This window comes from Camellia sinensis, chromosome 11, assembly GCF_055761805.1.
Source record: "Camellia sinensis isolate YWXY chromosome 11, ASM5576180v1, whole genome shotgun sequence".
In the NCBI taxonomy this organism is placed as follows: domain Eukaryota; kingdom Viridiplantae; phylum Streptophyta; class Magnoliopsida; order Ericales; family Theaceae; genus Camellia; species Camellia sinensis.
This window is the reverse complement of record NC_138971.1, coordinates 63154031-63226119: the sequence shown is the minus strand read 5'-3', so window position 1 is coordinate 63226119 and position 72089 is coordinate 63154031. Positions and strand designations below refer to the sequence as shown.

At 40.6% G+C, this 72089-nt stretch overlaps 1 long non-coding RNA gene across 1 annotated transcript; it reads right to left on the bottom strand.

The window, feature by feature from the left end:
- Positions 1 to 20285: 20285 nt before the first annotated feature.
- Positions 20286 to 44745, bottom strand: LOC114271405 (uncharacterized). Its single transcript, XR_003632326.2, has 3 exons — positions 44452 to 44745; positions 21962 to 22121; positions 20286 to 20747 (listed from the first exon to the last, which is right to left on the bottom strand). It is a non-coding gene; the product is annotated as an uncharacterized LOC114271405 (long non-coding RNA).
- Between the last annotated feature and the right edge of the window lie 27344 nt (positions 44746 to 72089).

The following is a 72089-nucleotide window of genomic DNA, read 5'->3' as shown; positions in this document are numbered from 1 at the left end:
ATTAACTTTTTCTTGAATGGAATTTCGGAGTCCTCCTTCAAATTTTCTTGCTTTCTTATAATCTGTATCAACTATATAAGGTGCAAATCTTGCTAGTTCAGTAAATTGAGATTCATATTTAGCCACTGTTCGGTTGCCTTACTTTAGTCCTTGAAATTCAAAAACTTTTTGATCTCGGACACATTACGAAAAGTACTTTTCATAGAATATCTCTAAAAATCAAGCCCAATTAATGTTTTTGTTTTCATCTCGGATCAACATCCACCATCATCTAGCATCATCTTCTGAGGTAAATGCAGCTAGCAGAACTTTTTGTGCTTCAGTGCACAGTAAGGCTTCAAGTAGTTTTTCAATTTTGAGAACCTATGCCTCGGCTTTCAAAGGGTTAACTCCTCCATGGAATAGTGGGGGTTCCATTTTTTTGAACTCTTTTGTCAACACTATTGTTTGATCATCCACTTGATGTTCTTACATAGGCAGTGGTCGACGATCTTGTCATAGTGGTTGCTATTGTTGCTGTCTTAAGGCCTTTGCCATTTCTTGTACCATTCTTTCCAATCTATCAAGTCTAGCTATGGAAGATTCTTCCAACTCATTTTCCCTTGTTCTCATCATGTTCTATATAAACTCATATTATGATGAGTACAAAAATATACATAGATACACATAGGCATATTTGCACATAGGTACATATTCTCATATCATATTTTCACATATTCAAGTGTCTTACATCTTTAAGTGCACAAGAAATCAGATACTTAACAGATGATTGCATACTGAATACTTATCAAATAAATGCACATGAATGCAATTCTCAATCCCGTTTTACAAACTCTTATTGCTCATATCGACATGTGTGTGAGATATAACACGAGCTTTGATACCACTCTATCACGACCTGAACCTGTCTCTATAGGTTTAGGTCATGATCTGCCAGTAATCATAGATTACCTATAGCCTCAAAGACAAAATTTCAAAATATTTAAATACGCGCGGCCTAAAGAGGAAGCATAAATACAAAATTTGTCCATTGAGCTATGCTTACATGGCATTAACAGAAACAAATAAAACATATCTCACTTCATATCATAATATTTACAAACATTCATTTGATATACAAAACCCAAGATCAAAACTATAACAAAGGAGCTATACAAAACCAAAGCTTTATGAGCTTAGCCAAAATAGAAACTAAGGGCTCAACGCGGAGGCTTATCTTGAGTGACTTTACAAAAAAGGTTGACTCCAAAGCAACTTCTAATGCTGAACTTCTGGAAGCTCACCTGCATATATATACATAAACGGAGTGAGCTGGAAGCCCATTGAGTAATATCAATGTAAAGGGGTTAAATAAATGAGTTCCATAACTTATCAAAACAATGTACAATTCTTGACATCTTTAAAGCGTGTTTCAGAAACATATGCTATCAAATACAATTCATCAAACCTTTCAAAGTTTAACACATTGCGTAGTACCTAAAAGTCTTATGTCCTTGCCAAAATACCATATGGAACATTCATGTAGAATGACTTCATTCGAAACACCCATATTGGTTACTTATACGGAATATCACACTTGATGACTTATGCGCAACATCACATCTGATGACTTATATAGAACATCGCATCCGATGACTTATATATTTGATGAGCTCATTCAGAACGTCTATCACATGTAGATACCATACATAACCATTATTATCGAAGTCATATGGAATGCCCGCTTGGACGACTCATACAAAATGTCAATTATGTGTAGACACTATACAGAATGATTGTTATCAAAACCGTGTGGAACGATTGTTAAAGATCGACATCATACGAAACATTTACAATGAGTCAATAGCTTATGCAAAATCAGAGGCAGAACTAAAGTTATCGGAGTTCAAAATACATTTTCCCAATTGACACAATGATCATTCAAAAGGAAACGCATTCATTCTTAACAAAATCTCATTTTTGGTAAGCTTATCATATCGTATGCAATTCGAAGTTTCAAAGAAGAACTTATCTTTTCAAAAGTCCTTATTCAAAAACTTATCATATCGAACATTTCATAACAAAACATAGGTTTCACAACCTATCGGATAAAATAGTAATTTTCAAAATCATATGTATATTTATGAACATATCTTTACAAAGACATTACTCACCTTAACTTAGTTCGATGTTCTTCCTCAACGTTCGAACCTACACATTACACATAAGCATACACATTGTATTACATATTCAAATTGAATAACTCTTTCTTATCTTTTCTAATTTAATTCCTCGCGTTAGTTTCTTACTTATTAACTCTCAATGAATCATAATTCATGCCTAAGAATGCTCAGAAAGACATGAGGATAAAGATACGAACACAAAACATCTTTTCAAAACATACTAAAATAGGGTCTTTGCTCGAGCCAACTATTGGTCACTCGATTGGTTAGAAAGGTCTTCGAAACTTCTGGATGGTTTTGATCAGTGCTCGAGCCAACACTTGATCGCTCGAGCTATCCAACAACATACATGGAGTGTTTGCTCGAGCCACCATTTGGTTGTTCGAATGGTCTGCAAAGACTACAAAGATGCTAGAAGCTCGCAAAGTTCACTCGAGCCCCACTTGGTCGCTCGAGCGGTCTGTCAAAATTATGGGTTTCAAAACTGAAAGTTTGAGCTTCCAAACATAATTCAAAGCCTTGGGTCATGCATGGCTTGTTCAAAATCACAAAATTGCTTTAGAAAACATGTATAGATGGCCCCTTAAAACTATTTGCTCCAAGCCTCTTTGTTTCAATCAAAATTTAACTCAAAAGTTCATGCATGCAAGATTTTCCAAACACTTCTATCAAAACTCATGACTTTAACAAAAATGAGCTCAAAAGCTACATATGCATGTACAAAATTATTTTCCAAAACATGAAATTAAAGGTCAAAACATGATGAATCAAAGATGCATGTACAAATTAACTCTCAAACTCATCAAAGATTATCAAAACCAAACTCAAAATGGTAAAACTTCACATATTCATGCATGCATGTAAAGCTACATCATCTTCTTAACAATCTTAAACAAAATACATGCAAATGATCGTATCTACTCCATGAACTCAACTCTAAAATGAATTATCTTCAAGAATTGAGGGTTAAATTCTCATCTACAGACTTCAAATGTACTAATTCTTGCACAATCTTGGTTCCTCTAGCAAAGGTCAACAAGTTCTCCTTCAATCTTTCACTTTCTCTCTCTAGATGAGAGCTCACTCTCTCTCTCTAAAATATAATCTTACATTTGTGCACCCAAAAATGATTAAAGAATGGGCCTAAAGCTCTCAATAGCACACACACACATATGTATATATATATATATATTGTTAGGATTAGCTTAATACATTAATTAGAACATTGGGCTAATTAAACACAACTTAATTAATCAAATTGAATCAATTTTTAATCAAACTTTTCAAATGATTCTAAAAATTCCAATTATTCTATTCATGTAACCAATTTTGATTTTTGAAATCATTTAAGTCATCAATTTTGAATTTTATACAAAAATCATAATAGATAGTTTTCAAATCAAAAAGATATACACAAATTAATCACATGGCACATATCACAATTAAACATTAACGCATAATTAAATTAATGTAATTATGATATGCAGGTTGGGGTTGTCACACATCTATTTCTAAACAACTTTGACCCATAACTCCATATACCAAAATGTAGAGCTCGACGAGGGCTTCAATTTTATCTAAGTGGATCGTTGTTTCATCGCCGATGATTTTTGGGTTGTCTTCTCTTCACTTCAAGATGTAGGGATTCTTTTGCTCCTCTTCAATACCTCTTTATGGATAGACATGTGGTAGTTTTTATTGCATTCAAAAATATGTTTGTTAAGGGTTTAAGTTTTCGGAGTTGGAATTGTGTAATTGTTGGTTGATTTGATATGTTGGGAGGTTGTTAATCATGTCTATGTTGATTGTGGAACAAAGCCATAATTCGTTATTAAGGGTTCAATATTATAAAAATGGGTAGAGTTGGATAATAGGTGAGTTATGCGTTATGTTAATGTTCCTTGGTTGCTAAAGACGGATTAATTGTGTTTGTTTGGTTATTGTTGCATTGTGCTAGTAAGTTGTTGTGTAGAAAATTTTTGAAATTGTTAAACGAAAAGGGAAGTTGGTTAAGGATTGGAAGTGTTGAGGATTTGGAACAACAGGTCTAGTTTTGGAAACAAAATGAGATGTGTTTCACTTTTGTGAAATGAAAGAGGAAAATGGTTGTTTGTGAAATGATTTCATTGAAAATATTAATGTCTTGGAATTGTGGAACTTGTTGTGGAATTTAGTTCATAAGAGTATTGTATCTAACTGTTAGAGATTTTGTCATTGGTCATCAGTGGAGGATGACATTATTGTTGTTGAATAGATTATGTGTATGTTTACACTAGCGTAACATTTATGTGTCTAGCTTGTTGTGATATTGTTTTGAGATCCATTTATCTCCGGTTAAACCAGTAAAGTGTGGCACCTTGACAGAGGTTCCTCTCTCTTCCGATTTGTGCCCGGTAAAGTGTGAAATTGAGGTTTGTTTCTCTCCGGGAGGCCAGTAAAGCATGGTACCTTGAGATAGGTTCCTCTCCCTTCAGGTTTGTGCCCAATGAAGTGTGACCTTGGGGTCGTTTCCCCTCGAGTGAGGCTGATAACACGTTATGTGTTATGTGGGTTGTATCATTTACCATTCATACTATAGGCCAGTGGAAATGTAAGTATGCATTACGTTATGTTATTTATATTTGGAACTATATGTTTCTCGATATTCTTTTATGGGTTTTCCTTGCCCTTGAGCTTATGGCCAAGGAAGACAATAGATATGTTGTTGCATAAGTGTGTGTAGTGGGTGGAGTTATGGGATTGGGTTATGACTCGTATATGTGAATGTGCTTTCAAAACAAATGTGGAGACGAAATTTTTTATATTAGTGTGGAGGTTTAAATAACTAAGGTTGTCTTGTGAAGGAATGCTCTTGAAACTAAAGTGGATAATTGAAAAAGAAAATAAATGGTTTTACACATTGTAGTGTTCAAGTGGATGTTTTTCGAGAAAATGTACTTATATAAGTATATTTTAAATATTAAACTGTAGCATTATTTATATTGTACGTCATGGTGCATTCACGATCATAGATATCTGTATGTTGTTATTCTTGGGGATCATGTTGGGATCTCTATTGGACTTTATGTTCATCCCACATTGCTAATTATTTTTCAGGTGCAAGTTGAGAAGTGGTTCAAGATCAGCAATCTTCTTTAACTATTGGCAATGGGGCCTTATATTGTTGATGGAACATCACTGTTGTAAAAATGGTTAAACCCTTAATTTTTATATAAAGATGTAAGTCTATGACCATTTTCTTTAAATGGAATTCATGTCGCGTTCAATATATGTACAATGAAAGGACTTTCTTTTATTTATGGATGTAATGTATGTATAGTTCTGCATGTTCTTAATGGAAACAGATTTATATTAATGGATATGGTAATGTTTTCGGGTAATAAAAAGTGAGCCGTGACATTATGAGTGTAGTGAGTTGGAATACATGACGAGTTTATTTGTTTAGTTAATTTATGAGACTTTGGTAAAGTAACAAATGGGTGAGGTCCATAACCGGAGTAGTTGGTATGCACAAGAGAATGATTTAAACGTGTAGACTAGTTTTGAAAGTAAACATTATTTCAAAGCTCTTTGAATTAGAGTTGGAAGATTTGAAAGATAAGAGATGGTTTGTTCCTTGTTTTGCTAAAGAGGATCTTTTAAAAAATGTACCTATGTAAGTGTATTTGGGATATGAAATGTCACATTATTTATATATTTACTACGTGGAACATTCATGATCTTATATATCTATAGGTTTGTGATTGTTTAGAATCATTGGTCTCTCTACTGGACATTCGTATTCATCGCATATTGTTAATCATTTTTCAAATACAAAGTTGAAGAGTTCAAAATCAAAGGATCTCCTTTTATTGTTGGCCTAGGGGCCTAATTCTTGTAGGCGGAATGCCATGTTGTGTAAAGAGGGTTAACCTGTTCCAATTCATATGTTTTGTTTCCAATGTAAACATGAGGGTACTGTTGTAATTTAATTGTATTGAACTTGTCATCATTGTATTTTCTAGAAAGAATGGTAATGTTTATTCATTTATTTTCAACTTCTGCATTTATATGATTATTGAAATAGACTTTAGTTGTTAACTGGGTTATAAAATACGAGGCGTTTCATTCTTGCCACCTATCCATGAAGTTCTGTGCCATATCCAGGAAGGCTGTAAATTCTTGCATGATGATCTAGACCAAGCGTAAACATTCCTGGACAATGATCTAGGCTGAATGTCATATAGTTTTTGCACTATGTGCCAAGCCGAATGATAGATAGTTTGTGCACTATGTTTCAGGCCAACTATCAATTCCTGTAACTTGCAATGTAACGCCCCAACTTCTGGGCGGCCGTTAATAAATTATATAAACCTCAAATTTTTACAATTCCAAATAACTAATAATCTTAAATATACAACTCGTCTACAAAATATAATTTATAAAATTATCTCCAAAAATAATATATAGTGGTGGGCCCCAAAATTTCTAACTCAATAATTTTTTAAATGCTTCAACTCCAATCACCACTAAATTGCTCCACACCTGAAAAATAAATTAATTCGAGAAGTGTATAATATGACAGCAATAACAAAGTTTGTATAGAGAATAAATCAACAGGAATCTAGCAATTATGACATTGTACAGACATTTTGATTCGATAATTAACTAATTTACCAAATTGCACAAACAAATCAACTAAACATATGATAAGTTGTCTAGGACCAAATACCCAGTCCTACTCAATACATGACCAGTGATCTGTCTCACTTACCTCACTCAATCCCAACTGCTTATCTAGACATATTGGTGCAAGCTTTTGAGAGGGTCCACTCGATCTATGTCTAGAGCATTTTCACGTCATTTAGTCACCAAAATCAAGACAGTGAATATACAATAACTTCAGGAAATTTCATCAAACAACCAAAGTAATCAAATGTATCATCATAGAATGATTTCACAAAATTAATCAAATGATCACAATAATCAAGAGGATTACAAATTGGATGTGATTAAAATGGAACTCTTTGTAAATAGACTTAAAGGGAGTATATCGTATACCACCCGAATTAGCTCAAAACAATTCCTCCATCACCAACACTTTAATCCTCTAATATTTCTCCATAGATCTCCACAGGTAGCTAATCAAAATTTTAAGGCATAAGGTATGTAAAGTTTGACAAAACTATAACTCTCCTTTTGTAAAATTGTTAACTGTCATTTTAAACACTCCCAAACTAAACTCATAGTTTGTAGCAAATAAGTTGGACAAGAGAGAGGGCCAAAAGCTCAAGCAGAGATGAATGAAAAGGATTGGAAAATGAAGAACTCTTGGTAGCTTGAAATTCAGAAGATCGAATCCACCGAAATCCATCTAGAACATACACATCACGCACCTCGCTCCATCTCATCAAGACCAATTAACTTTTACATATTACAAATCAACCCCAGTAGACGTCCCCGAACGTCCTGGGAGGAAATCCCGTTTTGTTCATTTGGGGCTCACTACAGTTCGGAGCCAATGTCACGGTTCTTAATCTGATCTCGCCAAGTGTAATGCAAGATTCATAAATCACCAAAGAGTCCAAGTTCGGCAAATCATTTTGAAAGACTAATTTTTAGAAAGAAGTGCCAAACATGGACTGCTTTGCCAGATACAGAGACGCCACCTAAATATTTTATTATGGGGAAATTTAGGAAACCCTGACTCGTGCCTAAGGCCACGTGTCCGTCATCACCAAAGTTGCCTCAGCTCGAGAACTTGGGTACGATTGGGGAAGGTTATCTATGAGCACCCCCGCTCGCCCGATCTGAAGATCGGCCTGTACTAAGCATGATATCAAGTTTTGAAAACATATGTGTTCTTATTCCGGTTAATTACCTAGAATTTACTATGTGATGCACACAAAACACAAGTATAGACTAGATCGCCTAATTTGGAACAAAGCATCGCATATCCGTTTGTTTGGAAATGGTTTGAGGTTTGCTACTCTCGAGTAGGCTAAAACACGGATTTCAATGAATTGATCCAATTCAATAATCCGACCTTCACCCACAGGCATTCAGGCAGTTATATCATGTAAGCAAATGGCCTCATGGTAAGCATACTGTCATGTTAACACTTACACACATACAAGATGCTAAAGCATAAATACTCACAGTGTACTTCGAGCCAAAACAAGGAACATGTTAGTAATCAAATGTATGATCCAAGTCCATGTTAAGATGGCTAATGCATCGCATAAAAAATGCAACTAGAATAGGCTCGGCTAATCTAAGGATGGCATGTGAAATGCAATAACTCGATGCACGTATTCAACTTGGAATTTGAAATACTATGTAGTTAATATGATGCGCTGAGCTCGGTGCATGTAATACAGATGAATGATGCAACATGCATAGCATAAGGATGCTAATTGAAACATGCCCTAGAACTAACCATCATAAGCGATTAAGTAAAAAGGAGAAAGGAATGGTGGTTGGAAGACATGCATCACACTCACACACGTTTATTACACAATTGCGCCCTTTCGAGGGACCGAAAGAATAGTACAAACCGAAAAAATAATTAAATACTCTAGCTAATTAATTAATACAGACCACTTAACTAGTTAAGCAAATTAACTAAGCTAATAAAGTGGTAAAGCAGCCTTGGGAAGAGGGATAAATGCACACATGCTCGGCTCCGCCCGGAAACCCATCGCCATACTCGTGCTGCCTCTATTTGCATTGTTTTCCTCTTCTGAAGACTGCACAAGTTTCCAAATTGCTTCTGAAATACTCCCTGAGAGTTGTGGGAGGCCACCGACCAAGAGGGAGAACCACCGGCCATGGAATTATGGTCATCGACCAAAAATTAGATCACTGACTGGGTATGGATAGTCGGCCGGCACTGAAAGTTGTCGACCGGCCATTTCTTCCTGCAGAACACTGGTTTGCTACAACAGAGGACATACAAGACATGGCAATGCATTTCAAAGCAATGTTTGCACCACCACCCTCCTCAGCATGTTTGAGACTTAGAGAAGCATGGTTCTCGACCCTCGGGCCACCAATCACGTATTTCAATGCATAATGGCCAAAGGCGCCAAGTGTGCAATTTGATATCAAATGAAATGCACAAAAACACATAAGGGCCCCAACCTCTATCATGATTGATTCAAGAGGCAAGGGATGCGCACGCAATGCTATGCAACCTAAGCATGCAAGCAAACTAATGTAACATGAGCATGCAAGCAACAATGCTATACAAGGCAACTAGCATATAACAATATGCAAAGACAAGCATACAAACAAGCATATAACTTAACAAGTATGCAAGATGGATGAACATGCAACAACATGTCAATAGGATAACACTCAATAACATGCAAAGGCAAGTATACTTAGACCAATGTAATACATGCGTGATGAACTTAACAAAGCAACACAAGCATGCAATAGGCAATAGGCAATAGGCATACAACCCAAACATGTGAACATGTATACCATGCAATAGCATGCAAAATGAAACAAGCATGCAATAACATGGTGAGATGGACTTACACAAACATGGGTAGCTCTCAAGCATGCCAAAATTAGTGGCCCAATGGACTAAAATGATGGCTTGACATGCACTAAAATGAAGCTCATGCAATGGCTCACAAATGTGGTATAAAAGCACAACTCTCAAACATGTTGAAGGCATGATAAACATGAGAATATGGCACACCTATAAACTCTGAAATATCATATTCAATGATGCCAAAACACTAAAATGCCTCAAGCAACACATGCAAGGGACCCCAAAACTCAAAGTTAAGCAAGGCTATTACACTACAACCATGCATGGCAAGCACCAATCGACCAAGAGGCCTAAAAACGGAGCTAAGGCAGCCCAAAATATGAACAAAACATGTTTGGAGTGTGGCCAAAAGGTGCTAGAATAGGGGGCGAAAACAACATGCAATGTGAGCTAGTATGCATGATTTACACTACAAGCCTATGAAGCATGTAAGGGGACACCAAACCAGCCAAAAAAAGAATCATGGCATGCAAAAATATGAACAAAAACCCACTTAAACATGGTCGATACATGCAAGAATGATGTGCTACTTTGATAAGCTATGAAAGGGATTACTCTACACATGCCAGAGGAAAACAAAAAGGGACCAAACCAGCCATGGACAGAGGCTAGGTAGGTCCCAAAAGTCACCAAAAAGTGCCTGAAATAGGCCTCCAAATGACATAAACATATGCTCCTGTGATAGGCCAAATATGCTAGTAAACAAGACAACAAAGGAGAGGGGATGGTCCTCTCCTTCTTAAGACCTCAAAACACCATCCCCACCACTGAAATCCATCTAGATTTCAGTGGTGAGAAGGCCAATGCAAGGTGGTCCCGAAGCTCACAAAAAAGGCACAAAAATGAGGCCAAACAAGGCCAAAGAAGGGGTAAACAAACCCAAATAGAAAAGTGGTTTTAAACAAAGATTAAAAGCATAAAAAATAGAACTTTTATCAGTTATACACTAAGCTCAAAACAGCATGCAAGATAGGCTAAAATCTTGTGCAAAAATGGGGAATAAAGAGGGAAAAGGAGTTACCATTGTCAGCAAAACCAGCAGGTTCTTGGACCAAAAACCAGCTCTTTAACCTCAGAAAATACCCTCCAAGAACCTTAGATGAACGGTGGAGGTGTGTGGTTGTGAGATGGTGTACAAAGGGGCCAAGAATCTCACTCTTTTGAACCCAAAATATAAAGATATAGAGAGATATATCTCTTATGCCTTAGACAATTTTTTCAACCTCTCTAAAGGCGAGGGAGGGCCTCTCTTATAGAGAAAGAAGAGGGTTCAAGCTTCTTGGAGAAGCTAGAGCAAAAGGGTCAAGCTTCTTGGAGAAGCTAGAGCAAAGGTTCAAGCTTCTTGGAGAAGCTAGAGTAAAAGGTTCAAGCTTCTTGGAGAAGCTAGAGCAAAGGTTCAAAAGGTTCAAGCTTCCTCAAGAAGCTAAAACAAAGGTTCAAAAGGTTCAAGCTTCCTCAAAAAACTAAAATAAAGGTTTAAAAGGTTCAAGCTTTCTCAAGAAGCTAAAATAAGGGTTCAAAAGGTTCAAGCTTCTTCAAGAAGCTTAAAACAAGGGTGCAAATCCTCTATATACGTGTATAGAGGGCAGGGTCTGTGCTTACCAGCTGGCACAGCTGGTATGCATAATGCCTGAAAAAGGCAAAGATAAGGTCTTGGCCATAAAAAGTGGCTGATTGACCAAAACAATGGTTGGCCGACGAAAAACAATGCCGACCGGCCAATACCTTTGGCCGATAGCAAGAAAATAGGGCCGGTGGCCTCAAGCCGTGGCTGGTGAGGTGTGGGGATGGCCAACAAGCTATTCCCTGCCCTTAGAAGCAAAAACACAAGTGTTTTGGTCCATAACCAAGCAGAAAACAGATAAGTTGAGAGATCTTGAGGTGAGGCGCGTAGTCGAGACCTCCGAGAACTCAAAACAAACACGATCATTGATGATTATCGAGTGTTCAAACGATGACGTCCAAGTCTTGAGAACGGTCAAAAATGAGGTGTCTATAGTTGCCCCTCTTTGGCAGAACTCGAAAGTCATAAAAATGATAGGAGTGAATGTCAAAGACCATAGACAACCCATTTTTGACAAGGCCGAAGACTTAGACAAAGCATATAAGCTACAAATAAGGATATGCGCCCGAAGGCAAGGGCAAGATGCAAGACAATGCACAAAGCCAAGCATAACTTATGATAACGCAAGGAAAGCTGTAACGAAACATAACATGCAACAGTTTTAAGCAAGCATACACACATCTAACTACATTACATGCAGAAAGGGTGTAAGGGCATTACTGCAATTCTCACTACGAATACAGTGTGCATGTGTGATAGATACACAAAGCGAACGTGTGATAGATACACAAAGTGAGCATGTGTGGTAGACACACAAAGCGGACATAGTGTGATGGATACACAAAAAGGTGAACACAAAGTGTGATAGATGCACTAAGTGAACAAGGTATGATAGATACACAAGGTGAGTGTAGTGTGATAGATACACAAGGCGTGAACAGAGAGTGTGATAGATGCACTAAGTGAACAAAGTATGATAAATACACTAAAGGTGAACACAACGTGTGACAGATGCACTAAGTAAATAGGTGTGATGGATACACAAAAGGTGAGCACAAAGTGTGATAGATGCACTAAGTGAACAGGTGTGATGGATACACAAAAGGTGAACACAAAGTGTGAAAGATGCACTAAGTGAACAGAGTATGATAGATACACTAAAGGTGAACACAAAGTGTGATAGATGCACTGAGTGAACAAGTGTGATGGATACACTAAAGGTGAACACAAAGTGTGATAGATGCACTAAGTGAACAGGTACGATGGATACACCAAAAGGTGAACACAAAGTGTGATAGATGCACTAAGTGAATAGGTATGATGGATACACAAAAGGTGAACACAAAGTGTGATAGATGCATTAAGTGAACAGGTGTGATGGATACACAAAAGGTGAACACAAAGTGTGATAGATGCACTAAGTGAATAGAGTATGATAGATACACTAAAGGTGAACACAAAATGTGATAGATGCACTGAGTGAACAAGTGTGATGGATACACTAAAGGTGAACACAAAGTGGGATAGATGCACTAAGTGAACAAGTATGATAGATACACTAAAAATGAACACAAGGTGTGATAGATGCACTATGTGAACAGCGTATGATAGATACACTGAAAATGAACAAAAAGTGTGATAGATGCACTATGTGAACAGGTGTGATGGATACACAAAAGGTGAACACAAAGTGTGATAGATGCACTAAGTGAACAAGTGTGATGGATACACAAAAGATAATGAAGTGAATATGTGCATGATAGATACACAAAATAAGGATGTGTGTAATAGATACAGAAAATGAGAATATGTGTGATAGATACAGAAAATGAGAATGTGTGTGATAGATACACAAAATGAAAGAAGTGTGATTGACACACTAAGTGAAGAGAGTGTGATTGATACACTAAATAAATGAAGTGTGATTGATACACTAAGCGAATAAAGAAAGTGAAGTGTGATTGATACACTAAATGAATGAAGTGAGTGAAGTGTGATTGATACACTAAAGCAAATGAAGAGAGTGAAGTGTGATTGATACACTAAATGAATAAAGTGAGTGATGTGTGATTGATACACTAAGTGAATAAAGTGTGATTGATGAAGTGAGAGAAGTGTGATTGATACACTAAATAAATGAAGTGTGAATGATACACTAACTAAATGAAGTGTGATTGATACACTAAATAAATGATCTCAAACGGAACTTCTTTGAATGAATCGTACATACAATATCATGCATGAATGAGAAAGAAACTTGATGGGTACAATGCAATACAATGCATGATGTTTAAGGAATGCAATAAACAAACCTAGCGGCGCTTTAGAAAGCACCTCACGGGGTGAGTGGCGATGAACCGCTCTACTATGACGGGGATCTCCCCTCGTGCTCCTCAAACACTTACCTTCAACTGACAGTACAAAGGCTCTGATATGCTGAGAAGGGTTCTTCACGTAGAACACTTTGGATGCTGCCTTTTTTCCTGATCATATTCACAACTTTCCCTAGGAACTCATTGCGAACACAGTCATGATGCCTCTGGCAGGGAATGATACTCAGGGAGAGCATTTCTGATTGCCATTCTGGCTTGAAACAGACTTGATCTTGAACTTGAGGTAGAGGCACACTCATACTTCGGAGCATTGGCAAGACCTGAAGAGGTACACACGGAATGCAATCTCGGAACTTACTGGAGTTGAAGCAAACTCAGATACCCAACAATTTCCCTCTTTTCTTTTGCTTTGCAGTCTGGAACCTAAACAGCTTCAGATAGGTCCTGGTTTTACTGTTCTGACATGACTTGGGTTGAACCCTGCGATTTTACGAAAGAACGAATCTTGTTTTGCACAGATGTGGAGAACGGCACGGCACTCAGAGCACAAAATGATTTTATTTTGAAGTTAAGAGATGAGTTGTTGACCGGAGTATTGAGCCTACGACTGAACACAGCGCACTACGACTCAATCAACAGAAAACAAAAGGTGAACAACCTAAACACATCGAGTAACACTCGAAACGACTCAAAACAAGAATTGAGATAAAACAAAAAGACACGACACTCTGACGTGCATAGGGAGCCTGTTTCTCTGGGTATTGTTTCCCATCTTTTCTCATTTGCGATTCTCACATCACTCGGCCCTCAAGCTCTATTTTTTTTTTTTTTTTTTTTTTTTTTTTTTTTTTTTTTTTTTTTCTGAAAAAGCCCTTTTCCTCACTTTTTCTCTCAGCGCACATCTCTCTATTCTTTAATCTCTCATTTTTTTCTCCCTCCCCTGGGTGGTTAATGGATAAACAAAAGGTTGTGGGTTCATGCCCAACACTATTAGCTCGCGGCTATTTCCTCCGGTGACGTCTAGTCGATGCCCCGGATGCGGGAGTGGAGTATTTTGATCCATTCTGGTTCATGCTTCATACTTGGCTTGATACCTCGTTGCTCGGAGGATAAGATAGCTTTTGGCATTTTGCTATTTGCTTCAGTTGTGCCTTTTTCTAGCAGGTAGAGTGCCCTTTCTAGCAAATGCATTGACAACAGGGGAAAGACAGGATGCCTGACTTAACTGTGCCCCTAGTTCATCATTTTGACCATTTTTGTTTTCGTTTTCTACTAAAAAATTTTTGACCAAAATGAGAATTAGATTAACATGCTTATTCAGTTTTCTGATTTAAAATCATGCAAGTCAGGCTATGAGCACTGAAAATTTTCGTTTTCTGGGTCCAAAAAATGGTCCTGTTTAGAAGAATGGAATAATTTTCGAGAGAATTAGTCAACCTCAGTAAAAATTCTCAGAAACTATTTTTGCAAACGGCCATTGCTCGATGAGCACGGAACCTACTCTTGAGGTACATAACCTTAGATCCAAAACAATGGAAAACTGCCCCTTTGTCTGAAGGATACCGCATGGCAACGGAAAGTTGGCCCTTGTTTGAATAGCACCACGGCACACTGTATGGCGACGGAAAGTTGCCCCTTGTTTGGATAGAACTGCAGTGCATTGTAATCAGTCCTCAGAGTGACGATCACAACCGAACTCTCGGATACAGAGAAGGCAAAGATGATTAAAACCAACACATGGACACAATCGAATTTGAAGTGTTTTACGGATGGACTTCAAAATGAAGTTGCCTACGTATCCCAAAGATGGGAATCAAGCCTTACGTAGTTCGGGGTTAAGGTACACTCGGGTATTAACCTCTCCTTTTGCGCTCTAACGTTTGCCAAGGTCGTGCTTCTAGGTTTTCAACCTTGCGAGCTATGTTTTTCTTTTCTTTTCAATTCTTTTCATTTCTTTCTTCTTTTCTCTTTTTCATCTTTTCCTTTCATTTTCTTCATTTTTATTTTTCTTTTTTTTTTTTATTTTTTACAATTTTTTTTTCTAGTCTTTTTCTTCTTTTCTTGCTCTAGCTTTTGCCTGGGTCGCCCTTCCTGGTTTTTGGCCCAGCGAGCCTCTTAAGGGTAAAAGTGTAGCTTTGTTCATGTCAAATGGTTTTGAGATCCTGAAGTCATCTGAATCCAGGAGAATGGCTGCTTTTCGCTGACGATGCAGGAGTCCATCCAATGGGGGGGGCTAAATTTGCTCCTAGTGTTGTGGATAGGAACTCAGTTATCCTTCAACAATACTTTCTTCTTTCCTCTCTTCTGGGATTTGGCATTCATGCCGATCTTCGTCTTTGACTCTTCGAGCACATCTAATATTTTTGCCCCTAGTTCGAGGGGTGCTCCTGATCTAGCTTTACAAGCTTCTTGATCTGACTTTTCTTGCCCCTAGTTCGCGGGCTGCTTCAAATCTGGCCACACAGGCCTCACATCATGATTGGCCTTGGAATATTCTAAATCCAAGTTCAAGGTTTGAAATCAATAGGGGTCGAGTCTCGAGGCTGAGAGCGATCCTAAGCTGCACAATCTCAAGAGCGATTCCACACAGGTCTTCGCAAGACGGCGCAAAACATTTTTTGAAATTTTTTAAGAAAGCGACTAGTCGCTCGCGATGAAGACAATGCGAAACCAATCTGTATCAAGCCAGGATCCTTCTCAGTACTGACGTTAACAAGCATGATTTCATTCATTAAGGGCTTAGCATGCCTTTCTTTCTCTCAATTAATCAATTTTTTTGCAAATCCCCTGGAATTCCTTCCTCTTTGTTTTCATCACAACGTTCAAAAAGTTTTGAAAAAAAACTCAGGTCAATGCAATGACTTCATAGCACAGAAAAGACACAGTTCTAGTCAAATACTGCCATCTTATTCAGAACTTCTGGCACAACTGGTACAAGGCAGAAGCAAACACAAGAGTGTGAAAATCACTGTTGTTTCATTCAAAATCTGTTGGCACAACTGGCTCCAAGGCAGAAACAAACTCAAAAGAAAACGAAAAGACAAACACAAAACAAGCAAGTGATGTCCGAAGTAACATCCCAGAAATCACCCGACTCTAACAAAACAGGACTGACTCAATACAACAAGACAGACCCAACTGACTCATTATGAAAAGATTGACTCTATACAACGGGACAGACTCTAAACGACATAACAAAACTGACTCAATACCCGAGTCAGAAAGTACAAAAACCAGCATTCACAAATGCTCAAAACAGTGCATGCCATACGCCACATCTGGAGTAAACTGAGTGCCGCCCGCAGGTGGTTCATCCCCTGATCACATATTCGCACTATCCCCCAAGTTCACTGATCCAGTGGCGATAGACTTTGCTGAGTTGGTGCAGTGATGACCTTGTTGTCAAACAGATCTTGTACATCATTGCGAAGACGAAAGCAACTGTCAGTGTCATGACTGGTTTGTTGATAGTAGGCACAGTATTTAGTTTGGTCATGCTTTGGAGGGATAGGATCGGGTAGAGGCTGTTGTTCCAACGGTTTCAGATATCCTTTCCGGAGTAAGACCTCTAGAGCTTTTGACAAAGGCATATAAAGTGGGGTAAAAACCCTCTTAACTCGAGGTGGATATTTGTTTTTTTGTGAGCTACTTCCGGACGCACCGGTGAATGGGGTAGCTATTCTTGATGCGACAGTGGTGACCTTACCTACTTCAGAAGATCTTGCAGCTGCATCGCCACTGGTGGTTACATTCAAACTGCGAGAAAATGCCCTCCGGGACTACTCCTTCTCCTGGTCAATGAGGCCCTGCTTCATAGCGTCCTCAATCTGTACCCTCATCTCATGCAAATCTAAAAAGGTGGGGAAGGGGAGAACGATGATCTTTTGCATGATTTTGGGCTAGAGATTGCGCACAATCATCTGAATCTGATCTTTGTCAGTGGGACTAGTGGTCATCATTGAGGCCATGGCCCACCATCGGGTTATGAGCTTAGAAAAGCTCTCCTTAGGCTCCTGCCTAGCCGTCTCAATATCACAGGTTGTAATCTCGATTTGTGTATTATAGGAGTACTGAGCGACAAAAACCTCGGCCATCTCATCCCAATTCCTCTTAACATTGTCTTCCAATTTTGCATACCAGATGGCCGCTATACCCAACAGGGTCCGGCCAAATAAAGAAAGCTTCTGCACTCTGGTGAGACCCATTGGCCTTAGTATGTCTAAAAACAACCGTAGATGCACCATGGGATCCCCAGATCCGTCAAAGTGGTCGATATGTGGCATCTTAAATTGGTCTGGCAGCGTCACGGCTGCATCGGTGTACCCATCTTCGATATTTGGGATGGACTTGACGCCCTGAGATTTCTTGAACAACTTTTCAAGCTTGCTCACTTTTAATGCCGTAGGGTCCACCTCAAACTCGAAGGGAGAATCCGGTAGGTTGGTAGGTGTTTTGGATAGCTGGGGTAAGATTGGGGACGGAGCCGGCCCCGTTGGAATGTCCGTACCTTCCTGGACATTTGGTGTTTCTCTGGGTACAGAACCCTTGGTGGGGAAGGGGCTTGATGCGAAGCAGAGGCTCCATTTTGCTGTTACAGCTTGGTGATTAGCTCTGCCTGCTGGGCCATGATCGCAGCCTGTTGTTTGGCAAATTTCGCTTGGCAGACAGCGTCCTGTTGCATGATTTTCATACTTTCTTGGAGTTGACGCATCATTTCCTCCATTCCTACCATAGAGTGCTGGTTTATCTTGATAACCGGTATATCTATCCCAACAGTAGAAACTGAGACCTCAGCCTGACTGTTCACTGGTGCGGCGGATAAGGGCCACTGATCTGGTAACTACTGAACTGGTAATCTGGGCCTGACTAGCCCTTTTACCCTGCCTCTGGCAAAGGAACACTGACTACCCTTGAACTGAATCTCTGACCTGACAAAGTCTATCAGCACAAGTCTAATGTACTGGGGGATATTGGAGCCTTCTAAAGCTATAGTTCCACGACTACCTTGCAAAAGAGAAAACAGACAACATCTCAGCCCAATTTCACTGGAATAGATGTGAGCATAGCTGAATGACTGCACTCTCTACTAAATTTTGCCCAAAAATTCTGCCTGTAGACTAATACCCTCAGGTAAAACTGATTCTCCCAAAATACTGATGCCCTTAGGCCTGATTCCCAGACTTGCAAACTGATACATGCATTCTTGTAGAGACGCACTCTAAAAGCACATAGCAAGTAATTGAGAGCCAAAACACCCTTATGGTGGGGTAGGGTTTCCTGCCCTATTTTGTCAGGAGCTTGGGTTTCACTACGCACGCAGCGGTTTCAAACAACCTATAATCGGGTAAGCAACCTGTCCTAATTTGGAATGGTCACTATGGATTCCGATATGCACTAGGTCGAATGGTCGAAAAGGGTGCCCCAGTAAAAACTGAGGTTTGTGTTCCCATCGTGGAAGAGCCCGTAACCGGTCAGCCTTATGGCACACTTCTCAAAGTGAGCCTCCGACAACTATTCAGGAATAGCAGATGGAAAACATGGTGTCCTAGGCACACCAATGCAAATGCAATGCAAAGAAACACATAAGTGTAGTCAAAACATGGTATCATGAGTTCAAGTCAAGTTCTCTAAATCACCAGCGGAGTTGCCAGAAATTGTAGATGTCCCCGAACGTCCCGGGAGGGAATCCCGTTTTGTTTATTTGGGGCTCACTATAGTTCGGACCCAATGTCACGGTTCTTAATCTGATCTCGCAAAGTGCAATGCAAGATTGATAAATCACCAAAGAGCCCAAGTCCGGCAAATCATTTTGAACAACTGATTTTTAGAAAGAAGTGCCAAACATGGTCTGCTTTGCCAAATACAGAGTCGCCACCTAAATATTTTATTTTGAGGGAATTTAGGAAACCTTGACTTGTGCCTAAGGCCATGTGTCCATCATCACCAAAGTTGCCTCGGCTCGGGAACTTAGGTACGATTGGAGAAGGTCATCTATGAGCACCCCCGCACACCCGATCCGAAGATTGGCCTGTACTAAGCATGATATCGAGTTTTGAAAACATATGTGTTCTTATTCTGGTTAATTAGCTAGAATTTACTATGTGATGCGCACAACACACAAGTATAGACTAGATCGCCTAATTTGGAACAAAATATCGCAATCCGTTTGTTTGGAAATGGTTTGAGGTTTGCTACTCTCGAGTTGGCTAGAATATGGATTTCAATGAATTGATCCAATTCAAGTAATCCAACATTCACCCACAGGCATTCAGACAGTTATATCACGTAAGCAAATGGTCTCATGGTAAGCAGACTGTCATGCCAACACATACACACATACAAGATGCTAAAGCATAAATACTCACAGTGTACTCCGAGCCAAAACAAGGAACATGTTAGTAATCAAATGTATGATCCAAGTCCATGTTAAGATGGCGAATGCATCGCATACAAAATGCAACTAGAATAGGCTCGGCTATTCTAAGGATGGCATGTGAAATGCAACAACTCGATACACGTATTCAACTTGGAATTTGAAATACTATGTAGTTAGTATGATGTGCCGAGCTCGGTGCATGCAATACAAATGAATGATGCAAACATGTATAGCATAAGGATGCTAATTGAAGCGTGCCCTAGAACTAACCATCATAAGCGGTTAAGTAAAAGGGAGAAAGAAATGGTGGTTGGAAGGCATGCATCACACTCACGCACGTTTATTACACAATTGCGCCCTTTCGAGGGATTGAAAGAATAGTACAAACCGAATAAATAATTAACTACTCTAGCTAATTAATTAATACAGACCACTTAACTAGTTAAGCAAATTAACTAAGCTAATAAAGCGGTAAAACAGCCTTGGGAAGAGGGATAAATGCACACATGCTTGGCTCCGCCCGGAAATCCATCGCCATGCTCGTGCTGCCTCTGTTTGCACTGTTTTCCTCTTCTAAAGACTGTACAAGTTTCCAAATTGCTTCTGAAATACTCCCTGAGAGTTGTGGGAGGCCACCGACCAAGAGGGAGAACCACCGGCCATGGAATTATGGTCATCAACCAAAAATTAGATCACCGACTAGGTATTGATAGTCGGCCGGCACTGAAAGTTGCCGACCGGCCATTTCTTCCTGCAGAATACTGGTTTGCTGCAACAGAGGACATACAAGACGTGTCAATGCATTTCAAAGCAATGTTTGCACCCCCACCCTCCCAACCTTACACCCGTTTTTGCCAAATTATTTTAGATCCATTCTTCATTTTCTTTTACTTTTTTTATTATGTATTATATATACATATATATTATGTTATATTATTATATATAATTTTTTAGTAAATTTATTCGGTGTCGTGGTTTCACCCACGTACCATACTTTCGTATGTGTATATATATATATATATATATATATATATTAAATATTAAATATTTTATGTATTATTATCTTATATAAAGTTATTATTCCTCCGTTGAAAATCAACCCAGCCTTCCCACCATTAGTTGTTTTGTTTCTTTAGTTTTAGACCCGCTTTGATCAAATTATGTTACATATTTGGCCTCCTAAAATATATTTTACTAGTCCATGTATTTTGATATTTAATAATTTTACATATTTGTGTGTGTTTTTTGAGTATTTGTACATATATTTATGTTAATAATATCTTTTATATATTATTATATTGTAAAGTGCAAAGTAATTTTACTGTGCAGTGCACAGTAAAATCACTGCATACCTTTTGAAATCAGTTCCTTTCACCGTTTGTTATTTTGTCATTTTCGTGATTTTATTTTCTATAAAATGGGGTGCGAGAGAGATTGAAAGGAAAAAGGATCAAAAAGAAAAGAAAAGAAGAAAAATTAGTTTTTGAGAGAGGGAGAAAATAAAATATTTCTTAGATATTTTATTTTTCTAAACCAAACTTTTATTTCCATTTCATCAATACACCATTCAAAAACCAACCACTAAAGCTGTCATTCCGAATTTTTTACTGATAATGGATAACACATTCCATAACCTGAAGGGTAATCAAAAGAAAGTTTGCGAATCAGAAAATACATCATTTCCCCGAAAGGTGGATTTTCGCAAACTTTCATTTAATTTAAAATGTGATATAACTTGTTTAAATACTTCATTTACTTCTTTTCATAACTATTTTTATCGCTTTAACGAAAAGGCTACACCATCCACATATCTATTGTAATTTACTATCTTTTTATATAACTATTTTATTGCTTTAATAGGAAGGCTTCACCACCCACATATCTGCTGTAATTAACTGTTGTATCTAAACTGTTGTAATTTATTTATTGCTTTAAATAAAATGTTGTAATTTACTACTTATATATAAATTGTTGTAATTTTACCGCTTTAAATGGTCGGTCGAATCACCTAATTTGTGAAAGATGTGACCCCACCGGATGAATAGTGATCAACGGTGAATAGTAATTGCCGGTGGTGAATAGTAACCTCCAAAGGTGAATAGTAGCCCCGACAATGAATAGTACATTCGACAATAAATAGTAACTGCAAACGAAAAATGTCCGGTAAGATGAATAATGACCAAGAATGGTGAATAGTAATTGTCGTGGTAAATGGTACTAGCAGCGGTAAATAGTGCCCTGGGATGAATAGTGCTCTTGCAAAATAAGTTTCCCTAGATAGAACAGAGCAGTCTTCCTACGTCGAGCAGAATAGTTTTCGGTGGTCTTCGAAGCATATGAAGCTTTTGTTTTCTTTTTTTAGTATGAGGGAGTTGTGAGATTTTTATTTTATTGTAATATTCCCTCCTCTCTCTCATTTGATTTGTAATAATTTATTCAAAGTGTTGTAGTAATTTCCCGCCCCACTTCTTTCTATCTCGTTCTTTTACTTGCTTTCCTTATTTGTGGATATGCATCATGTTTTGTTTTTTTATTAATTTTTAGTATAGCCTTGCTGTGCATCTATATTTCATGCATCTTGATTCGGCTAATTTTGCATTTGTGAATTTAATCAATTCCTATGTGATTATGTGCACTACCTCATGTTCTTGCGATGATTCACATGTCATGTCTTAGAAACCGAATCTTTAGTTGCATCTCATATGCGAATTGCATTAGGATTTTGTATATAAGATCATGCATTTTTTCTAACTTTCTTTTGTAGTTGTTTGCGGGACGTCAGTAAATATGTAAATTTTTATGCTTTAGCATTTCGCTTGTGTGTGTCTTTCTTACTATGTTTAGCATCCTACCATGAGGCTATTTGCTTATTTGATATAACTGTATGAATGCCCGTGGATAGTGGTTGTGCCGCTTAATTTGGAATAATATTGATTTTCATTTTCATTGAGTTGTACATCTTCAAAACTCTTTCAAAACATATGAAATCGAATTGTTCTAAAATGAATGACATAGTCTATACTTGTATACTTTACATAATAGATTTTAGGATTTATTAAATAATCAGAATATGAATATATAAAGGAAATAAAACTCATAGCATTGTTTACTAGAGGCCGATCTTTTGTTCAGGTGAGCGAGAGTGCTCAATTAATGACCTTTCCCTCTTATAAGGTTTTGAGCCAAGCATCCTTGGTTACGATGAACAGTGGCCTTGGCACGAGTCACGGGTTTCCTAATTTTTCCAAAACATTAGGTAGCAACTCTAAGATCTGGTGATGTAGTCTATTTGTGGCAATAATTTTGTAATAAGACGGATTTTCTATAAATTTGCCAAATTTGGACTCTTATCTATGTTTTACATTGCACTCGTGGGACTAGATCAAAGAAATCGACGGTCCGAACTATTCAACGCATGCAGGTACCTCCCAAGCATGTTACAATAATATGTAAAATATTTTATGTCTATAGATTAGGTTGAAGTCCAGACTTTGAAGTCCACAAGGTGCCTATATAAAGGCCTTGAGAAAGAGCGAAAGGGGAGACAAATTACTTAGAGTATACATGAAACTAAGAAAAAAGTCTAGTTCCCAGGCCTTCTTAGAGCAAATAATACTCTAGCAATCTAACAGTCTACAGACACCCCTTCCTTGTAAATTTTTGTTCATTAAATAAAAGTTATTCATTTCTAGAAAAGAGTGTTACTATTGTATGTAAAGTTGTTGATGAGTCTAAAATCAAAACATCTTAATATTATAAATAAGTTTTTCTTTTTTATGATCTGTTACTAGATTGTAATGAAGTAATAATACTAATTGCAAACTGTCACCAAGGTCGTAATTTGTTACAAAATCTACTAAATACTGGTGTTGTTAAGGATATAGAATTTTCCAGAAAAAAAGTTGATAAGATATCTCAAGAAATCGTGTATTGTCAACAACAACTAGAGTTAGTGTCATAAAAAATAAATGAATAAAATTAATATTAATATTAAATTCCATGTCACTGCCACATCATCAAGGCTCACCATCAAGCCACATCATTTGAGCCATGTTGAGCCACTAAAAATTGGGACTACCTAGCATCACTTGAAAATGAGCACACTTTACTCAATTTATAGTAAAAGAAACTTGGGAAAAGAAAACAAATAAAAAAGGAATAAAATAAAATAAAACAAATAAAAAAAGAATAAAATAAAATAAAAGAAAGGCCATGGCATAGCCTATGTTTTCCATGAATCAAAGATCAAGAAGTATGGCAAAAGAATAGCGGTGACCGGGGGCCTTTTCTTTTTTTTTTTTTTTTTTTTTTTTTTTTTTTTGCTTAGTAAAGAAGAAAGATGATAAATGGGATAGAAAAATCTATTTTAAAAAAGAGATGAACCAAATATTAATAATAATGAGATGAAGATAAAAAAGATAAAATAAATATAAAGAAATAAGTTAGGTTCTGTTGAGATATGCTTCTCATATCAGATATATATCACAGATATACATCCATGATTCCATCCTTATCATTATTTGTATCTATCCTTATCTCATACCATGTATAAATAGAATAGAATAGTCATGGAATCAATGTAATACAAAAACTATTTTCATTTGAACTCAATCAAAATATTTACAGCAGGTGGTTCAAGGTAGTATCAGAGCCAATGGCCTCTGAAATTTCATCCTCCAGTATTGCCACCCCCTTAGCCAAAGCCCCTTCGCCCATCTCCCTTCCTCATGCTCATCACTTTATCTCTCTTAAACTCACATCCAAAAAATTTCTCTATTGGAAAATTCAACTTCTTCCTTACCTTCATGGCCAACAACTCTACTCATATATTGACGGTTCCTCCTCTTGTCCACCATCAACCGTTGTCATGGATGGTGTCTCCACTCCCAATCTCGCACATGCGACTTGGCAGTGTCAAGATCAACTCATCATGAGCCTTCTCATTGCCTCTCTCTCGGATGAAATATTCCATCTTGCCATCGGATGCTACTCTTCTCGTGATCTTTGGCTCACGCTTGAGCAATTCCTCGCCTCGCCTTCTCATACTCGACTTCTCCAACTCCGTTTAAGTCTTCAACAATTGAAACAGAATGATCGTCCAGCCACAACTTTTCTCCATGACGCCAAAACTATTGTCGATGAACTTGCTGATGCCGGCACTCCTATTTCGCCTTCCGAGTTCAACCTGTATGTCTATCAAGGCCTTCATCCTGATTTCAAGGATCTTGTCACAACCCTCATGCCTTGCCCAGACCCTATTTCATTCTTGGAACTCCACAGTCTCCTTTTAAGTCATGAGTTCCTTCGTCGCAACACGACTACCCCCGCTTCGACACTTGTTCCACAAGCCCACTTTGCTCAACCCATATCTCGTGGTTGTTCGCATGGTGGTTTTTCACGTGGCCGTCGTTGTGGTCATGGGTGCGATGGGCAAGAGCAAACTGCTCCCCACTTTGGCTCCTCTTCAGGTTCTAATGCGTTCTCTGCTGGTTTGGGCCTCCTCTCTACTCCATCTGCTGATCAACGTCTTCGCTGTCAAATTTGTAATTGGCCTAATCACATTGCTCCTCAATGCTGTCACTAGTTTGATCGCATGGTTGCTCTAAGTGCTCATTTCACCAGTTACGATTTTGGACCCATTTCCAGTACATATGGCGGCTTGAGTTCTCCTCCTTCCTCCCACCTTGATTGGTTTTCGGACACCAGTGCCACACACCATGTCACTCCTGATCTCGCTTCTCTATCTCACGTTGATGGCTACCATGGTACCTCTTATCTTCACGTTGGCAATGGTATGGACATTCCAATCTCCCATATTGGTTCCTCCACTCTTCATTCCCCTTCTCATTCATTTCGTCTTAATTCTATTCTTCATGTTCCTACTTTTTAAAAATCTTTACTTTATGTCCATCAATTTACTAAAGATAATAATGTGTTTTTTGAATTTTATACCACTTTTTTTTTTTTATTAAGGACCAACTCACCAAGAAAACTCTTCTTCACGGCAAGAATGAAGGTGGTCTCTATCGGCTTTCTCCAAACTCTACTACACCTACCGCAATTCTCTCCTCTAAAGTTGTGTCTTCTCTCTGTTGGCACCGTCACCTTGGTCATCTGCATGAGCGTGTTCTTCACTCCATCCATCGGCCAAAATATGAGGCCATCAGCCAAGGTAAACTGGTCATCGACCAAAAATAGGGCTCTCGGCCAAATGTTAGTTGCCGATCGGCACTGAACATGGTCGATCGACCATCTCTTCCTGTGAAAAGCTCCTGTTGCTGCAGCAGAGGACAAACAGAGCATGACAATACATTTACAAGATAATGTCTACACAAATACACCCCTTATCTTGTTTAATACTCAAAGGTGTGTAGTTCTTGACCCTCAGACCACCAATCATGCATTCCAATGCATGATGGCCAAAGGAGCCAAGTGTACAATTCAATATCAAATGAAATGCACAAAACACATAAGGAGCCCCAACCTCTATCATGCTTGATCAAGAGGCAAGGGATGCACACATAATGCAATGCAAACATGTACGCATGATGCAAACAACTCAAGCATGCAACAAGTATGCAACGAGATCATACAATTTATCTAATACACAATAGGCATACAACCTAAACATGTAAACATGCATAACATGCAACAACATGCAAAGTGAAGCAAGCATGCAACAACATCCAAGACAAGCATGCAACAACATGCAAAGATGGACTTAAACTAAAGTGGACAACTCTTAAACATGCCCAAATCAGTGGCCAAAGTGCAAAGAAATGATAGACAAAAGCACATGCAAACACGCACATGTAATGGCCTATCACCTAGGCATAAAAGGGAAACTTTCAACAGCACTTAAAAGGAGACAAATATGGGCATGTGACAAACATGGTAAGCTCTGAAATTATGTTAGGAAAGGTGTCAAACCAATCAATCAAAGCAAGCAAGTCATGCAAAAAGGCTTAAAGCTTGAAACTAGCCAAGGGACTCAAACCAAGGCTATGCAAAATCTGAAGCAAATGACAAGTATAATCCAAAACAGTCCTAGATCATGCCAAAATGAGCCTAAAACATGCAACGACCAAAGCCAAAATAAGCTAGAACAAAGGGCCAAAAGCATGAGGCATGCAAGGCCACAAAAGAGGTGTTACACTACACCTATCAAAACCAAACATGGCATGACTTAAGCAATGAAAAACAGAGTTATGGCATGGTAAAACAAGACCGAAAACCCACTTAGATGGCATCCTAAAGGCCTAAACATGATGGCACACACAATGACCCATTCATGAGGCATAAAACATCAACTCTTTAAAGCATTAAAGGAGGGATATGTGCAAGTGTGTAAGCATGAAACATGGACTGAAATAACATAACAAATGATGCCAAATCATTAAAATGAGCCAAGTAAAGCATGCTAGTGACTTGGACACTTAAGGCTAACAAGCTAGAATGCCTTATGGCTATACAAAGCATGGCATATATGGTCAAAACAACTCAAATCAGCACTTAAGCATGTTACAACAAGGCTAAAAGCTTCATGGAGTCGAGCCAAAATCATGCTAGAAACATGGCTTAAAGCATGATGCATGTTAAGGCAAATGAAAGGATTGCAAGGAAAGTACATAAAGCATACATGATATGTCCAAACCAAGTCAAAACAGTGTTATATCATGGCAAAACAAAGCCTAATACATACTGAAATGAAGCTAAAACAAGCCAAGCAAACATGCTACCAATATAAGCCATTTATACTGACATACAAGACAACAAGGAGAGGGGATGACCCTCTCCTATTTAAGACCTCAAACCCACCTTTCCACCACTGAAAATCCTTTGGATTTCAGTGGTAGAAAGGTCATGCAAAGCTAAGAACAAGGGTCAAAAGGGATGGCCTAAAACAAGCCCTAACAAGGCCTTGGAGGGGGTAAACAACCCCAAACCAAAAACAGACCTTAACCAAAGATTTAAAGCATCAAAAAATAGAACTTTTATCAGTTAAGAGATAAGCTTAAAACAATAAGCAAGAAGGGCTAAAAGCTTAAGCAAGAATGGGGTATTAAAAGCAAGAATGTTCACCCTTGTAGAACTTCTTCAAGAACAAAGCTCCAGCAGGTTTTTCGAGTTCAAACCAACCCAAGAACTCTGAAATCAACCTCAAGGGACCTCAGCTCCAAGAGGATGGTGTTCTAGTGTGTGTTTGTGTACAATAGTAAGACAATACTGCACTTTTGAGTACAAAACAAGGCTAAACAAAGAGAAATAAATACAAAAGTATATCTACCCCTCAAGACTCAATTTTTTGAACCCCTGAGGAGGGAGGAGATGGTTCTCTCTTATAGAGAACCAAAAGCAAAGCTTCTTGAGGATGCTAAGCAAAGGGGCAAATCCCTCTATACACGTGTATGAAGGGGGTGAATTGTGCATGCCAGCTGTGACAGCTGGCATAAAATATCTACATAAAGCAGATGAACAGGGTTCGGCCAGAAAACATGGCCGATCAACCAACATAAGTGCCGGCCGACCAAATAATGTGTCGATCGGCCAACACTTTTGGCCGATGGCAAGAAAATAAGGCCGATGGCTTCAAGCCTTGGCCGATAGGTTGAGGGGATGGCAAACAAGCCACCCTCTTCCCTCAAAAGCAAAAACACAAGTGTTTGACCCACAACCAAGCACAAGACAGACAAGCTGAGAGATCTTGAGGCAAGGTGCGCGACCGAGGCCTCCGGGAACTCAAAACGAACACAGGCATGGATGATCATCGAGTGTTCAAACGATGACGTCCAAGTCTTGAGGACGGTCAAAAATTGGGGTGTCTACAGTTGCCCTTCTTTGACAGAACTTGAAAGTTATAAAGATGATGGCAGTGAATGTCAAAGCCTAAAGACGACCCATTTTTGACGAGGTCGAAGACTTAGACACGCATACAAGATAACAAAGATATGTGCCCGAAGGTAGGGGCAAGATGCAGGGAACATGCACGATGCCGAACATAACTTATGATCATGCAAAGGGAGCTGTAACGAAGCATAACATGCAGCGGTTTTAAGCAAGCAAATAAAAACCAAACTACATCACATGCAAAAAGGATGTAAGAGAATTATACAATTCTCGGTACGTCTCACGCGGAGAATATACAATACCGTCTGGTTCGTTTGGTTGAGCCAGTTTCAAATGAACCATACATACAATATCGTGCCTGCAAAAGAAAGAAACTTAACAGGTACAATATCGTTAGAAACATGCGTAGCAATGCAAGTGAGAAGTGCGTGACAATGCAAGTGAAGTGGTCCATGACAATGCAACCTAAGCATGCGAGACAACATAGGTGAGGTGGTGCAAGACAATGCAACCTAACGGTGACGCATAACAATGCGGAATGGATGCAAGACAATGCAACCTAAGTGTGACGCATAACAATGCGGAAGGAATGCAAGACAATGCAACCTAAGTGTGACGCATAACAATGCGGTATGGATGGAAGACAATGCAGCCTAAGTGTGACGCATACCAATGCGGTGAAAACAAGCATAACAATGCAAGTGGAGTGTACACAACAATGTAATGCACTAACAATTACAGGTAAGGTGCGCAAAACAGCGCGAGCAATGCACTAACAGGTGCAGGTGAGGTGCGCAAAATAGCGCGAATGCAATGAAATGCACTAACAAGTGCAAATGATGTGCGCAAAATAGTGCGATGTGCAAAATAGCACGAATGAAATGCAAAATGCAATGCACTAACAGGTGCATATGATGTGCGCAAAATAGCGCGATGCACAAAATAACGTGAATGAAATGCAATGCACTAACAGGTGCATATGAAGTGCGCAAAATAGCACGATGCAATGCAATACATTAACAGGTGCATATGATGTGCACAAAATAGCGTGAATGATGCAAAATGCAATGCAATGCACTAACAGGTGCATGATGATGTGCGCAAAATAGCGCGATGTGTAAAATGGCGTGAATGATGCAATGCATTGATAGGTGCATATGATGTGCGCAGAATAGCGCGATGCGTACAATAGCGCGAATGATGCAAAATGCAATGCACTAACTGGTGCATGATGATGTGCGCAAAATAGCGCGATGCGCAAAATAGTGCGACTGATGCAATGCACTGATAGGTGCATATGATGTGCGCAAAATAGCGCGATGCGTAAAATAGCGTGAATGATGCAATGCACTAACAGGTGCATGATGATGTGCGCAAAATAGTGCGATACACAAAATAGCGCGAATGAAATGCAATGCACTGACAGGTGTATATGATGTGCGCAAAATAGAGCGAATGACGCAAAATGCAATGCACTAACAGGTGCATAATGATGTGCGCAAAATAGCGCGATGCGCAAAATAGCACGAATGATGCAAAATGCAATGCACTAACAGGTGCATGATGATGTGCACAAAATAGCGCGAATGCAATGTAATGCACAAAACAGTGCGATAAAATTATAGTATAGTAGATATAAAAAAAAGGTGACATACTCCAACCATGCTGAAATCATGAGAGGAGGAAAAACAAACAATCAGGTCTGTATACAACACAACCTGAGTCAAATTCCAAACACGCTGAAATTGTGTGAGGAAAGGGACACTCAAACCACGCTAAAATCGCGAGAGGAGGTCCAAAAACAACCCTCCCAGGCACGTATCCAACGCAACCTGAGATAAACTCCAAACACGCTAAAATCGCGTAAGGAAAAGGACACTCAAACCACGCTGAAATCAACCTGAGATAAATTCCAAACACGCTGAAATCGCGTAAGGAAAAGGACACTCAAACCGCGCTGAAATCGTGAGAGGAGGTCCGAAAACAACTCGCCCAGACGCGTATACAACGCAACCTGAGATAAATTCCAAACACGCTAAAATTGTGTAAGGAAAAGGGCACTCAAACCACACTGAAATCGTAAGAGAAGGTCCGAAAACAACCCGCCCAAGCGCGTATACAACGCAACCTGAGATAAATTCCAAACATGCTGAAATCGCATAAGGAAAGGGACACTCAAACCACGCTGAAATCGTGAGAGGAGGTCCAAAAACAACCCGCCCAGGCGCGTATACAACGCAACCTGAGATAAATTCCAAACACGCTGGAATCATGTCAGGAAAAGGACACTCAAACCACGCTGAAATCGTGAGAGGAGGTCCAAAAACAACCGACCCAGGTGCGTATAGAACGCAACCTGAGATAAATTCCAAACACGCTGAAATCGTGTAAGGAAAAGGGATGCTCAAAACAAGCTGAAATCGTGAGAGGAGGTCCAAAAGCAACCCGCCCAGGCGCGTATACAACGCAACCTGAGATAAATTTCAAACACGCTAAAATCGTGTAAGGAAAAGGGACGGGAGAAACATAGGGACATATCCCTGTGTTCCGGAAAGAAGGAAAACCTCTCAGCGTATCACATGCAAGAGAGGGAAGAGGAAACCTCTCAGCGTGTCACACGCAAGAGAGGAAAGGTATCAGTCAAACTGAACCGGAACTTGCCTAAATGAACCGTACATACAATATCGTGCGTGAAAGGGAAAGAAACCAGACAGATAAAAATGCAACACAATGCATGATGTTTAAGGAATGCAATAAACAAACAAAGCGGCACTTCAGCAAGCACCTCACATGGTGAGTGGCGATAAACCGCTTTACTTGGATGGGGATCCCCTCCTCGTGTTCCTCGAACACTTACCTTCAACTCACAGTACAAAGGCGTTAAAATGCTGACAAGGAGTGACATCGGCTGGGGAAACCACGGATGCCGCTTTTCTTCTTGATCATACTCACAACTTTTCCTATTCTTCAATGGGGTGACAGACTAGGTTGGATTAGTATCCAGATTCAAGATGCATACCCGCTACCTCGACCTATGGGGCTTCTATACAGATTTCAAGCTGGGGATACACCCTTGGGTATTTAAACCAAACTTTAGTCTCGGAAATTCCAAACCTTTGTGTTCTAGGCAACAACCATTCGAACTCTAGTTTCCACCATCGCAATTGATCTCCTAGGAACTCATTGCAAACATAGCCAAGATGCCTCTGGTAGGAATTGGTACTCAGGGAAGGCACTTCTAATCGTGATTCTGATACTGAAACGGTCAACACAGTATTTGATGCACTTTGAACACACAGTTTGTATGGCCCACTGCTCATTCTGAACACACAGCCCATAACACAGCACTCTGATTCTCTGGACACACAGCCCATTCTAAACACTGCTCATTCTGAACACACGGCCCATAACACAGCACTCTGTTTCTTTGAACACATAGCCCATTCTGAACACTGCTCATTCTGAACACACAGCCCATAACACAATACTGTGTTTATTCAGCATATAGCTCATACAGCACACTGCTCACTCTGAACACACAGCTCATAACACAATGCTCGGTTCACTTTGAACACACGGGATGGAAAGACGGAACTTGTAGGAGTCGAAACAAATTCAGATGCTCTGAATTTTTCCTCTTTTCTTTTGCTTTGCAACCTGGAACCTATAGATTCAGATAGGTCCTGATTCTACTGCTCTGAGATGACCTGGGTTGAACCTTGCAGTTTTATGAAAGAACGAATTATGTTTTTGCACAAATGTGGAGAACGGCATAGCACTCTGAGCACAAAACGATTCATTTTTGAAATTGTAATGAGAAAAGGGTCCTCAACCGGGTATTGAGCCTACAGCTGACCACAGTCAACATGACTCAACAAAGACAAACAAAAGGTAAACAACCTAAACACATCGAGTAACACTCGAAACGACTCAAAACAAGAATCAAGATAAACAAAACAACAAACACGACACTCAGACGTATTACAAAGGCGAGAGACCTCTCAGTTCGCAAGGAGCTAGTTTCTTCGGGTATTGGTTCCCACCCATTCTCATTTGTGATTCTCACATCACTCGGCCCTCAGGCTTTGTTTTTCTGAAAACGCCCTTTTCCTCACTTTTTCCCTCAACGCACATCTCTCTGTTCTTCAATCTCTGATTTTTTTGTACCTCGCCTGGGTGGTTGATGGATAAATAAGAGGTTGTGGGGCTCGTGCCCCTAGCATTCTGCTAGATTCTTCTTCTTCTGCTCACAACAGTGAACTTTTCTACAGAGGGGTTGCACTAGAACTGGGTGTGTGGCAAATTCGCAACTGGCATCGGTTGACGATGCCCTGCTGGGGAGTTTGGACGTGATTAGATGTGTCCAGACATGGGAGTGGAATATCTTGATCCATTCTAGTTCGTGCTTTGCACTTGGCTCGATACCTTACTGCTTGGAGGATGAGAGAGCTTTCAGCCATTTACTGACAGCTTCAATGGTGCCCTTTCTGGCAAGTAGAGTGCCCTCTTCTTGGCAAGTATGGTGCCCTTTTTGGCAAGTTTGTTGCACATTGGGAAAAGACAGAACACCTGACTCAACTGTGCCCCCTAGGTCATCATTTTGGCCATTTTTTGTTTTGGCTTTCTACTAAAACAATTTTAATCAATATGAGAGTTAGATTAACATACTTGTTCAACTTTTTGATTTGAAATCATGCAAGTTAGGCTGTGAGCTCTGAAAATTTTCCTTTTTTGGGTCCAAGAAATGGTCCAGTTTTGGAAAAGTGGAATAATTTTCGAGAAAATTAGTCAACCTTAGTAAAAATTCTCAAAAACTATTTTTGCAAATGGCCACTGCTCAACGAGCACGGAACCTACTCTCGAGATGCACAACTTCAGATTCATAACAATGGAAAACTACCCCTTATCTGAAGGACACTGCGCGGCAACGAAAAGTTGCCCCTTGTTTGAATAGCACCGCAGCACATTATAGGGCAATTGAGCGTTGCCCCTTGTCTGAATGTCACCGCAGCGCATTGTAGTCAATCCTCAGAGTGACGAACACAACCAAACTCTCTCGGATATAGAGAAGGCAAAGATGATCAAAACCATTACATAGACACAATCAATTTGGAAGTGTTTATGGCTGGACTTCAGAATGAAGTTGTCTATGTATCCCAAATATGGGAATCAAGCCTTACGTAGTTCAGGTTAAGGTACACTCGTGTATTAACCCTCACCTTTTATGCTCTAACTTTTGCCTAGGCTGCCCTTTGCGGGTTTTCAACCTTGCTAGCTTTGTTTTTCTTTTCTTTTCATTTCTTTTCATTTCTTTTTTTTGTTCTTTTTCTTGTTTTTCAAACTTTGCATTTTTTTTTCTTTTCTTTTCTCTTTTTTTCTTGTTCTAACATTTGCCTGGGCCGCCCTTCCGGGTTTTCGGCCCAGCGAGCCTCTCAAGGGTAAAAGTGTAGCTAGTTCATGTCAAATGGTTTTAAGATCTCGAAGCCATCTGAATCCAGGAGAATGACTGATGTTCGCTGATGATGTAGGAGTCCATCCAATGGGGGTTGAATTGCCCCTAGTGTTGTGGATAGGAACTCGGCTGTCCTTCAGCAATACTTTCTTCTTTCCTCTTCTTCTGGGATTCAGCCTTCTTGCCGATCTTCGTTAGCTTGAGAAATGATCCATCTTTGGTCTTCAAGAACATCTGATATTTTTGTTTGTGCCCCTAGTTCAATGGTTGCTTCTTAGCCAGCTTTGCAAGCTTCCTTTGATCACATCTGATCTTCTTGATCTAACTTTCTTGCCCCTAGTTCATGGGCTGCTTCTGATCTGGCCACATTGGCCTCACATTGTGTTTGACCTTTGAACATTATGAATCCAAGTTCAAGGTTTGAAAGCAAAGGGATTGAGTCTTGAGGATGAGAGCGATCCTAAGCTACACAATCTCAAGAGCGATTCCACACAGGTCTTCGCAGGACGGCGCAAAACATTTTTTGAAATCTTTTAAGAAAGTAACTAATCGCTCGCGCTGAAGACAATGCAGAACCAATCTGGATCAAGCTAGGATCCTTCTCAGTACTCACGTTAACAAACATGATCTCATTCATTAAGGGCTTAGCACGCCTCTCTTTCTCTCAATTGATCAAATTTTTGCAAATCCCGAGGAATTCCTTCCTCTTTATTTTCATTACAATGTTCAAAAAGGTTTTGAAAAACTTAGGTCAATGTAATGACTTCAAGGCACAGAAAAGACACAATTTTTAGTCAAATACTGCCATCTTATTCAGAACTTCTAGCACAACTGACGCAAAGGCAAAACAGACACAAAAGGGTGAAAATCACTACTGTTTCATTCAAACTTTTGGCATAATTGGCGCAAGGCAGAAGCAAACACAAGAGTGCAAAAATTACTGTTGTTTCATTCAGATCTTCTAGTGTAACTGGCTGCAAGACAAACAGACTCAAAAGAAAGCAAAAAGACAAATACAAAACAAAATAGTGATATCCGAAGTAACACCCCCGGAATCACCTAACTTCTATGCAATAGGACTGACTCGATACAACAAGACAGACCCAACTGACATAGTACAAAAAGACTGACTATATACAAGACAACAAAACTGACTGAATACCCAAGTTAGAAAGTACAAAAACTAGCATTCGCAAATGCTCAAAATAGTGTGTGCCAGACGCCACATATGGAGTAAACTGAGCATAGCCCGTAGGTGGTTCATCCTCTGATCACATCACATTATCCTCCAGATTCACTAATCCAGTGATGATAGACTTTGCTGAGCTTGGTGGGAGGACGACCCTGTTGTCAAACAAGTCCTGTACTTTGTTGTGAAGACGGAAGCAATTGTCGGTGCTATGACCAGTTTGTTGATGGTACACACAGTACTGGGTAGCGTCATGACTAGATGGAAGACGACTAGGGAGAGGCCGAGGCTGAGGCTCGAGGGGTTTGAGATGCCCCTTTTCAGCAAGGATTTGAAGAGCCTTGGACAAAGGCATGTAGAGGGCATGGAAGACCCTACGACCTCGAGGTAGATACTTCGAGGTTTGTAGACTTTTGCTGGACGCACTAGCAAAGGGGTCGGCAGGCGCTGATTTGGTTTTCTGATCTTTTCCGGATACAGAATTAGGGTTAGAAGGAATGGCTCTGGCATGATTGTCTTTCTCTCAATTTTTTCCTTGACTTGAACCGCCCTTGTTCTGAGTAATGAAAGTATCCTCCATAGTTTTTGTAGCAACTGCGAGCACTTACTGTTTGTTTAGTCCCCTGGCTTTCAAAGCCTTAATAGCCTGCAGAAGTTGTTCGTAGGGATCAATGTTCGCCTTCGCCTTGTTCTTGCCACTTGCCTCAGCTTGGTCGAAGGTTTGGGTTGCCACCTCAGTGCGAAGCCCGGTTGTTACTGACATGTCATTGTCGAAACTTGGGATGGCTTCAGGTTGGCTGAGCTCAATTACAATCCGCCCCAATAGTGGAGGCTCTTCTGGCATGAAGTTCCCGGCATGTGACATGGTGGATGGCGGAGCCGACATTCCGAAAGCTAGATCAGCCACAGCTCTCTGAAGATCGCCAATCATTCCCATTAGCTCAAAAGTGGTGGGCTCACGGGTTTGGAATAATTGGGGTTCCCAGATTGGATGTACGGCAGGTGACCTAGGTGGGTGTTGTACTTCAACATCGGTCTCACCCTGCATGGCAATTCCTTGGTGTAATGCTGCTGTCATGACCATAATTTCTTCTGAATTCTGTGTCATCATGAGTCTGCTGAACTGAACAGAGGTGATGTGACTGATGACTAACGGATCAGAGGAACCGGTGAACCTCAACTGGCCTTTCTCTGCCTTGCCTCAGCGAAGGGAAAATACTGGCTGCTCTGAACTGAATCTCTGACCTGACAAAGTCTATCCGCACAAATCCAATGTACCCAGGGGATATCGGAGCCTTTTGAAGCTACGGTTCCAAGACTACCTAGCAAAAGAGAAAACAGGCAGTATCTCAGCCCAATTTCACCAGAACAAATGTAAGTGCAGCTGTATGACTATGCTCTCTACTGAATTTTGCCCAAAATTCTATATGTAAACTGATGCCCTCAGGTAAAACTGATTTCCGTACACACTGATGCCCTCAAGCCTGATACTCAGACCTGCAAACTGATACACGACCTGTAGAGGCACACTCTAACAGCACATAACAAGCAAGTGAGAGCCAAAACACCCCTACGTTGGGGTAGGGTTTCCCTATCCTATTTTGTCAGGAGCTAGGGTTTCACTACGCACGCAGCGGTTTCAAACAACCTATGATCAGGTAGCAACCTGTCCTAGTTTTGGAATAGTCACTATGGATTCCGAATATGCACTAGATCGAATGGTCAAAGAGAGTGCCTCGGTGAAAACCGAGGTTTGTGTTCCCATCATGGCAGAGCTCACAATCGGTCAGCCTTATGGCACGCTTCTCGAAGCGAGCCTCTAGCAAATCGTTTAGGAATAGCATACGGCAAACACGGTGTCCTAAGCGCACCGATGCAAATGCAATGCAAAGAAACACATAAGTGTAATCAAAACAAGATATCATGAGTTCAAGTCAAGTTCTCTAACTCTCCAACGGAGTCGCCAGAAGCTGTAGACGCGCCCTTGGGCTTTGCTACTACAATTCGAACTCAAATGTCACGATTCTGAATCTAATCCCACAAAGTGCAATGCGAGACCGATAAATCACCAAAGAGTCCAAATCTGGCAAATCGTTTTGGAAAACTGATTTTTAAGAAAGAAGTGCCAAACATGGACTGCTTTGCCAGATACAGAGTCGCCACCTAAATATTTTGTTTTGGTGGAATTTAGGAAACCCTGACTCGTGTCGAAAGCCACTTGTCCGTCATCACCAAAGTTGCCTTGGGTCAGGAACTTGGGTGTGAGAGGGGAAGGTCATCTATGAGCACCCCCGCTCGCCCGATTAAAGATCGGCCTTTACTAGGCATGATATCTTGTTTTTCAAAGCACATGAGTTCTTATTCCGGTTAATTAGCTAGAATTACTATGTGATACACACAAGTATAGACTAGATCGCCTAATTTGGAACAAAGCATCGCATATCCGTTTGTTTGGAAATGGTTTGAAGTTTCCTACTCGCATGTAGGCTAAAACACGGATTTCAATAAATCGTTCCAGTTCAAGTAATCCAACCTTCACCCACAGGCATTCAGGCAGTTATATCACATAAGCAATTAGCCTTATGGCAAGCATGTTGTCGTGTTAACACTCGCACACATGCAAGATGCTAAAGCATAAACACTTACAGTGTACTCCGAGCCAAAACAAGAAACTAGTTAGAAATCATGCATGATCCTAGTTCATGTTAAAATGGTTAATGCATCGCATGCAAAGTGCAACTAGAATAGGCTTGGCTAATCTAAAATGGCATATAAGATACAACAATTCGATACATGTGTTCAACTTGGAATTGAAATACAATGTAGTTAGTATGATGTGCCGAGCCCAATGCATGCAATACAAATGGATGGATGCAAACATGCATAGCATAAGGATGCTAAATGAAATATGCCCTAGAACTAACCATCGTAAGCGGTTAAGTAAAAGGGAGAAAGAAATGGAGGTTGGAAGACATGCATCACACACACGCATGCTTGTTACATCAATTGCGCCCTCTCAACAGAGGGACCAAAAGAATAATATAAATTAATCTAATTAACTAACTAGCAAGCTAATTAATTAATTACAGAACTAAATCGAAATAAATAACTATTCTAAGTTATTATTGAAACACTGAAATGGCCTCAAGACGAGGGATAAATGCATGCTCAGACGGCTTCGCTTGGAAATCCATTGCCATGCTTCATGTTGCCTCTGTTTGCACTGCTCTGTACCTCTGAAAATTGGGCCAATTTCTGTGACACTTCTGAACCACCTTGTGGGCATGTTGAGAGGCCATCGGCCAAAATATGAGGCCATCGGCCAAGGTAAACTGGTCATCGACCAAAAATAGGGCTCTCGGCCAAATGTTTGTTGCCGATCGGTACTGAACATGGTCGATCAACCATCTCTTCCTGTGAAAAGCTCCTGTTGCTGCAGCAGAGGACAAACAAAGCATGGCAATACATTTACAAGACAATGTCTGTACAACTACACTCCTTATCATGTTTAAGACTCAAAGGTGTGTAGTTCTCGACCCACGGACCACTAATCACGCATTCCAAAGCATGATGGCCAAAGGAGCCAAGTGTGCAATTCAATATCAAATGAAATGCACAAAACAAATAAGGAGCCCCAACCTCTATCATGCTTGATCAAGAGGCAAGGGATGCACACATAATGCAATGCAAACATGCAAGCATGATGCAAACAACTCGAGCATGCAACAAGTATGCAACAAGATCATATAATACATCTAATACGCAATAGGCATACAAGCTAAACATGTAAACATGCATAGCATACAACAACATACAAAATGAAGCAAGCATGCAACAACATGCAAAATGAAGCAAGCATGCAACAACATGCAAGACAAGCATGCAACAACATGCAAAGATGGACTTAAACTAAAGTGGACAGCTCTTAAATATACCCAAATCAGTGGCCAAAGTGCCAAGAAATGATAGACAAAAGCACATGCAAACACGCACATGTAATGGCCTATCACCTAGGCATAAAAGGGCAACTTTCAAGAGCACTTAAAAGGAGACAAATATCGGCATGTGACAAACATGGTAAGCTCTAAAATTATGTTAGGAAAGGTGTCAAACCAATCAAAAAAGCAAGCAAGTCATGCAAAAAGGCTTAAAGCTTGAAACTAGCCAAGGGACTCAAACCAAGGCTATGCAAAATCTGAAGCAAATGACAAGTATAATCCAAAACAGTCATAGATCATGCCAAAATGAACCTAAAACATGCAAGGACCAAAGCCAAAATAAACTAGAACAAAGGGCCAAAAGCATGAGGCATGCAAGGCCACAAAAGAGGTGTTACACTACACCTATCAAAACCAAACATGGCATGACTTAAGCAATGAAAAACATAGTAATGCCATGGTAAAACAAGACCAAAAACCCACTTAGATGGCATCCTAAAGGCCTAAACATGATGGCACACACAATGACCCATTCATGAGGCATAAAACATCAACTCTTTAAATCATTAAAGGAGTGATATGTGCAAGTGTGTAAGCATGAAACATGGACTAAAATAACATAATAAATGATGCCAAATCATTGAAATGAGCCAAGTAAAGCATGCTAGTGCCTTGGACACTTAAGGCTAACAAGCTAGAATGCCTTATGGCTATACAAAGCATGGGATATATGGTAAAAACAACTTAAATCAGAGCTTAAGCATGTTACAACAAGGCTAAAAGCTTCATGGAGTCGAGCCAAAATCATGCTAGAAACATGGCTTAAAGCATGATGCATGTTAAGGCAAATGAAAGGATTGCAAGGCAAGTACATGAAGCATGCATGATATGTCCAAACCAAGTCAAAATAGTGTAATATCATGGCAAAACAAAGCCTAATATATACTGAAATGAAGCTAAAACAGGCCAAGCAAACATGCTACCAATATAAGCCATTTATACTAGCATACAAGATAACAAGGAGAGGGGATGACCCTCCCCTATTTAAGACCTCAAAACCACCTTTCCAGGACTGAAAATCCTTTGGATTTTAGTGGTAGAAAGGTCATGCAAAGCTAAGAACAAGGGTCAAAAGGGATGGCCTAAAACAAGACCTAACAAGGCCTTGGAGGGGGTAAACAACCCCAAACCAAAAAGAGACCTTAACCAAAGATTTAAAGCATAAAAAAATAGAACTTTTATCAGTTAAGAACTAAGCTTAAAACAATAAGCAAGAAGGGCTAAAAGCATAAGCAAGAATGGGGTATTAAAAGCAAGAATGCTCACCATTATAGAACCTCTTCAAGAACAAAGCTCCAGTAGGTTTTCTGAGTTTAAACCAACCCAAGAACTCTGAAATCAACCTCAAGGGACCTCAGCTCCAAGAGGATGGTGTTCTAGTGTGTGTTTGTGTATAATAGTAAGACAATACTACACTTTTGAGTACAAAACAAGGCTAAACAAAGAAGAATAGATACAAAAGTATATCTATCCCTCAAGACTTAATTTTCTGAACCCTTGAGGAGGGAGGAGATGGTTCTCTCTTATAGAGAACCAAAAGCAAAACTTCTTGAGGAAGCTAAGCAAAGGGGCAAATTCCTCCATACACATTATAGAGGGGGTGAATTGTGCATGCCACAACTGGCATAAAATATCTGCATAAAGCAGATGAACAGGGTTCAGCCAGAAAACATCGCTGATTGACTAACATAAGTGTCGGCCGACCAAATAATGTGCCGATCGGCCAACACTTTTGGCCGATGGCAAGAAAACAAGGCCGATGGCTACAAGCCTTGGCCGATGGGTTGAGGGGATGGAAAACAAGCCACCCTCTTCCCTCAAAAGCAAAAAACACAAGTGTTTGGTCCACAACCAAACACAAGACAAACAAGTTGAGAGATCTTGAGGCAAGGCATGCAACCGAGGCCTCCAAGAACTTAAAACGAACACAGGCATGAATGATCATCGAGTGTTCAAATGATGATGTCCAAGTCTTGAGGACGGTCAAAAATGGGGTGTCTACACCCGTTCAAACCTTTTGCTGCTACCACCAAGCTCACTTCAGCAACTGGCACTCCTATGAAGGACCCTTCCCGTTATCATATGGTGGTCGGATCCTTGCAATATCTTACTCTTACTCGCCCGGACATTTCCTTCTCCGTCAACCGAGTGTGCCAATTTATACACTCTCCCACCGAAAACCATTGACGGGTTGTGAAACGGATCCTTTGGTACCTCAAAGATGCCTCTCATTATGGTCTCTTACTTCAACACACTTCTTCTACCCGTCTTCACATATTTTCTTATGCCAATTGGGCTGGTTTTATTGATGATCGCAAGTCCACTAGTGGTTATGTAGTCTATCTTGGTGCTAATCTAATTTGATGGTCTTCTCGCAAGCAACGGACAGTGGCATGATCCTCTACCGAGTCTGAATATAAAGCTTTAGCTGATGCTTCTGCTGAAATTTCTTGGCTATAATCTTTACTCACTGAACTTAGCATTCGGTTATCCCCTCCCCCAATTCTCTAGTGTGATAATCTTGGCACCACCTACTTGTCTGCCAATCTGGTCTTCCATGCACGGACCAAATATGTTGAAATTGATTTTCGTTTTGTCCGGGACAAGGTTGCTCGTAAGGATCTCCAACTTCAATTTATCTCTACCAAAGATCAGATCGCCGATATTTTTACTAAAGGGTTACCTTCCCAATCCTTTCATTTTTTTTGGGACAAGCTGCAAATTCGCTCATTGGAATGTTTCGCTTAAGGGGGGCTGTTGAGATATGCTTCCCATATCAAATATATATCACAGATATACATCCATGATTCTATCCTTATCATTATTAGTATCTATGCTTATCTCATACCATGTATAAATAGAATAGAATAGTCATGGAAACAATGTAATACAAAAATATGGTTCTCATCTAAAAATTTCACTACCAAACTATTATAATAAACCACCAATATCTTTTATTAAAATAATTAATACTTTAAAAATATGAAATTTGATAATTTGGTATTAGAGATGAAAGAGAAGGATGAGAAAATGAGCACACTTTGCTCAAATTGTAGTAAAAGAAGGCAAAGCAAAACAACAACAACAACAACAACAACAACAACAACAAAAAATAAAAATAAAAGGACGAAACGTGGGCTTGCTGCCTACTGCCCATTGCCATGACCATACCCCCACCCTTCTCCCATCTCCCTGTTTTTATTTCTTTTTCCTTTGCCCCCAAATTTCCTTGGTTTAAATTGAGCAAAGTTTGCTCATTCTTTCATCCCTTCTATGCTTCGGTCTTCTCTCCGCCTCTCTCCGTTTCATCTCTCTCTCTCTCTCTCTCATATTTGTATTCTTTCTCACTTATATTCTTATAATAGAAACTTTGAGTTTAGTTTAGAAATATTTAAAGTGAGAATTAGTAATTTTACAAAAGAGAAAAGTTACAGATTTTGTCAAATATTATATACCTTTTATCACAAATTTTAATCCTCCATTTTTTGATGTCTATCGAGCAATGTCAAATGATTAAAGTGTTGGTTACGTAGGAGATTATTTTAAGATAATTAGGTCGTATACAATATGTGTCCTTTAAATATCTTTGTAAATAATTATTTTAATTACCTTCAATTTGTAAGCCTCTTAATTATTGTGATCATTTGATAAATTCTGTAAAATGATTTTATGTTAATACGTTTGATTATTTTGGTCTTTTAATAAAATTTTGTAGAGTTATTTTGTATGGACAATGTTGATTTGTCTGACTAAATGACATGAAAATACTTGGTATATGGATCGAATCAACCCTGCCAATAACTTCCACCAATATGCCCCGATAAGCGATTGTACTTAAGTGAGGTGGGTGAAACTAGTCACTAGTCATGTATCGAGTAGGACTAGGTATTTGATCCTAGATAAGTTATCATATGTTAAGTTGATTTGTTTATGCAATTTGGTAAGTTGCTTGATTATCGACTCGAATCGTTTGTGCAATGTTATAAATTATTGGATCCCTATTAATTTATTCTATATCTGAGCCTTGTTATTCTTGTCATATTGTATACTTCCGGAGTTAATTTATTTTTTAGGTGCAGAGCAAATTCTGTGGCGATTAGGGTTGGAGCATTTAAAGGATTTCTTGAGTTAGAGATTTTGAGGTGTACCACTTTGATAACATTTTCGGAGATAATTGCATAAATTATTTTTGGAGACAAATTTGTTCATTTGATGTTATTAGTTTTGTGAAATTATAAATTTGAGGTTTATTTAATTTATTGCCGACCCAAAAGTTGGGGGCGTTACATGCAAGATCTTCTAGATTTTTATAAGGCTTTGCAAACTTGCCAATAGGGCTTTTAAGCTTGCAGGAATGTTTGGTGATTGTTGATTGGCCTTCTCTACGGTTAGAAGAATTTAATTCCACAATATATGAGGTAATTCCTCAAAGTTCAAGCTCCAAATGGCACTTCTTTATTTTTTACGCCAAATTGCCATTTTTGGTACAAATAGAATGATAAACAATGTTCCAAATCATACCTCATAGAGAGTGATAAACAATAATGTTCAATACTTCCTCATAAAGAGTTATAAACACCATTCCAAAAATTACTCATAAGTGGTGATAAACAATTTTTCAATAAGTTCTCATAAATAGTGATAAACAATGTTTTTCATGACACTAATATGTATTTCAATAATAATCGCAACAACAATGATATTGTTCGAGATTTCTAACAAAACCCTAAATTCTCCAAAACTATGAAATTTTCTACCGAAGTGTTCCAAACTTTAATTAAAACCATAGCATGCTCTATTATGCTCTTAAGCACAAAACTACACAATACATATGAGAAACGTGCCAATTAAAACAAAAATCTAATCCTAACACGGAAAAGTACAATGTATAAGAATGGAATGAACTAAAAGATATAATAACATATAGATGAGAAGAGAATCTTCTACCTAAAAAATGAGAGAAATTGAAAAACCAAAATCACCAAACCTGCCAAAACAAAAACCTCCACTAGTAGGATTGATGTACTTGACGAGCTTGACAACTTTCCTTCACAAACCAAATGTAAAAATCAAACTTAAAATAACTCTGATCTTGAGTTAAAAACTTGAATGTAGAGAGATGGGAGTAGAGAGAAGGGAGAGAGATATTGACATAGAGATAGAAAGCAAGAGTGCAAGAAAGTGTATGGGGATAGAGTAGAGTGTGTGGACGACAAAAGGTGAATGTGGTGGAGGTGGCGGGGAAGGATAAAACAAGTAGTGGCAGATGGTGAAGATAAAGGGGTTGCAAAATATAAGAGATACTCATAAAAATTAGTTTTATTCTTAAAAAGAGAAAATCATATGAACGTGATTTTTTTTTTATTTATTTCATTTTATTCGCTTGGTTAATTATTAATTTATTTCTTTTCATCTACATTGAGCCTAACTATATTGCTTTTAATCTCTACATTTTCAATTAAAGACTTAAATAACATTTTGGTAGCGTTTGGTAACTTTTACGTTTTTTGTTTATTTTTACAAAAATTTTATAAACTGATTTTTGTTTATTTTTAGAAAAACATAAATTATAAACACGTTTGGTTTGAACAAAATATTTAAAAAAATTTAAAAACATAAACTAAAAAATATGTTTGTTCAGGCCTAAATATTTATATTTATTTTTATTATTTATGACAATGGGATCACATACATTATAATTAGAAAAAAATTAATTAAAAATAATTGCAAAAAAAAATTAATTGAAAAAAAAATTATTTGAAAAAAAATAAAAATTAAAAAATTAATTGAAAAAAATAATTATTTGAAAAAAAAAATTAATCGAAAAAAACAATTGAAAAAAAAATTATTTGAAACAAAAAATTGAAAACTGAAAACGTAAACTCATTTTTTGAGTTTACGTTTTTTTTCTCAAATTTATAAACTGAGACAATCATTTATAAATCAAAAAAAAAATTATCAAACAAGTTTTTATAACAGTTTTTTAAAATTTTGTAAAAATAAACTAAAAGCTTAAAACAGAATGGTTACCAAACAGATCCTTTTTGTTTAAGTAATTTTACCAATTTCAGTCGTCTATCTCAACTTAGCCATGTAGTTTTTTTTTAAATATATTTTCTATTTATTTTAAAATTTAAAATTTATATATTTAATATTAGCCACATTTAAAAATATGCACAATATTTTTTTAACCATACTAACTTTATAAAAATTAAATTTATGTATTAAAACTTATATATTTTAAAATAAAATGAAATCAAAATAAAAAGAAAAAGAGAAGAAATAAAAAGAGGGAGAGAGAAAAAAGAAACAAGAGCAAGCTTCATTTTATCCTTATGATTTGGTCCATGTGCAGTTTACACCTTTAATGTTTAGAAATTACCAGATAAAATTCCCACGTAATTTATGAACTGAAGTGTACCGTTAAACATTCTGTCTAATTTAATAGTAAATGTGAAACACGTGACAGACTAAGGGGGTTATTTATTTATTTTCAAATTTCAATGGGGTAAATTGCATATAAAATAAAGTACAAAGGGTTGAAGTATACTTTACCTTCCAAATAAATGATGAAAATACAGGGATATTTTAGTCTTTTTTATTAAATCGTTGACGGATCTAACGGTACACTTCAGTCCACAAACTATAAGGGGGTTATGTGGTCATTTCTAGACATTAGGGGATAAATCGCACATGACCCAATCCACATGGATAGAGATCTAATCAATTTTTTTCGGTAATCAGATCGGTACGGTCGATATTCAAGTAAAATTTTCTACAGAACTAACAATGTTGAGTTTATTATTTTGAACACTGATATAGATCACTTCTCTCATCAAACTGCACTAAACCGCACCAATTGAAACGGTTCACTTTGGTGTTGTTTAATCGGTTTAGTGGCTGTCAAATTTAAGCTATTTTTTAGTATAGTCACTCATTTATGTAAAAACATTGAATTAGCCATTTGTCAACCATTTCAAACATATCCCATTCATCCATTTAATAAATATTTTATAATTTCTAAATTGTACGGGCACGAAATATTCTTCCCGTATAATCCTGTTGATCAAGTCTGCGCTCATCCGTACGTCGTCGCTTTACTCCCTGAAAACACAAACGGGAGGTAGCTAGCGGGTGTGTGCCGGATACCTCTCTGATGCCTGAGTCAGCAAAATAGATAAATAGACAAAAAGCTCTGTGTGTTTGGGAATCAAAGTTGTGTTACCTCTCCATAGGTGATGTTATGAGCTTTTATACGTTCCGCGTGGCACAATCCAAGTAGGACTCTTACTCCGCCATATAGAGTCCTCATAGGAATCACATTCCTAAAAGATAATGCTTATCCTTTAACACCCCCCTCACTGCTTAAACCAAGTGAGATGGTTTTACCACAGTTGGATGTCAATACGACCGAGCTAACATGACCATGCTAAAGCCGCAGACTAGACCGAGCTCTAGCTAGCTTGGTTCTTCCTTTCACTGCGTGTACCTCGGTTTGACATACTCCAACTATGGAGTTTACTTACTACCGTGCTAACCATAGTAAACCCTCGACCAAGCTAACGATAGCTAGGTCCACCGCAAGAAGCCCAAATACCTTGGTTCTAAATACCATGACTGAGATAACTACATTTACTCCATCTGGTGACTTTAATCACACTTGGACCGTGGTAACACTTGCCAATCCATTTTCATACTTGGACCGAACTAGCTATGGCGCGCTAAGACCACGCTAACCAAAGCGAGGTCCACCATGGGAAGCCATTGTACCTTGGCTCCAAATATTACGACCAAGCTAACTATGGCGCGCTACGACCACAGTGACCGTCATTACACTTGGACCGAGCTAACTAACTCCACTCCGACCGTGGTGACCGTCATTACACTTGGACCGAGCTAACTAACTCCACTCCGACCGTGGTGACTGGCATTACACTTCGACCGAGCTAACGCTTGCGATCCAGTTACTAAGCTCTTTTTACCGCGGCTGACACCTTTACCTTGGTTGACCCTTTACCTCGGCTGATATCTTTACCTCAGCTAACATTGCGGTCAACCAAGTTACTTCAGCTCTTCCCTCCGTTTGACTACCTTGCTTGGTAGCTCGGCCATAGCGTTGACCGCCACTAGGAAGTAGCTAAGTCCCGTGGCTAGGTCTCATAGATAGGCCGCGTAGCTAGGTCCAATAACTTGGTCCCGTAGCTAGGTCTTGTAGCTCGGTCTCGTAGCTAGGTCCTGTAGCTAGGTCCAACAGCTTGGTTCTGTAGCTAGGTCCCGTAGATAGGTCCTAAAAATATCTTTGACCGCCACTCCAACCTAGCTCAGCCCAATTTGGCTACACAAGTTACCCTCTCAATTGCCCCTTAATTTCATCTGCGTAGCATGATTTGGGATTACCTGTTAACAGCCGAGCTAAAAACTTCAGCCCTTCAACCGAGCAATAACTTGGGGCGAAACCAACTCCCTGACTTAGTCAAAACTGAACTAAGAATGCCGCACCATAAGCTTCAATCGGGCTACGAATCCCTCGTTCCACTTAGCCGAGAGAGGACTCCATTTATTTCGCCTTTGTTTCTTTTAGCACGGTCCAACGATCCGTGCTTAATATTTTTCCTTTTCACTTTGCAGATTGACTAGGTTGGCCAGGCACACCTTTTCACGCTCAACCGTGATACTGAAGAGGCCCAACAAAAGAACACCGAACTTCAGATCGAAATTGTCTGCTTTACCGAGCTAGTCAAATAAACAGAAGTAGATAAGCAAAAGGCCCTGGTCGAACGGAAAGACAAGTACCTATATCTTGCAATGTGAGGCTGCCAACGACCTCTTCTTCAAGTGTGGGTGGAAAGCAGCTGTGGCGCAACTCGGTCATAGCCAAGAGACCGAGGTCTTCTTAAACCCTCCTCCATATTTTATACCGAGCTCCATGGTGGATTATGCAAATGCCATTCAGCAAAAATTTCTTCAAGCTGAGGAAGGTGATGCATCCCAAGAGCCTGATAACAATGCCCAACTCGGTCGCCAGTCCATCTCTCCAACTCCAGTGGTCTCCATCCCCCTTGCCTGTTGTGTCTGATGCGGTGCCTTCGACCGAGCTCAACCAAAGTGTGCTTGCCATAACCGAGCTACCTTTAGGTGAAGCCAGGGCTGAATTAGACGCCGATTTAGATGACCTCTTTGCATGACCATGTACTTTCTTTTCTTTGGATGCTAACTTTGGAAGCTTTTGTAATCGGGCTATGGCCCCTCCTTTTGTAATGCACTTTGGGAATGAAATCTTCAGTTTTGAATGAAATCTTCCATTTTCTCATCTTTTTGTTCGGTTTATACCTGCATCCATTATTCAACTATAACTCGTATGAAATATAACAATTTCTTTCCGAGATACCAATCTCGATCTCAACCTTGCAATCTACTTATACCTGCCAACCACTCTTTAGCCTAGATCCTTATCTCAGCTGAAGAGTACCAAAAGTTGGTTATTCCAGCTAACCACTCTTCAGCCTAGATCCTTATCTCAGCTTAGGAGAGCTAAATGTTAGTTATTCCGGCCAACATAGAGCTAAGCGTTTGGTTATTCCTGCCAAACTTCTTGATTGCCCCCCAAGTCGGGCAAAGACTTGTTGGTCAAACTTGCCAACTTCCTGCAGCCCAGATATCCTTATCTCGGCTTAGGAGAGCTAAGTGTTGGTTATTCCGGCCAACATAGAGCTAAGGGTTTGGTTATTCCTACCAAACTTCTTGATTGCCTCTGGTAGACACCCCATTTTTGACCGTCCTCAAGACTTAGACGTCACCGATTGAACACTCGGTGATCATCCTTGTTTGTGTTCCTCTTGAGTTCCCGGAGGTCTCGACTACGCGCCTTGCCTCAGGATCTCTCGACTCGACTGTTTTGTGTTTGGGTTTGCACCAAACACTTGTGTTTTTGCTTTGGAGGGCAGGGAATGGCTTGTTGGCCATCCCTACACCCCACTGGCCATGGCTTGAGGCCACCGGCTGTGTTTTGTTACCATCGTCCAAATGTTTGGCCGACCGGCACTCTAGATGGTCGACCGGCCATCTATTTTGGTCAAATTGCATTTTTGGCTGGCCGACCACTGTTCATCTGCTTTTGCAGATATTTTTATGCTAGCTATGCTAGCAGGCATACACTTTGCTCCCCTCCATACACGTGTATGGAGGGATCTCCCTCTTAACTAGCTTGTTTGGAAAGCTTTACAAGAGAGATTGTCTATAAGAGGGAGCCTTTTCTCCCTCCATTAGGGTGGCAACATTTTTCTAGAGGGCTCTGATATTAGGTTTAGGGTTTGCATATCCCCCATCTCTATATCTCTCTCTCTTTTGTGTATAAGTGTGTGTTTGGTCTTATTATTGCACACAAACACCCATCATTACACCTTACCTTGGCTACTGAGGTGCTAGGGAGCTATTCTTGTAGTTCTTGACTAGTTTTGAGCACAAAGAACCAACTGGAGCATTGTTTGTGAAGGAGGTCTACAAGGGTAAGAACTTCACCCTTTATTCCCTATTTTTGCATAGCTTTTTAACCTATCTTATAACGGTTTTTAGACTTTGTGTATAACATATAAAAGTCTTGTTTTTTCCTACTCTAAATAGTTGTCTGAGAGTGTTTTAAGCTTTGTGGTTGTTTGACCCCTCTTAGGGCTTGTTTGGCCCCATTTTATGCCATTTTGGTTGAGCTCCGGCACCACCTTGTTTGGGCCTCCTCACCACTAAAATCTTGAGGGATTTCAGTGGTGAGGATGGTACCTTGAGGTCCTAGGAAGGAGATGGCCACCCCCTCTCCTTGTTGTCTTCAAAATGTGCCATTTAAGCCTCATGTGTGAGCACCATTTTTGAACTCATGTTGGCCATGTTTTAGTAGGTATTTGGTAGTATTTTGTCATGCTTTACCTCTATTTTTACTTGGTTTAGACACACCATGCTTTCTTAGCATACATGTCTTGTAATGCCATGAATTGCCTTAACATGCCTTGTGCTTTGAGCCTTATTTCTAGCATGTTTTTGGCTTAGATTTGTGAAGTTTTTATGCTTGTTTTAGCATGCTAAAGGTTTTTTTTTTTGTCATTTGGGTTGTTCATGCCTAGCTTTGTATAGCTACCATGTAACCTCTCTTGTATGCCTTAAGCATTGACCCCTAGAGCATGCCATCCTTGCATCATTTCAGTGGTTTGGAACCACTTGCCATGCCATTTCAGTCCTTGTGGTGTGCTTGTATGCTTGCATTTGATGCCCTTTTAATGTGTTAGAGGTTTGGTGTTTCATTCTCCATGTTTGTGCTATCGTGTATGCCTCTAGGATTAGATCATTTAGATGCCATCTAAGTGGTTTTGGAGGCCTACTTTTCCATGATTTGAGACTATTTTGATTCACTTTGATCATTTGTTTCGTGTGTCACCTGATCATGGTTTAAGTCATTGGGCTAATTCCAAGCTTTTATGCGTGCTTTGCTTGTTTTGATTAGTTGGTTTGGTACCTATTTTTCATGGTTTTCAGAGCTTATATTGCTTGCCATATGCCCATGTTTAGCCTCTTTTAAGTGTGCTTAGAAGTTGCTTCTTTATGCCTAAGTGATGAACCATGTTTGCATGCATGATTGTATGTTTAGATACGTGGTTCAGGACATTTTGTTGCATGCTTGAATGATGTTGCATTTGGCATGCATTTCTTGCTAAGTTGTCTAACATGATATATGCCTTGCATGTGTGCATGTTGACATTAAACTTTGCATGCTTGTTAGTTGCATCCTTACATCTTCATTTACATGCTCATGTTGCATACTAGCTCACATGCCTAAGTTGCATGGCATTGGCATGCATGCTTTCCCTCTTGAAATGAGTATGATAGGGGTTGGGCCATTTGTTTGTTTAAGTGCATTTCATTCGACATTAAAATGGCACACTTGGTTTCTTGGGCCATCACGCATTGAAATACGCAATTGATGGTCTAAGAATAGAGAACCATCCTTCTTTGAGTCATAAACATGATAAGGAGTGTGTGGTTGGTGCAAACATTGCTTGAAATACATTGCCATGCCATATTTTGCCCTCTGCTGCTGTCAAAACAGGTTGTTGCAGGAAGCTTTGGCCGGCCGGCCATCTATACTACCGACCGACCAATTATTGATGGCCAAGAGCTCAACAAATGGTCGATGACCATCCGGACATGGTCGGTTTGGTCGGTGGTGATCCACAGTGTCCATGGAGCATACCTTGGGATCTGTGCAATTTTCAGAGGAGCAGAGCATGGGAAACAGAGGCAAATTCTGCACGGCAGTGGACTTCCGAGCGGAACCGAGCGCGCACGCATTGGGCCCTCTTCCTGAGGCTGCTTTTAATGCTTAATTAGCTTAGTTAATTTGCTTAACTAGTTAATTGTCTGTAATATTTAATTAGCTTGATAGTTAGTTAAATTGTATTATTCTTTCGGTCCCTTCGAGCGAGGGCAAATTTGTAATAAGTGTGGGTGCGTGTGTGCATGTCTTCCAACCCCCACTTATTTCTCCCTTTTACTTACCTGCTTTGATGGTTAGTATTAGGGCATATTTATATTAGCATACCTTATACTATGCATGCGTGCATCCATACATTTATCTTGCATGCACCGGGCTCGGCGCATCATACTAACTGCACTGTATTTCAATTCCAAGTTGAATACGTGTTAGTTGTAACATCTCACATGTCATTCTTAGAATAGCCGAGCCTATTTCTAGTTGCATTTTGCATGTGTTACATTAGCCATCTTAAGCATTAACTAGGGTCATGCATGATTACTAACTAGTTTCTTGTTTTGGCTTGGAGTACTTGGTAAGCTTTTATGCTTCAGCATCTCGCATGAGTGTGAATGTTAACATGATAGCATACTTACCATGTGGCTAGATGCTTATGTGATATGAACTGCCTGAATGCTTGTGGGTGAAGGTTGGATTATTTAAGTTGGGATAATTCATCGAAATCCGTATTTTAGCCTACTCGTGAGTAGCAAAATTCAAACCATTTTCCAAACAAACGGAAATGCGATGCTTCGTTCCGACTTAGGTAATTTAGTCTATACTTGTCTTGCAGTGCACATCACATAGTGATTCTTGGCTAATAACCGATATAAGAACACATAACGTTTTCAAAATTGGATACCATGGTTAGTAGAGGCCGATCTTCGGATCGGGCGAGAGGGGGTGCTCATAGCTGGCCTTCCCTAATCGTACCCAAGTTCCAGAGCCGAGGCAACTTCGGTAATGACGGACACGTGGCCTTAGGCAAACGAGTCAGGGTTTCCTGAATTCCCCCATTAAAAAATATTTAGGTGCCGACTCTGTATCTGGAAAAGCAGTCCATGTTTCGCACTTCTTTTCTAAAAATCTGTTTTCTCAAAATGATTTGCCGAATTTGGACTCTTTGGTTCAGACTAAGAACCGTGACACAAAAGGGAGTCCGAACTGTGGTGGCATAAAAGCCCGAGGGCTCGTCCACAGTTTCTACCGTCTCCGCTGGGGACTTAGAGAGCTTGACTCAAACTTGTGATATCTTGTTTTGATTTCACTTATGTGTTTCTTTGCATTGCATGTGCATTGGTGCACCTAGGACACCGTGTTTGCCATCTGCCATTCCTGAACGGTTTGCCAGAGGCTTGTCTTGTCAAGGCATGACCATAAGGCTGACTGATTATGGGCTCTGACAGTATGGGAACACAAACCTCGATTTTACTGGGGCACGCTTTTTGACCATTCGACCAAGTACATATTCGGAATCCGTAGTGACCATTCCAAGCTAGGACAGGTTGCTTACCCCATGTTAGGTTGTTTGAAACCGCTGTGTGCGTAGTGAAACCCTAGCTCCTGACAAAATAGGATAGGGAAACCCTTCCCCAACATAGGGGTGTTTTAGAATGTATCTCTACAGGAACGTACATGCCAGTTTGCAAGTTTAGGGCCTCAGGCCTAAGCGCATCCGTATCAGAATTTGAGAATCGGTTATATCCGCAGATATCAAATTCAGTGTCTTACGACAGCGATTTTTGGGGAACAGTGATCAGTAGTAGAGTACACTTATTCAGTCATGTCTGTGTCTGTTTCGTCTGGGCTGAACTACTGCTTGTTTTCCCTTTCAGCTCAGAGATTTGGGTTCAGAAACTTGGTGTTCTCCTTCGCTGAGGCAAGACAGATATCTGATCCGTCAGTCACCATTCAGTTTAGCGGACTTATGATGACCCAAAGTTCAGAGGAAATTGTGGTTATGGCAGCCGCATTAGACCAAGGGATCATCTTGCAGGATGAGACCAATGTTGATGTACCACATCTACCTAGGTCGCCTGCTGCACACCCGATCTGGACCCCCCAGTTGTATCAGGCTCGTGAGCCCACCACGTTTGAGTTAATGGGAATGATCGGCGACCTCCAGGGATCTGTGGCCGACCTGGCCTATGAAATGTCGGCTTCGCCACCAGCCACATCATATGCCGGGAATTTTGTACCACAGGAGCCCCCGCTACTGGGGCGGATTGTGATCGAGCTCAGCCAACCAGAGGTTGCCTCCAGCTACAGCAACGACGTGTCAACAACAACCGGGTTTCACTCTGATATAGTAACCCAAACTCTTGATCAGGCTGAGGCTAGAGGTAAGGATAAAATGGGAACAGATACTGATCCCATTGAACAAATGCTATGGGCAGTCGAGGCTTTGAAAGCTGGGGGCGATGAATAAGTAACAAGTATTTGCAATCATGACTAAGATTGTGGATGATGCTTTCCCCACTCCAACCGAAGGCAGTTCAAGCTAGGCGAAAAATCGAGATAGGCCCCGTCAGGCCAGGACAGTTCCTTTCGCTCCCAACCCTACACCAGGAAAAGATCAGAAAGCCAAGGCAGTGCCTGCCGACCCTTTCGCTATTGCGTCTAGCAAGAACCCTCAGACTTCGAAGTACCGGCCTCAAGGGCGCAGAGTCTTTCATGCCCTCTACATGCCTTTGTCTAGGGCATTTCAAATTTTGGCTAAAAAGGGACATCTTAAACCCCTCGAACCCCGACCTCTCCTAAAGAATGTCCCTCTTACACATGACGCTGCCTTGTACTGTGCGTACCACCAGCAAACCGGTCACAGCACCGACGGTTGTTTCCACTTTCGCCATGAAGTACAAGATTTGATTGACAATGAGGTCATCCTCCCACCTACCTCAGCAAAGTCTGTTACCACTGAGTTGTTGGACTTCGAGGATACTGCAAGTATGTGATCAGGGGTTGACAACCTGCGGGCGGCGCTCAGTATACATCAGATGTGGCGTTTGGCACGCACTGTTGGGAGCATTTGCGAATACAGTTTTGTAATTTTTGGCTTGGGTGTCAAGTCAGTTCTTTGTTCTGTTTTGGGTCTGTCTCATTGTCTTGAGTAAGTCTTTTTGCTAAAGGGTCTGTCTTGTCGCGTCGAGTCAGTCCCATTGTATAGAATGTCGGGTGATTTTGGGGTTGTCGTCTTGAACACCCTTTTGTTTTGTAATTACCCTTTTGCTTTCTTTTGAGTCTGTCTCTACCATGGAGCCAGTTACAACCAGGGAATCTGAATGAAACAGCTGCGGCTATCATGTTTCCGTGCTTACTACTATTTTGAGCTAGTTGTGCCAGAGGATTTGAATGGAATAGCAGTGCATTCCACCTACTCTCTTGTGCCCTGAAAATCATTGCATTGACCTAAGTTTTTCAAAACCTTTCTGAACACTGCGGTGAAAACAAAGGGAAAGGAATTCCGCAGGATTTGCAAAACTTTGATCAAATTGAGAGAAAGAGAGGTGTGCTAAGCCCTTAATGATTGAAATCAAGCTTGTCAACGTGAGTACTGAGAAGGACCCTAGCTTGATCCAGACTGGTTCCACACTATATTCAGCGCGACCGATTTGTCGCTTCTTTAAAAACTTTCGAAAACAAAATGTTTTGCGCGGTCCTGCGAGGACCTATGTAGAATCGCTCTTAAGATTGTGCAGCTTAGGATTGCTCTCAGCCTCAAGACTTGAGCCCTTGCTTTAAAATCTTGAACCACAATTCGGAGTGTTCAACGATCGACCATCAAGAGAGGCCTATGTGGCCAGATTGGAAGCAGCCCTCGAACAAGAGGCACCAAAGTCAGATCAAGAAGATCATATCTCATCAGAAGAAGCTTGTGAGCTAGAACAGAAGCACCCCTTCAACTAGGGGCAAAAATGTCCGATGTGCTCGAAGAGCAGAAGATGGGTCCTTCAGCAAATCAACACAGCAGTCATTTTCTTGGATTCAGATGACTTCAGGATCTCAAAACCATTTGGCATGGGCTTGTTACACTTTTACCCTTTGAGAGGCTCGCTGGGCTGAAAACCCGGAAGGGCGACCCAGGCAAAAGTTAGAGCAAGAGAAAATACAAAAGAAAAGAAACAAAAAAAATGCAAAAGAAATTAAAAGAGGAAAATAGAAAAAAAAAGAAAAAAAAAAGAAAAGAATTGAAAAAGGAAAGAAAAACAAAGCTTGCAAGGTCAAAAACCTGCAACGGGCGCCTTGGCAAAAGTTAGAGCCCAAAAAGTGAAGGTTAATACCTGAGTGTACCTTACCCGGAACTACGTAAGGCTTGATTCCCACGTTTGGGATACGTAGGCAATTTCATCTTGAAGTCCAGCCCCCAACGCTTTCACAGCGACTGAGTCCATGTAATGGTTTTAATCATCCTTGATTCCCATGTTTGGGATACGTAGGCAACTTCATCCTAAAGTCCAGCCCCCAACGCTTTCACAGCGACTGTGTCCATATATTGGTTCTGACCATCTTTGTTTTCTCTGTTCCCGGGAGTTCGGTCGTGATCGTCACCAATGAGGACTTAGTACAAAATGCCGCGGCGTCATCCAGGCAATGGGCAACTTTCCGTTGCCATAAGTTGCCATGAGTCACCATTCAAACCAGGGGCAACTTTCCGTTACCGTGCAGCTCTCTTCAAACAAAGGGCAATTTTCCATTGCCTCCGATCTGAGGTTGCGCGTCTCGAGAGTAAGTTCCGTGCTCATTGAGCATTGACCGTTTACAAAAATATTTTTTGAAATTATTTTATTTATTTATTTTTTTTACTGTGGTTGACTAATTTTCTCGAAAATTATTTCATTTTCCAAAACTGGACCATTTTCTTGGACCCAAAAAAGGAAATTTTTCAGTGCTCATAGCCTGACTTGCATGATTTTCAAATCAAAAATCGCACAAGTATGTTAATCTAACTCTCATATTGGTCAAAATTGTTTTTGTAGAAACTAAAACAAAAAATGGTCAGAATGATGAACTAGGGGCACAATTGAGTCAGGTGTTCTGTCTTTCTTCCGTAGTCAACATACTTGCCAGAATGGCACTCTATTTGCCAGAAGAAGGCACAACTGAAGCTGTCAGTAAAAGAGCTGAAAGCCCTCAACCTCCTCCAAGCAACGAGGTATCAAACCAAGTGCGAAGCACGAACTGGAATGGATCAAGGTACTTCGTTCCCTCATCTAGAACATCAACTAGACGTCCCTGGAGGAAATAACTGCGAGCTAACAGTGTTGGGTTTGAACCCACAACTTCCTATTCATCCATCAATCACACTGGGGAGGGATAAAAAAAATGAGAGAATAAAGAATAGAGAGGTATAAGTTGAGAGAAAAGTGAGCAAAAGAGTTTTGAGAGAAAAACCGAGCCTGAGAGCCGAGTGATGTGAGAATCACAAATGGGAAGAGGGTGGGAAACAATACCCGAAAGAACTGGCTCTTCGTGATTTGAGGTCTTTCATTTTTGTAAACACGTCTGTGTGTCGTGTCTTTTGTTTTGTTTAGCTCAACTTTTGTTTTGAGTCTTTTCCAAGTGTTACTCGTTGTGTCTAGGTAGTTTACCTTTTGATTTTCTCTGTTAAGTCTTTTCCATTGAGTTCAATCGTAGGCTCAATACCCCGATTTAAGAAACCCTTTTTTCAAAAACAACTCATTTTGTGCTCAGAGTGTTGTGCCATGCTTCACATTTGTGCAAAACAGATTTGGTTCTTTCGTAAAACCGCCGAGGTTCAACCCAGGTCGCATGAAAACAATGAGCATATGGATTCCGGATTACATCCGAGTGTGTTTCAACTTCTGCCAATTCTACCTTTGTGTTCCGCCTTTTCAGATTTGGACTGTTTTCGCCGCGTGCAGAACGAACTAAGAATACTGTGTTATGGGCTATGAAGTTCAGAATGAGCAGTGTTCAGAATCAGTTGTGAGCTGTGTGGGCTGTATGCAGATTAAACCAGGCACTGTGTTATGAGCCGAGTGGTCTAAATGAGCAGTGGTTTGTTCGAGTTGTTTCGCTGTTGGCCGGTTGGCAAAATATTTGGCCGATGGACTATTTTTGTGGCCGGTAGCCAGCCAGTGACCTCCTCTGATGGCCGGTGAGCCTCCTACAACCTTGTTTGGGTCAAATATGTGGTTTGGGGCCTTCATTGCTCAAGACAGTGCAAGACAGTGCATGTCCGAAGCTTAACCGACCTCCGTTTTGACCTCAGACTGTGTCTTCTGCTCGCAGCACTTGAATATGTGCAGGGTGTATCCTTTTTGTATCCTTTTGTCCCTTTCAAGATTTGAAAAGTTGCCTCACACGCATTGCTTTACAACACTTTGATGTGAACGTGCGTTGAGTCGTACGTCATTATGCTTGCATCGTCATACAACACGCACGAGACCTTAAATACGCTCGGTCTAGGAGACCTTAAATCCTTCGAAGGTGCGAAACCTTTGGCGTCTGCATTGCCATGCATGATCATACGCACCTTACATGCGTTGTTATGCATCTTCCTTATTTGCATTGTCATGCATTTCAGGCCACGCGTTGTCGCGCATTTCAAATTCACATGCAATGCCATGCATTTCAAGCAACTTGCGTTGCCGCGCATTCCAAACAACATGCATCATTTGCATTTCAAAAAATAAAAATATATGCATATGCCATGCACTGTAAATAGCATGCGTTTGTCATGCATTTCATCGTAAACATTGCACATGTCATGCATTACGTTGTATATATTGCATCTGTCATGCATTTTATTGTACATATTGCATATGTCATGCATTATTGTATATATTGCATATGTCATGCGTCATTGTATATATTGCATATGTCATGCATTCCATTGTAAATAGTGCATATGTCATACATCATTGTATATAATGCATATGTCATGCATTCCATTGTATAGACTGCATATGTCATGCATCCACTGTATATATTCCATCCATTGTATATTGTAAATATTGCATTATAGCTTGCATGCATTCACTGCATCACCCCCACCTACGGCTTGCACCTTTCCAGGTTGAGCTTGGTCTGGTATGTGCCCATACTTTTCTTGTTGAAACACAGATCTGAGACTTTTGTGTACGCACCTATTCCACGCTGGTATGTTGGTTTGAGGGTTGCGGCACCGTTTCTGTGTTAAACGTTGGTTTGTATATGTGCATGCCTTTCCTAGGCAAAACAAGGTTTGGTCGCGTGCCTTATCCGCTGTGAATACTATATTCGCATCCATTGCATTCTCCCCGGCAGATTGCATTGCACATAGCATTCATTGTATATAATGCATTGTACATCCATTATGTCCATTGCATATTGTAAATATTGCATTGTAGCCTGCATGCATTCATTGCATCACCTCCATTTATGGCTTGCGCCTTTCCATGTTGAGCTTGGTCTGGTATGTGCCCATATCTTTCACGTCGAAGCACAGTTATGATATTATGTGTACGCACCTATTCCACGCTGGTATGTTGGTTTAAGGGTGACGGCACCATATCTGCGATTAGACGCGGCTTGTATGTGTCCATGCCTTTCCTAGGCAAGATTTGGTTCAGCTACATGCCGTATCCATTGTATATATTACATTGTAATGTAATTTTTTCATCCAGCATTAGGATCATTGGTCTTTCCTCAGCGGGTCATTTCCCCACTTATGTCATTCCACCCAATTACTTGTTCTTGTGTTCGTCTACATCACTCATAGTTTTGCATGTGCACGCGCCTATTCCATGCTGGTATGTTAGTTTCAGGGTTGCGGCACCTTTTCTATGGTAGACAGACTTTGCATCTCCATCATCCTTTTGACATCTGTGTGGTTTTGAACCGCTCATGATTTGATCATGATTCAATTGCATTGCATTCTCATTTGCATTATTATACATAGTTTTGTATATATCACATATCATTTTGCATGTTATGCATGTTGCTAACAATGTTGTACCTGTTGAGTTTTCGTTCTCTTTCAGGCACGATATTGTATGTACGGTTCATTTGAAGCTGGTGCAACCAGACGAGCCGCACAGGTATTGTATTCTACGAGTGAGACATTGTAGACGCGTCCCGCGAGGGGCCTTCGCTACTACAGTTCGGACTCTCGATTTTGTTGTCGCGGTTCTTAATCTGAACCAAAGAGTCCAAATCTGGCAAATCGTTTTGAGAAACAGATTTTTGAAAAAGTAGTGCCAAACATGGACTGCTTTGCCAGATATAGAGTCGCCACCTAAATATTTTTTAAATGGGGAAATTTAGGAAACCCTGACTCGGTGCCGAAGGCCACATGTCCGTCATCACCGGAGTTGTCTCGGCTCCGGAGCTTGGGTACGATCGGGGAAGGTCAGCTATGAGCACCCCTCTTTCGCCCGGTCCGAAGACCGGCCTCTACTAACCATGATATCCGATTTTGAAAACATTACGTGTTCTTATTCCATTTATTAGCCTAGAATTACTATGTCATGCGCGCAGCAAACAAGTATAGACTAGATTGCCTAATTTGGAAATAAGCATTGCATATCCGTTCGGTTTTGAAAAAAAGCGCTTTGGAATTTGCTACTCGTAAGTAGGCTAAAATACAGATTTCAACGAGTTTTTCCAATCCAAACAATCCAACCTCCACCCACAGGCATTAAAACATTTTAATACATAAGCACTTAGCCGCATGGCAGGCATACTGTCATGGCAACACTCACACGCATGCGGGATGCTAAAGCATAAATACTTGCATCGCACTCTGTGCCAAAACAGTAAACTAGTTAGCAAACATGCATGTCCTAGTTCATGTTAAAAATGGCTAATGCATCACATGCAAAAGTGCAATCTAGGCAGGCTCGGCTAACCTTAAACATGGCATGTGAAATGCGATCAACTACCACATATTCAATTTGTGAATTGAAGTACAGATGCAATTAGCGTGATGTACCGAGCCTAATGTATGTAATACAAATGTATGGATGCACGCATGTATAGCATAAGGTATGCTAATTTTAAAGATGCCCTAATCTGCCATCATAAGCAGGTAAATAAAAGGGAAGAAATAAGTGGGGATTGGAAGACATACACACCACCTACACACACTTATTACAGATTTGCCCTCACTCGGAGGGACCAAATAAATATTACAAATTAATTAACTACGCAAGCTAATTAAATATTACAAATTACCTAATCAACTAAGCAAATTTAATTAAGCTAAGAAAACAGTAAATCGCCTCGGGAAATGCGCCGCCATGCGTGAGCTGCCTCTGTTTTCCTTCCTTCACTCCTCTGGAGGTTGCCAAAACCTCAAGACTACTTTTCTGGATAATGAGGAGTGCCACCGGCTAGATATAATTGCCACCGGCAGTGTGGTGTTGTCACCGGCACAAAACAAAGCTATCGGCTGGTAATTTACTGCCGGTCGGCAATATATACTGCCGGTCGGCAAAGAAAGTCTGCAGAACCTGCAACTCACAGCAACAGAGGGCAAGACAAAGCATGGCAGCACAATTCAAGGCATATATGCACCAACCATGTCCCTTATCATGGTAATGACTCAAAGGGGCATGTGCCTCGATTCTCGGACCACCAATCACGCATTTCCATGCATGATGGCCCAAAGAATCAAGTATGCAACTTTCATGTCAAATGAAATGCAAACCAAACACACAAATCAAGGCCCAATTCCTATCATCAAGTCAAGGAACAAGGCATGCAAGCAAAATGCAATGCAACCTAGGCATACAAGCTAAGGATGCAACATGGCATGGCAAGGCACTTATGCAAGCATACAAGCATACATATGGCAATGCAAATGAATAGATAAGATGGACTTATGCATGATTCGAGCAGCTCTAATAAGGCCCAAAACAATGGCCAAAATGAGCAAAACAAGGGACCAAAACACACATACATGCATGCACATGTTAAGGCCAACACTTAAGCACAAATTGGACAACTCTCAAGCACACTTGAAAGAGGCATATCATGGACAATTAACATGCAACATAAGCTCTGAAAATGCATGAGGATGGTGTCAAACCAAGCAACAAGATAGGCTAACATTAACATGCAAAATGGTCCAAGTGCTTGAAGCCGGTCAAGGGGACTTGAACCATGGTTAAGCCAACCAAGCCTCACAAGGCTAGGAGGGCTTAAAATAGGTTCAAGACAGACCTAGACCATGCAAAAGGGACTCCCTAGATGGCATCTAAGGGGCTCAATTTTAAAGCATGCACTATGGCCAAAACATGGAACATGCCACACATGCTTTCAAAGCATTAAAGAAGCATTGAAGGCAAACACATAGGCATGAAAATGGGACTGAAATAACATGTAGGGTGACCCCAAATCACCAAATCAATGTAAAGATGTCATGCTATACATGCACATACTTAAGGCCAACAAGCCGGAATGCAAAGGAACTATACTAAGCATGCCAAGATCAACCCAAACACTTATGGACAGACCTAAAATATGTCAAGATAAGCACAAAATCTTCACAAATGTAAGCCTAAAACGTGCTAGAAACAAAGGCACACAACCTAAGAAATGTTAAGGGATCACAAGGCATTACATGGCAACTATGCTAAGCATGCATGGAGTACCAAAACCAATTTAAAATCATGTTATATTATGGAAATATAAGCATGAAAAACAGTCTATACATGCTCAACACACACTCAAACATAGGCTCCTTTTAAAGGCCAAAACATGCCCTTTTCAAGGACAACAAGGAGAGGGGGTGGCCCTCCCCTTTTGGAGACTTCAAGGCACCATCTACACCACTGAAATCCCTCAAGATTTCAGTGGTGAAAAGGCCCAAACACCAAAGTCTCGAAGCTTGCTCAAAATGGCTCAAAATGAGGCCTTTCAAGGCCTAAGAGGGGTCAAATACCTCCAAACCACAAAACACCCTTAATAAACAATTAAGAGGGCTAAAAAACAGACCTTTTTTGTATTATACACTAAGCACAAAAATAGTTCTAAGATAGGTAGAAATAAGGTGCAAAAATGGGGAATAAAGGGGTGAGATTCTTACCCTTGAAGACCTCTTCAACAATGGTGCTCCAATGGCCCTCCTTGGCTTGAATCTAGCACCAAAACGCCAAAATAAGTCCCTTAGAACCTCTGTAGCTAGAGGAAGGTGAAACACTAGGTGTTTGTGTGCAATAGTGAGACACAAAACACCTAGAGCACAAAGAGAGAAAAAGAGAGATAGGATATATATGGATCCTAACCCTAAAAACCAGAGCTTCTCTCTGTGTTTTTTGTCTCTAAAATGTTTAAAGTCTCTAACCCTAAGGCCAAGAGACAAGGCTTCTCCTTATAGAAGCTTATTGTCATGTAAAGCTTACAAGACAAGCTTCTAAGAGAGAAATCCCTCCACACACGTGTATAGAGGGGAGCAAAAGCAAGACAGCTATCTTAAAATATCTGCAAAAGCAGATGCACAGTAGTCGGCCGGCCAAAAATACCATTTTGACAAAAAAGAGTGTCGACCGGCAGAAAATAGTACCGACCTGCAACAAAATGTGCCGAACGGCAACAAATAGTGCCGATGGCAGCAAAAACCAGCCGGTGGCCTCTAGCCACTGCCGGTGGTGTGTGGGGATGCCTCACAAGGCATTCCCTACCCCTCCAAGGCAAAACACAAGTGTTTAGTGTAAACCCAGACTCAAAACAGTCAAGTTCGGAGATCCTGAGGCAAGGCGCGCGAGCCAAGACCTCCGGGAACTCCAAACGAACACAAACATGGATAATCACCGAGTGTTCAAACGGTGACGTCCAAGTCTTGAGGATGGTCAAAAATGGGGTGTCTACAGACATATCGAGAATTGCATAATTCTCTTACATCCTTTCTACATTGTAGTGTAGTTGGATTTGTGTTTGCTAGCTTAAAATTGTTGCATCGTATGTACTTCGTTACGGCTTTCTTTGTATGATTATAAGTTATGCTCGGCTTCTTACATTATCAATTTCATTTTGCCCCTGCCTTTTGGCGCATATCTTTATGGTCTTGCATGCTTTGTCTAAGTCTTCGGCCTTTTCAAAAATGGGTCGTCTCTGGGCTTTGACACTCACTCCCGTCATTCTTATGACTTTCGAGTTCTGTCAAAGAGGGGCAACTATAGACACCCCATTTTTGACCGTCCTCAAGACTTGGACGTCATCGTTTGAACACTCGGTGATCATCCTTGTTTGTGTTCGTCTTGAGTTCCCGGAGGTCTCGGCTACGCGCCTTGCCTCAGGATCTCTCGACTCGACTGTTTTGTGTTTGGGTTTGCACCAAACACTTGTGTTTTTGCTTTGGAGGGCAGGGAATGGCTTGTTGGCCATCCCCACACCCCACCGGCCATGGCTTGAGGCCACCGGCTGTGTTTTGTTGCCATCGGCCAAATGTTTGGCCGACGACACTCTATATGGTTGACCGGCCATCTATTTTTGTCAAATTACATTTTTGGCTAGCCAACCACTGTTCATCTACATTTGCAAATATTTTTATGCTAGCTGTGCTAGCTGGCATACACTTTGCTCCCCTCCATGTGTATGGAGGGATCTCCCTCTTGACTAGCTTGTTTGGAAAGCTTTACAAGAGGGATTGTCTATAGGAGGGAGCCACCATTACACCTTACCTTGGCTATTGAGGTGCTAGGGAGCTATTCTTGAAGTTCTTGACTGGTTTTGAGCTCAAAGAACCAGCTGGAGCATTGTTTGTGAAGGAGGTCTACAAGGGTAAGAACTTCACCCTTTATTCCCCATTTTTGCATAGCTTTTTAACCTATCTTATAACTATTTTTAGACTTTGTGTATAACATATAAAAGTCTTGTTTTTTCCTGCTCTAAATAGTTGTCTAAGAGTGTTTTAAGTTTTGGGGTTGTTTGACCCCTATTAGGGCTTGTTTGGCCCCATTCTATGCCATTTTGGTTGAGCTCCAGGACCACCTTGTTTGGGCCTCCTCACCACTGAAATCTTGAGGGATTTCAATGGTGAGGATAGTGCCTTGAGGTCCTAGGAAGGAGAGGGCCACCCCCTCTCCTTGTTGTCTTCAAAATGTGTCATTTAAGCCTCATGTGTGAGCACCATTTTTGAACTAATGTTGGCCACGTTTCAGTAGGTATTTGGTAGTATTTTGTCATGCTTTACCTATGTTTTTGCTTGGTTTAGACACACCATGCTTGCTTAGCATACATGTTTTGTAATGCCATAAATTGCCTTAACATGGCTTGTGCCTTGAGCCTTGTTTCTAGGATGTTTTTGGCTTACCATTATGAAGCTTTTATGCATATTTTAGCATGCTAAAGGTCTGTTTTTGGTCATTTGGGTTGTCTATGCCTTGCTTTGTATAGCTACCATGTAACCTCTCTTGTATGCCTTAAGCATTAACCCCTCTAGCATGCCATCCTTGCATCATTTCAGTGGTTTGGAACCACTTGCCATGCCATTTCAGTCCTTGTGGTGTGCTTGTATGCTTGCATTTGATGCCCTTTTAATGTGTTAGAGGTTTGGTGTTTCATGCTCCATGTTTGTACTATTGTGTATGCCTCTAGGATTAGATCATTTAGATGCTATCCTACTTTTGCATGATTTGAGACTATTTTGATTCACTTTGATCATTTGTTTCATGTGTCACATGATCATGGTTTAAGTCATTGGGCTAATTCCAGGCTTTTATGCATGCTTTGCTTGTTTTGATTAGTTGGTTTGGTACCTCTTTTTCATGATTTTTAGAGCTTATATTGCTTGCCATATGCCCATGTTTAGCCTCTTTTAAGTGTTCTTAGAAGTTGCTTCTTTATGCCTAAGTGATGAACCATGTTTGCATGCATGATTGTATGTTCAGATACTTGGTTCAGGACATTTTGTTGCATGCTTGAATGATGTTGCATTTGGCATGCATTTCTTGCTAAGTTCTCTAACATGATATATGCCTTGCATGTGTGCATGTTGACATTAAACTTTGCATGCTTGTTAGTTGCATCCTTGCATCTTCATTTACATGCTCATGTTGCATACTAGCTCACATGCCTAAGTTGCATGGCATTGGCATGCATGCTTTGCCTCTTGAAATGAGTATGATAGGGATTGGGCCATTTGTTTGTTTAAGTGCATTTCATCCGACATTGAAATGGCACACTTGGTTTCTTGGGCCATCACGCATTGAAATGCGCAATTGATGGTCCGAGAATCGAAGACCATCCTTCTTTGAGTCATAAACATGATAAGGAGTGTGGTTGGTGCAAACATTGCTTGAAATACATTGCCATGCCATGTTTTGCCCTCGGCTGCTGTCAAAACAGGTTGTTGCAGGAAGCTTTGGCCGGCCGGCCATCTATACTACCGACCGACCAATTATTGATGGCCGAGAGCTCAACAAATGGTCGATGACCATCTGGACATGGTCGGTGGGGTTTCCACTTGGTCGGTGGTGATCCACAGTGTCCATGGAACATACCTTGGGATTTGTGCAATTTTCAAAGGAGCAGAGCAAGGGAAACAGAGGCAACTTGTGCAAAGCAGTGGACTTCCGAGCGGAACCGAGCGCGCACGCATTGGGCCCTCTTCCTGAGGCTGCTTTTAATGCTTAATTAGCTTAGTTAATTTGCTTAACTAGTTAATTGTCTGTAATATTTAACTAGCTTGATAGTTTGTTAAATTGTATTATTCTTTCGGTCCCTTCGAGCGAGGGCAAATTTGTAATAAGTGTGGGTGCGTGTGTGCATGTCTTCCAACCCCCACTTCTTTCTCCCTTTTACTTACCTGCTTTGATGGTTAGTATTAGGGCATATTTAAATTAGCATACCTTATGCTATGCATGCGTGCATCCACACATTTATCTTGCATGCACTGCGCTCAACGCATCATACTAACTGCATTGTATTTCAATTCCAAGTTGAATACATGCTAGTGGTAACATCTCACATGTCATTCTTAGAATAGCCGAGCCTATTTCTAGTTGCATTTTGCATGTGTTGCATTAGCCATCTTAAGCATTAACTAGGGTCATGCATGATTACTAACTAGTTTCTTATTTTGGCTTGGAGTACTCAGTAAGCTTTTATGCTTTAGCATCTCGCATGAGTGTGAATGTTAACATGATAGCATACTTACCATGTGGCTAGATGCTTATGTGATATGAACTGCCTAAATGCTTGTGGGTGAAGGTTGGATTGTTTGAGTTGGGATAATTCATCGAAATCCGTATTTTAACCTACTCGCGAGTAGCAAAATTCAAACCATTTTCCAAACAAATGGAAATGCGATGCTTCGTTCTGACTTAGGCAATTTAGTCTATACTTGTCTTGTCGTGCGCATCACATAGTAATTCTAGGCTAATAACCGGTATAAGAACACATAACATTTTCAAAATTGGATATCATGGTTAGTAGAGGCCGATCTTCGGATCGGGCGAGAGGGGGTGCTCATAGCTGACCTTTCCCAGTTGTACCCAAGTTCCCGAGCCGAGGCAACTTTTGTAATGACGGACACGTGGCCTTAGGCAAATGAGTCAGGGTTTCCTAAATTCCCACATTAAAAAATATTTAGGTGGTGACTCTGTATCTGGCAAAGCAGTCCATGTTTCGCACTTCTTTTCTAAAAATCTATTTTCTCAAAACGATTTGCCAGATTTGGACTCTTTGGTTCAGACTAAGAACCGTGACACAAAAGGGAGTCCGAACTGTGGTGGCATAAAACCCGAGGGCGCATCCACACCACCCAAGTTGGGCAAAGACTTGCTGGTCAAACCTACCAACTTCCTGCAGCCTAGATATCCTTATCTCGGCTTCGGAGAGCTAAATATTGGTTATTCCGGCCGACATAGAGCTAAGCGTTTGGTTATTCCTGCCAAACTTCTTGATTGCGCCCAATTCGAGCAAAGACTTGTTGGTCAAACCTGCCAACTTCCTGCAACCTAGATATCCTTATCTCGGCTTAGGAGAGGTAAGTATTGTTTTTTCCAGCCAACTCTGCTTTTAATGCCCCTAGCTCGCTAAAATAACTTTTCCAAAAGAAAGCAATCTATGCTAAAAAGGAAACTACATGTTTTATTGAGGAAAAGAAAAATTACAAGTACTCTATAGGAAAGCTAAAAATAAAATTACTTGAGATTGACTGTGTTTCACGGCCTCGAGATAACCTTGCTATCTCCGTCTTCCAAGTGGTATGCCCATTTTCCTGCTAATCAACCACTTCATATGGTCCTTCCCATTTGGGCCCCAGTCTTTCCATCTCCAGGTGCCAAAGTGTTTCCAATTACTTTGCGCAGCACCCAATCTCCAATCTTAAATAGCCTTTTATTCAGTTGCCTTGCCAACATTTGTGAACAGCTGCCTGCTCTCAAGTTCTTCTACCAGCTGTTCATATCCTTTGGCAGCGCGGCTGCTATTTGCTGTGACAAAGCATTGTTTGGACATAATTTGGTCTCCAAAGACCTCTTCAATTACCCCGGCTTCGTTGGGGAACCGCAATACTTGATGGTAGGTTGAAGCTACCTATCGCATGGCGTGCAACCATGTCCTTCCCAACATTATGTTGTAAGAGGAAAGGACTTTCAATACCCAGAATTCCACTTGTTTTGTCATGGTTCCTGCCTTGACTGGGAGGATTATCTTGCCCACTGACCACTCTGGCATTGAGTTGAATCCGATCAAGGGAGATGTTGCAGGTGCCAAGTCTTTGTCCTCTAGTTTCAATTGTTTGAAGGTTTCGTAATACATTATCTCACATGAGCTTCCTTGGTCGATCAAAATCCGTTTCATGTCGAAATTCTTGACACGTGGAGTGATGACCAGTGCATCATTGTGAGGACAGTATATCCTTGCTAAGTCTTTGTCCGAAAAAGATATGACATTTGTGGGTTCTGTTCTCCCATTTTTTATGGCAGGTTGTGCACTTAGTACCTCCCTTAAGTGCTCAGCCTTTTTGATCATCCCCCTGAGCTCACATACTCACTCAGGTTCGAATACTCCATGCATTACATTTATTACGCCTTGAGGTGGAGCGTCGACCGGCATCCCGTTTGGGTTGTTGTGGTTCTGGAGGGCTAGCTGTGTCCCTCCTTCTATGTATTGTTCCAGGTGCCCAGCTGCCACTAACTCCTCCAAATGTTGCCTTAATGGTGTGCAATTTTCAGTGTGGTGCCCCTTTTCATCATGGGAGGTGCACCACGACCTCTCATCATAGTCTCTTTGCGCTTCTCCCAGTTTAGCAGGCCATCAGACGAAAGGTTCATTGCAAATCTCGTTGAGAATCCGATAGATCGGTTTTTTGAACACCGTGGTAATGGCAGTGCGGACTCTCAACCTCTTTTTGTCTTGGTCCTCTCCGTTGTCCCGCTTGCCTTGCCCGTTTCTACTTGGACGTTCTACCACGTTGACTTTTGCTGTAGTCTTTTTATCCAGTATTGCAGTTGTGCCAGATTTTGCTTTAGCGCGGTTCCTCCATGCAAATATGTTGGTGTACTCTGTCCATCAAGGCTTCCATCGTATGGGGTGGCGTCATGGTGATTGAGTCCCTCAACCTATTTTCGACTGGAAGACCTCTTTTGCATTGTGCGATGGCGAGATTGGTGGGGCAATCCCCAATCTGGTTGAAGGTCTCCCAGTGGCGACTATTGTAGGATCCTAACATCTCCTTGTCGTCCATGTCAATTGAGAGAAGCTGGTCGATCTCCACTGGCGTTTTGGTGTTTGTTTTGAACCTTGCTACGAACGCCTCTGCCAACTGTGCCCAGGAGGTGATGCTGCCTTCTGGTAGCCTTTCGAACCAGGTTAAACCTAGGTCACCAAGGCTAGATGGGAATAGGATGCACATTAAAGCTTCGTTACGCCGGTATACAGCCATAACCTGGCGAAAGTGGCTCAAGTGTGAGTAGGGGTCCGTCTTCCCTTCATAAGTGGTGAATTTGGGCTGAAGGAAGCTAGAAGGTAGGGGTGCATTCTCAATTGCTGGAGCGAACGGCGAGGTCTGCAGCCTCGCTAACGCTTTGTCCGTTGGTTCGTAAACAGGAGGCGGTATTGGCATTCCTACCTCGACGCTTCCATGCGTCTGAGGAGCCAACCGCTAAAGGGCTGAGACTCTGCGCGCCCTGGTATCCTCCTTCCATCTCGCCATTTCCTCAAGCACAGTCCGCAAGTCAGATGACCTGGGCAACTCTGTATGCCTGGATGTCATCTAGTGCGTGCGCGAGGGCCGATAGGTGCTTCCCTTAGTATATGACCTCTCAATTCTCGTTCTCTCAAACTTGGAGTAACGAGTCCTGGAAGTCCATGTTTAGGTATCACCTGTTCTATGGCTCCTACTCTCTGCTTGCGATGGCGTGGTATGCCTACCACGATATTCTGAGTTGCGAGGGGGCGTCTTGCTTTTGCGCCCCTCTCCTGTCGCCACCCCTTTTCTTTTCATCTAGCGCTTTATTGATTCCATGTCTGCCGCCATCCTTTGTATCAACTCGTCCTGCTTCTTGACGCGATCCTCCAAAGCTTGAGGGTCGATCCTCCACCTTTGTCTGTCAGGACTTGGTGAGCGAGAGCGGCGGGGGCTGTTAGTCCACCTCCTCCCCCATGCATCCCTCTGGGGGTTCTATCGCTGTGGCTCCAAATCCGCCATGGGAGGGATGGTGGGCAAACCTTCGCGCCTTCCACCCCTCTTTGGGGTTTGTCTATCGATGGCGGACTGTGGCAAATCTTCATTGTGCGCCATTGCTTTTGATTAGCAAGTTTAACTGGATCAAGAGGTTTTGTTCTTGTCTGATATTCCCCACAGACGACGCCAATTGTACGGGCACAAAATATTCTTCTCGTATAATCCTGTTGATCAAGTGTGCGCTCCTCCGTACGTCGTCGCTTTACTCCTTGAAAACACAAATGTGAGCTAGCCAGCGGGTGTGTGCCGGATACCTCTCTAATGCCTAAGTCAGCAAAATAGACAAATAGACAAAAAGCTCTGTGTGTTCGGGAATCAAAGTTGTGTTACCTCTCCATAGGTGACTTTATGAGCTTTTATAGGTTCCGCGTGGCACAATCCAAGTAGGACTCTTACTCCTCCATATAGAGTCCTCCTAGGAATCACATTCCTGAAATATAATACTTATCCTTTAACACCCCCCTCACTGCTTAAACCAAGTGAGATGGTTTTACTACGGTTGGATGTCAATACGACCGAGCTAACATGACCATGCTAAAGTCGCAGACTGGACCGAGCTCCAGCTAGCTTGGTTCTTACTTTCACTACGTGTACCTCGGTTTGACATACTCCAACTGTCATGTTTACTTACTACTGTGCTAACCATAGTAAACCCCCGACCAAGCTAACGATAGCTAGGTCCACCGCAAGAAGCCCAAATACATTGGTTCTAAAAACCATGACCGAGATAACTACATTTACTCCGTCTGGTGACTTTAATCACACTTGGACAGTGGTAACACTTGCCAATCCCTTTTCATACTTGGACCGAACTAACTATGGCGCGCTAAGACCGCGCTAACCAAAGCGAGGTCCACCATGAGAAGCCATCATACCTTGGCTCCAAATATTACGACCAAGCTAACTATGGCGCTACGACCGCGGTGACCGTCATTACACTTGGACCAAGCTAACTAACTCCACTCCGACCGTGGTGACCGTCATTACACTTGGACCGAGCTAACAATTGCGATCCACTTGATAAGCTCTTTTTACCGCGCCTGACACCTTTACCTCGGCTGACCCTTTACCTCGGCTAACATTGCGGTCAACCAAGTTACTTTGGATCTTCTCTCCGTTTGACTACCTTGCTTGGTAGCTCGGCCATAGCGTTGACCGCCGCTAGGAAGTAGCTAAGTCCCGTGGCTAGGTCTCATAACTAGGCCGCGTAGCTAGGTCCAATAACTTGGTCCCGTAGCTAGCTCTTGTAGCTCGGTCTCGTAGCTAGGTCCTATAGCTAGGTCCAACAGCATGGTTCTTTAGCTAGGTCCTATAGCTAGGTCCCGTAGATAGGTCCTATAAACATCTTTGACCGCCACTCCAACCTAGCTCGGCCCAATTTGGCTACACAAATTACAATCTCATAAATTAACAAAAATAAAAACAAAAGCTAATAATAAACACTAAAGTTTCAATAATAGTGAGTTAGAATTAAGATTATATATTAGAATATGTTATAGGGATGATAGGATTAATTAATTGAGATAAATGATTTATTATACTTATTAATATTATTATATAAATAAATTATATATATTATAAATATAATATATATTCGGTACATAAAGTACTAATTCAGATATCAAACTGAAAATTGAAAAAAAAAATTCAAATTTAAAATTTTGGTTGATTTTTAGATTTTACCTTCCTACAG